Consider the following 70,033-nt stretch of genomic DNA (forward strand, 5'->3'; position numbering starts at 1 on the left):
AAGCAGTGGAATAATAAAAAAAAAATACTGTATACATACTCCAGTGACAACTCTGCTCAGACCCACATTTAACCTCTAAGTGTTATGTTCAAACATTACACTATTTATTTTTAATTTTGCTATACCTAGAATTACATTTATGACCGTGCCATATGACTCATTATTTCTTCTGACCACAGTTTCTGAAATGTCAAAATATGTTAGCAGCTTTTCAAAGGTAGTTTAAAAGATTCTTGTGATACTAATGGCTGCTCTTCACCTGTCTCTTCAGACTTTTTCAAAGACTTGACTTTTATGTACTGTAATACTTACTAAACTCAGTAATGTAAAAACACAATTTTATAATTCAATGTTCTTTTGTTCTTCTCTTCTCCCTAAGCATACACAACATAAAACAAATCAAGGTATAGTTAGTGCAATTGACATAAAACACATAAACTCTTGGAACAGTAAAAATGTACTAATATAATATACCAGTTTATTTGTATTATATTGCTTATGAGCAGTTTTGAAGCAAATTCTCTATGGTATCAAGCATGCATTCATCTACACTAACTGTTTTACAGCATTGAATCTGGATCCTATAAACACCCAAGATGGAATGTTTTTGGAGGTGGAAAGAAATCAGTGAACCCAGTGGTAATCCACACATCCAACACATCCAGGTCAGGATCAAACCCCTATCTGCTGTATGTATAATATATACAGATCAGCCATAACATTATAACTCCTGAAAGGATCATGAGCACACAAAGCTCACCCATGCCTGCTTGGAACAAAGGCCAACCCATTCGGTTTGCTTTGACAGAATAGACAATTCAGTACATCACATCAAATCACTAAAAAAGTCAATGCTGGCCACAATGGAAAGATATCAGAACATGCAGTATACACAGCCATCTGCATGTTGGGCCGAGCAGGCAAAAAAGCCCAAGGACACCAACCCAGCCTCCAAACAACCCAGATCACAATCCAATCGAGCCCCCAAGGGATGCTTCAGACAAAGAAGTCTAATCCATGCTGTAAGGACACTCTGCCAATGTCCCAGTGCCAGACTCCACAACACACCACCAGAGGCGCTGCAGAGTCTTGCCCCAAGAACCAGAACCACCACGGTGGCACAAGGGTAACCCAAAACCTAGGTGCTTATGCTTGTCCATTAAATCTGATGATGGTGTTTACTTCAAGCACTGAGTTTTCTAATGACTGAATACCTTTTACATTTGTAGTGTTTTGGAATGTCTTTTTTGTGCTCTTGGGTCTTATATTTTTCAGGTTCTGAGATTGGACATCATCCTTGTCAATCTCCATTGCCGGCGTGATGATGATGATTCCGTTTCTGGACCAATGGAATGGCTTAGTGTAAAAGCCCGGAAGTGAGCTCATTTTCAACTCACAGTGCTGAGACAAGATTAATATGCCTGAGGGCCTAAACAAAGCAACTCGTAGAGTGCTAGTCTGTATAAAAGCACTACTAGTTAGAAGCAGGACCTACAGTAATATTCGTATTTTTGTTTAGTTAGTTATCGTAGTTAGTGGGCATTCTATGGCCAAGATTTGTTTTTGTTTCTTTTGTTAGATTAGATAGGTTTGACATACCACCTCCGCTCACGCCTCTCACTGTTGAGTTTATCATTGGAATGATTGTATATAATTTATAAATATTGTTTCTTTAATTATTTACATTGTTGGTTTCCACTGTTACTAATAAGCTATTGGGTGTGATATTGTGACTTCTCCATTAAAGTTTGCTACCATTTATTTCACGTCTTGAGTTTGCTTTATTACATTTATAGTAACATCCGTTTTTGAAGTCGGCTTCCTATTTCTCTAGACGTCAATAACAAGAGTAACAACAGAATACAAAACTGTAACAATAACCCCATCCTGGACACACAGCATCTAGAAAAAGATCTAAGAACAGACTAGAAGGCCTGTGAAGTCTGGAACAAAAGCACAGTCGTGTGAATATTGCAGTTCAAGGACCCTAATTTTATGCAGCTTGGCGTTTTCTTGGAGCCTCTTAATGTTGAAGAGGTTAACATCTAATCTGAAGTTAACCACCACACTTCTACTATCCTTAGTCTCCTTACAGAGAATGTGAGTGAGGCACAAAAGAAAGATGTTGAAGAACACTTGTTTTAGCCTGACTCTTAAGTGTACAGGGAAGATGGCAGATTCTTCCTACAGTCAAGATGTTACAGAAGACCTACTATGATGTCTCATAGTAGGTTTCTCTTCACAGGGTTGAAGATTTTAGAGAGGCTAACAAAGACCAAGTGTTGCTTCAGGCACTTTTATTGAAGCTTCTGGGAAGTTAAAATTATGTTGACTATGCTTTTATTTTTACGAAAATTGTCTGAACCACTGTGTAGCAATGACTCTGAGATGTTGATGACCAGACTCCAAAGCATCACCTTAGTCAGGACCCCCTGTTGTTGCCATAGATTGTCATGCACACTTGGTTTTGATGCAGTCATGCAGTGATGTATGTATAGATGTATAGATGTAGAGATCCCCTCCCTGCTATGGCAGTTCTGCAGGTATTTGGTCAGGACCAGGTAACTTGTCTCTGAGTGAATGAGCAGCTGAAGGAACCTCCATTAAGGTTCTGGATGAGGTTGTAAGTTGGAGGATGTTCATGCCGTACATTCATTATAGTGGGGTGTGCATCAGTATCCTGATTATGTAGGGTTTGAAAATTATCAACCAGTTTTAGCAGGATGCTGTTCTTGTCCTTCAAGACTGTTATACCATTTGCTGCTTTCAGGGGGATGATGGAGTGTTTTGACTTTACTGTAAAAGTTATGCATTTTCATCTGCAAATGATTTCTCATCCAAGGAGTGACAAAGTAATTTATTACACCTGTGTTTTCCAGGCGGCTGCAATCTAGTTGCCTCAGGTTGGATCCATGCCTTTAAAGGGGGGCACTTTATTATGGACCTTAAACATGATTATGTGATGGTTTGTCAAACATTCTGCATCTCATATGGCATGGGTTCCAAGATTTTCCAAGAATTGCCTCTTACTTTTAAGTAATCAATCAGGTGCCAGTGCTTGGAGCACTAGAATATGGTGAAAGATAGTGGTTATGTTCAGGTTGTGCTCAGAGCAGAAAGTAAGTAATCTTATGCAATTAGAGTTGGCCCCACGAATGCTATTTTTACCAAACACTCCACTCTATATCTTGTTGTTCTGTCCTACATGGGCTTAGAAGTCCCCAAGCAGAAGAATCTAGGAAAGAGCCTCATACAGTAGCTGTTTAAGTTGTCTTTGGCCTTACTCACAGATAACAATGTTTTTGCCTAAGCACTAAGAAGAGTGGGGGAAATTTTTTTACCTAGGAGATACAAAGTACTGGGTATTTAGTCTTTCACTCACACGACTGGTGTTTCAATGAGTCTTGGTATTTTGGGAGGCTAGACCAACACTGTGCAGATGCTGTCCACCTGGGGAGTCTAGTATGATCCCTATGTCCCACGCCACCAGCTTCAGGTTGTACCATTTTCTACTTATATTTATTTTTTGACAGCCAAGATGGAATGGCCAAACTGGTTCTGTAAACTATCCAGGCATGAGTTGAGCTGGCAATTTTTAGGCCACCATTTCTCAATTGAGATCAGCAGATCAGTCTCTAAATAGAGCTGCTCAGTCACACAGAGGTCAGCTGAAATCAGCTGCCAGTCAGTCTCAGCTGTAAGTAACAATCTTTTCTCATGCTGCTGACATGAAGGGTCCTAAGAGAAGCTTCCGGCCCATTCGCTGCCAGACAGGCAAATATGGGACCAGAAAATTTTAACATGACCCGTGGTGGACACCTGGGCAAGGTTTGGCAGGTTTTTAGAGCGCCAGCGGGATGATCCATCCCCATTAGCACTATCTTCACCATATAGAGGAAAGTCTGGTGGCATGGGTTGACCCAGGATGGCCTTGGCTTTTTACTCATAGCTGGGGCAGTTTTGTCAGGGGGTCATGTCCATATGGTGGTGGGCCTGCATACCATGTCTCCAGGGTCAACAGGTGCAAATGAAAATGCTTGCACACTCTATGTGAGCATTAAACTCCTGAATCATGTTATGTTCACTGCTAAGCCAAAAAAAAGCCCATTTTTAGATTTAAATAAACAAATATTTAAGTGACTTTGATTAGATAACTACTACAGAGATCAAAATTTTTATTTGCAATTTTTTTTTTTTACCTTAACTGATGCAGCAAGTACCTTCTTATGTCTTAAACACTTATGTCAGGAGATGCATCCCTTGCAAAAATGAAAAGATGTTACGGTTTTTCTTTACAGACATGTATGGCATGGCCATATTCCAGGACAACAATGCCAAGATTCATCAGCCTCAAACTGTAAAAGAGTGATTCTGGAAGCATAAGGAATAATTTTTACACATAAATTAGCCCTTGAAAGTTTATTGGGCTTGCTGGAGAACGCTTTATAAAACGGTTTGACTCTCCTGTCGTCGATATAAGACCTTGGTCAAAACATGATGCAACTTTGGACATTCAAGAGAGAATTACCTAAACCCTATTTTACCTATGCCATATGCATGGGCTAAACCCCTTCATGATAGCAGACACCAACAAAGCTATTGCTCTTCCTTCCCTGGACAGGTTTATCAGAAAGTAGTTTACAAAATAAGTGACAGATTCTGACCATTTCACGTTTTACAGTATCTTTCTTTTTATATGCTATGATGTGTATGGTATTATAGTATGATGAAAATGTTCCTATGTCTATAAAACAACACCCTTATTGTGCTTTCTGACATCTTATGTGGTAACACAATGTCTATAGGCTGTATCCAGACGAATATACAGCATATTCAAACAGCTTGGGCCTGCTAGAATCCTTTTGTTTAACTGAAAAATGCAAATGTATCTTGTGCGCAGTATGTAACAGAGGGCACCTGGTCAAAAATTTAAATATGCACTCTGTGCTGATAATAAACAGCCACATCATCTGTGTGAGCGTTTGTCCATCTGCCCAGGGTTCTGGCTCAACTGGTAAGTGTATTGAGGTGCAGCAGACAAAACAATCAGTTATTCTTTTTCTTTTCATTTATCTTAAAACTTAACAATTCAGGCACTCTTCCTCTTTAACCTAACATCATGAGAAATAATTCACTTACTTACTTAAGTAAGTAAGAGTTATATGCCTTGCTCAAGGGCCCAACGGTGGCAGCTTAGTGGTACTGGGGTTTGAATCCATAACCTTCCGATCAGTAGTCCTTACCTTAACACCTTAACCACTGAGCTACCCCTGGGCATGAAACAGGATACACCCTGAATGGTGTGACCTGGAGGGTTTTGGACTGTGGGAAAAAACGGAGCAACCGGAGGAAACCTATAGCTTTGCTATCAGTCATACCTGCAACATCCAGCTACTCTTTCCGAGTCTTATCCGTCTTTTTTGTAGCTTTCTACAGGTCGATCAAAAACTTGATTAACAAATTAAAACATTTGTTAATATAATTTATTACTCTTATTAGTTTTGTACCCACATTCACTTTTCCTGATTGACTTCTGTTAAAGATAAATTATCGGTGTAATTTATTTGCCACTAGACACACGCTGTGGAGTGTTTCTTGTTGAGCGGGGTCAGGTGTTTGAGGTACAGCTGGACATATGCATCTTTCCTGTGCTAATCTACATGTTTTTGGACTGTGGGAGGAAACCGGAGCATGTGAAGGAACCCCACCAAACACAGGGAGAACTATGGACTTAGAAGTAATTCATTTTTTAAATAAAAATTATTTTAATAAACTCTGTTGGTTTGATATATTTACACAAAAACTACAAATAATATATTTTTAGAATACATATTTTTAATTATTTTATATATTAAATATATGCAATATTATCTTAAAGTGCAACAACAGCACTTATTTTGTCTATATAATTATTTAGATATTGATTTGAGACAAAAATAGAAAATAAATACATCGTGGTATCTGGCCTTAATTTTTTTTTTATATATAAATTATCTGTAGCTTGGCATAGATTTTTCAGTGTACAAAGATGCCTGATGTGCTGAGCGTGTGACAAATGACAAGAGTCATCAACGCTAAGCCCTGAAGGAGCAGCAGCAGCCTGTGTCTCTGAGCACGGTGAAGGCCGCCATCTTGAGGAACTTGAGGTTTTGTTTTACACTGACAGCCCTGGGCGAATAAGTACACCAAGCTATATATAGACGGTTTCGAAAAAGGGCTGTAAAAAAAAAGAAAGAAAGAAAAGACTTTTAACATTTACATGACATGTATTCTGCTATGCTTGTGTCTCTTTCCAGTCGCACACACACAATCTAAAGGAGTGAAATACCACAGCGTGTTAGGGAAGGTTGCGCGCACCCCCACAGTTTCGCCGAGTCCATTATCGCGCTCTTTGGTGCAGCAGTTGATCGTCGTTTGCTTTGCACCAATCCCCGATCACCTTACTACAGGAAACTAGCCAATAGGCGCTGGTTGTATTTCACAGTGCCGTATAGAGGCGCGCACGGACCAACGGGATACAGCAAAGCAGTAAAAGAGGTAGTTATTTGTTCTTTCTTGTATATGTATATACCAAGCCAAGCCTCCTAAATATAACTGCGTATTATTGTTTTTCATTTAATATGGATGATGGGCGGCGGTAAGAAGCCGTATTTAGGGAATAAATAGTAATATTAAGTATTTTGCCGCGTAAATCTTTTGAATCTATTCAAATCTGCAGCCGGTTTGACGTTTGTCATCAACAACGGCGCAAGTTAATTAACTCTTCAGGAGGTGTATTCGCTAATGCGCTTCACTCACTCTAAACTCAACTGCCTTTTTTTTTTTATTAGATACGCTTTTGGGCTGGAGACAAGCCGGTAAAGCATGGCGGAATTTCTTGAAGACCCGTCCGTTCTTACAAAGGACAAGCTTAAGAGCGAACTGCTCGCGAACGACGTTCCTCTTCCCAGCGGCGAGCACAGGAAGGATGTGTACGTCCAGCTGTACCTCAAACACCTGACCGCGCTCAACAAGAAACACTCCGCAACCGACACCTTCTCCAGTGACGAAGAAATTACACCGATCATCTCTAACAGGAGCCGATCGGGAAAAGTGAGTGTGTTTAAATAGTTTTTTTTTTTTAATCAACAAAATGTTTTTTTTTATTCGTTAATCGGGCTTATGATCGATCTGTAGAAAGCCACAAAAAAGACGGATAAGACTCGCAAAGAGGAGCTGGATGTTACAAGTCTGACCGACAGCGAATTGAGGAGTCATCTGATGAAGTATGGCATCAATCCTGGTCCTATCAGCGGTAGGTGTTCTGTCCTACAGCAATACTTCAAGTTTAGGTGAGGTAGTGTTTCCCCAACTATTAAAAATAATCCACATTATAAACACAAAATGCATTATAATATGTATTGTGTTTCCTTGTCTAAGGGTTATAAGCTTCAAACGATTATTGATCGTCTCAATAATCAAATAAGTAATAACTACAGGGGGGGAAACATCTATTTAGTAATTCCTCTTTTTTTCTATTTTCTATCCATCTATAGGGCGCCACTGTGGCTCAGTGGTTAGCACTGTCGCCTTGCACCTCCAGGGTCTGGGTTCGATATTTGCCTCATATCTGTCTGTCGGTTTCCTCCCACATTCCAAAGTTAATTGGCGTTCCCAGATTACCCGTAATGTGTGAATGAACGTGTATGTGTGTGACCTGCGATGGATTGGCTCAATATAATAGCTTTCCAATTATACCAAGAACACTTTGGTGAGACAAAAACTAATAAAATTACAGGATCAAGATTGGCACTTATTAAGACCAGATTCAATGAGAAGTGAAGTTTTTTTTTTTTTTTGGTAACAAGTAAGTTGTCAGTGCGTTAAAAAAAATGACAGATAGATAGATAGATGGATAGATGGACATGTTAGTGAGTATGGATATGGAAAATAAAATCAAAATGTCAAGTGTAAACCACATTAAAAAAACATCCATAAATATCTAGGGTAAAACTACCATAGAAATAAACAAAAACCACCACATTCAGAATAATCTACTTGATTGTTGGTAATATGCCCTTTATTACTATATATCAAAAGAATTAAATAAACCCACATTAAATATCATGTATCCAAAAATGGTTTTATCAGCCCGGCATAAGTGTGTACAGATTTTTTTTTCACCTGTACGTGAATGAAATACTTTAGATTCTTTAAATTGGCCAATGACAAGCAGGAGTTATCATCTGAGTTTTTTGTTTTTCTTTGTTTTTCTCTCTTTGTATCAGCCACAACCCGCAGACTTTACGAGAGGAGACTTCAAAATCTGTTGGATAAGTTCCCTTTAAAGACCACGCCACCTGAACCTGAGACTGCAGTTCCAGAGACGGTTACTGTGAAGGCAGATGGCAGTCAGAATGGCAACACGCACACCACGCAGGATGAGTACAGCGACAAGGAAGAAGGTAGTGATTTTCTTGGCTGTTACATATGTTGTTCAAAATAAATCACTTTTGCTGAGGTTCCTCCTAATTCTTAATGATTTGAGTTGCAGCGTAACAGCTTTTTCAAAAATTAGCAGAAAGGCTCTGTGATTGTTGGTTAGTCTCCTCCTTAAATAAAAACTGGAAATGCAAGTTTTTAAACAATGAAATCTATAGATCTGGTCAAAAAACAGTTTCTACTCACACTATTGTACAAATTAATCCTAAACAAATATGGAAAGACTCTAAAAGATCTGCTGACTACAGTTTTGTATTTTCTGGTGTTTTTAATTGCAGAATTTGAACCAGTACCAGAGCCAGTTCCTGTAGCACCAAAACCTGTAAGGAGCAGAGGAAAAACACCAGTGACCACCAGGACAAGCAGCCGTCACAGTAGCAAGGTAAAGTGTGGAGCAAATATTAGTAAATAATCAAGTGCACAGTACCAGCACCACAAAGCTTATAGAGCTACATACTGTAAACCAGTAGAGTTTTCAAACCTTATCTCTAACATGATAAGAGTTATTCCAAAGAGTTATTATTTATTGTTGAGTAAGGTGTTTCTACAGAACCAAGTGGACATTACTCAGCTACTGTATGTAGGCAATTTTTTTTTAGGTGTTCTTATACAGGATTGTTTTGTATTGTTGCAAAAGACAGTGACTGCAGACTCAAAACTGCACAAGCAAAAAGTTCATTAAGAAATAATTAATCCATGCAGGTGTTTTATGCAAGTTCTATTTTTTTCCTTAAAATGGATAATTATACATTATAAAACACTGGCTTAACATTTTTGCAGACCTTTTAAGCATAACATTGCAGAAAACTTTCTTTCCAAAATGCAATAACTTGTCCTTACACTATATTATATATATCTGTGTGTGTGTAATTATTATTTTTTTGATTGTATGCTTTTTCTCTTGGACATCAATCTGTAATAATCTCTTAAATGATTGCTTATTATATAGTATGAGCCCACAATGCCAGTGACTGAATTGGCTATACAATTTGTGACCTTTTAGGAGATAGAGACAACAGCAGCTGACGAGCTGTCATTTTCCGTGAACAGAGGTGATGTTTTAAAAGACATTTTCCCTAATGAACCTGCCACACCCACAGGCATCACGTGAGTATAAAAAGTCCCTAGGACCGAACACATCCATGTTTACATTTTAGTTAAGGTCATCTGATTTATCCAATGTAAATAATGAGGTTTCTGAAGTACACACATTTAAAGGTTCAAATAAAAATTAATGCCATATATCAGTAATCCAATTAAATCATTAGTGGCCATGAATTTAGCCAATATCATTGTGTTTATGGGTTTCTTTAGTGTTATGGCTACTTTGTATAAAGTTTTTCGAGTAAAACTTTTACTCTCACACTTTGTGCTATTTGTGTACAGTGCTACCTGTCGGCGGCCTATCCATGGTGCAGCTGGGCGTCCAGCAAAGCCACTTGACCTCTGGCCAGAGGAATCTATCTTGCAGCAGCGTGTGTTCACAACCACCAAATCATCACTCACACAAAGCCACAGCACTCCGTCATACGCGCAATCATTCTCTCCACCGTCTGAGCTACATCCGCGCCGTCGTTCCTTCTCCGTCTGGCTCAAACTGCTGGTTTTCCTCCTGCTGGTTGCTTCACTTTACTATCTGTTTCAGAATGTGAGCAATGAGCAGATCGACTCCTGCATTGTCTTCTTACAGGACAAGCTGGTCACGCCTCTCCAAACTGCATTTGGTGTGCCTGGCAAGGAAGAGAATTCTGGGAGCAAGTGAATGCATCTTCCCTCAGTGTGCGCATGACCTGTCTTTATTCTTAGACTTAAGCCACATCCCCATCTGATGGATTGGAGGATTAACGTATTGGCAGGGTTTGTGATTATAATTATTGCAGTCAAATTTTTTAGTCATGTCCAATTATGTTTTAATTAGTCTTTGAACTGTGTGAATTGTGTTTTTTTATGTTATTGTTTTTTTTTTCCTTTTTGTAGCTGGTGATCAGGACAGAATGAAATAGTGTTTTTTTGTTTTGTAGACTTAAATCATGATAAAACAATTCCCACAATGTTTGCATGTAGTGCTCCTAGACACACTCGATTACAGAACAGATTTGTTTTAGATATCAACAAAATGCTTTTCTAAAGGGCATTAGTATGTGTTAATCACAGGAGCTCTTCAGAATGCCAGTTTAAAATGTTGGGGCATGGTAAAAAGTACTATTTTTGTGTGCAGTGGATTTTTAGAAAAGATTACTGTATGTACATACATTTTTTGCTGTGCTGAATAACTTTTATGTGATCAGGACAGCAAAGATATCCTCTGGTAATTGTTTCTGTCTCTTTGTGTAGTAGCATGGAAATGTGCCCAAACTACTAGACTACCTGGTCAGTTTTACAGAATTGCTTTTAGTGCCACTTGTTCTGGTTTTTCATCAGACCCAGTTTCACAATACTACACTCTCTGCTGTCCTCTCAGGCTGTAGATGTGATTTTTTAAATTCATTGATATGACTGATTTTGTATTAGGTGACAACCTATAGGGTATGTTGTCTAAATGTATTGTGATCGTGTTCTTGTCAAATTCGTCAAACCTGTCCAAGTCGTCATAACGCAAAATTTAAACACCCTGCCTGCTTTTTTTCCTCCTCAGCAAACACTGTTTTTTATCTAAATGGAATATTTTCTCTACTGCAGTTGAAGGTCACATCTGCATCTGTTTGACAAGCGTGAAGTAGTGCAGAATCTTTTAGTTAAAATAAATACATTAACAGTAAACTTTTGTTTCAATTATTGCAAATGTTTTTGTATTTTATTACTTGGATTTTAAAATGTTTTTGCTTTTTAACTGCAATATTTTTCTAAAGTTTTTTTTATGCCTTTTTAAAGACAAGCAAACAGTTCAGTGGAATGGTAGGTGCTAGTAAATTGCAGCAAACATTTAAGTTTAAGCCTGCTGCCTAAAGGCAGAAAGTGTTTAAAACAAAAAATTGAAATAAATTTTGCACAGGCAGCTAATAGAATTTAATGGTTAACTGGACTGTTTCATTCTGGATGAACTGATTGTCTGTCATTTGTTAAATACAGGAATTGTGTGAAATAAAAACATATATGAAAGACAATTTTTTGGTCATTGCATTTGGTTTACCTGTTTTTCTGTTGGTATGACAATAAAGTCCAACTTAGGGATGTGAACCTTTGACTTCTAAGCTGTGTATAGAGGAAAGAATGCCAGAAATTTGAGAATGCCTTGTCATTGAGTTTAGTTCGACCTTCATGAGCAGTAAAATATGTCTAATCTTATATAAGTGCGTACAGGATTTAAACTGTCATGTTAGACAGCGTTCTCGTTCTGCTGATTTTAGTTCATGTACAACAATTCTTAAAAAAAAAATGCATGTAGTGCATTGTTTCTATATGGTATATAAAATAATCGTCTAGTAAGCTCCGCCTGTGGTCGAATCTGATTGGTCAGGACAGCAGATGACGTGGCACTTCCGTTGCTCTACGGCTGGTTAGAAGGCGCCGGTGCGGTACTCGAGTTCTCTATGAGCAGCCGGTAGAGGAGGACGGAGGCGCCATTTTGTGAAATTTAAATAGATGTAAGTACTTTTTCAACCTTAATCTCAGCTTGTTGCGTGATGCTTTATTTATGTTTTTGTACATTATTTTCATTATTGCGTTTTAACTGTTGTCCTTAAAATGAATTGTTGGTTTCGGAGGCCCTGTATTGAGTGACCTGCCCTACAGGCTAATGCCGAAGCTAAGCTAACTCGACACGGTTTGTCATTGACAAAGTGTAATGTGTAAAATAAGCTAACTAACAAAGTAGCTCTCAATTCCTATAGTTTACTCTATTCTACTCATTGTGCATGTTTCTTTTTTTCGCTTGGCTAATGGTTTTATTTGTGCTTTTGCTTTTTAGCTACCAGCGACATGTACCCCAGTACGCTGCTCCACCTGGCCCGGGCGAATCCCTTCAGCGCCCCGCTTTTCACGCTCCAGAAGACGGAGGAGCCCTCGCGGCCAGCCGCCGATGGACAGACCCGCAGACTGGCAGCAGCTTCAGTGGCTGGTGGGTTGTCGGCTGTAAAAATGGCGAGATTTATTATATATATCAATCATGCAGTGATTTAATCATTCTTTCCTCACAGACACCGCTGCTAATCAATATCAACTAGCATAGCCGCCGTTAGCTATTCATTGTCAGCGGTATGTAGTTAATGACTGCAATTAGTCAAGTATAATGACCCGTTACTCACCAGTGCTGTTCTTTCTACTATTTTTTTTTCAATCGTTGAATTATGGCTTCAGTGGATGTCCATGGCACTGCAGGTCTCGAGTAAAAGGTCAGGATATTAGCCAGCTAATGCTAAAAGGCTATTTAGCATGCTAGTTGGCCCGAGTAGATAGATAATTGAGCACTACCGTATTTTCCCATCTGCCTCCCTTTAATAGCGTGTGCAGGACGCGTTTATAGATCCGTTGGAGTTTAATAGATTTTGACTTCATTTTTGTGTCTAAGTTTTTAGGCCTGTTGGAATTTTTTTATGAAGGACATGGAAGGACACCGATGGATCATACTTGTGTAATAAAGATCTGGGGGAAAGTTCATTTTTCTCACTTACTCGTTTACGGTTATCTTTGAATCTGATATGCAAAGGCAGTAAATCTAAAATATGATTAAATAGCACTAGAGAACATCGCGTGCTCAGTATCGCGACCTGGGTCACATGACCGGCGCGTGGATTAGACGCATGAATAACGCGCGGCTCCTTTCTCTCCCGTGTTCCTCCTAAACATTCGCTATACTGTACACAGGAGTGCAAAAAGTTAAATGTGGCGTGGTTAAAAACGATTATATGCTAATCTGTTAAGGAAAAACAAAGACTAATCGTGATAATGGCAACATATTTTCGTGTTGTGTAAACACTTATGTCCTTGTATATACTTTTTTTCAACCTAATATACTTTTTTTTTGACCCATGTGTAAATGTATATAAATGTGTGTATAATGTAGATTTAATTAAAGTTAATTTAATGCCTGACAGAATTTAAAATCTGCATTAACAATGATTGAAAAGTCAGAAATTTTCAAGGGCACAGAATTTGCTTTGATTATGTAATGCCCTTCCTGTGACCTGTCCATCAGTGGAGGTTATGTAAAACACTTGGGTTATCCATTTGGGCAGTTCATGTCATTTCTAACACTTAATTTTCCTGAACGGTTTTAATTTGCGAATGTGAGTTTATAAACTAAAAATTGACCTTTAGTGTATCACTATTTCACTAATAGTATAAAGTGTGTAAAGTGTCCAGTGATAATGTCTTGCTTCTCTTTAGAGGGAGACAGCTGTGAGTTTGGCTCACAGAAGTATTTCATCCTGTGTGGCTTCGGTGGGATTCTAAGTTGTGGCACCACGCACACGGCAGTGGTGCCCCTCGACTTGGTTAAATGCAGAATGCAGGTCCGTTTGGGTTAGATCGCTGAAGTCATGTGGAGTGTGTGACCTCGGCACTTACCCAGCATGTTACATTTCGTGTTGTGATGCATGAGCATGTGTGTGTTGTGTTCCTCATATAACAGACTCGGGCAACAGCTGTGAGTTTGGTTCAACAAAATACTACGCTCTCTGCGGCTTTGGTGGCATCTTGAGCTGCGGTATTACACACACAGCTGTAGTGCCCCTTGACTTGGTCAAATGTCGGCTTCAGGTCTGTATTACTTTAAAAAGCAAAAGTTTAGTTTTAGATGGTGGGTATCCATTTTAAGCAAGCATGAATAGGAGAGCTTTATATAAGCATATTTTATTTACATAAAAATGTGATGTTCAGAACTATTCACACAGACCATTTTGGAAAGCTAGGTACATTACCTTAAAGGTTAAATTCGGTTCTCTTCATGCCTTCTTAAAATGTGATAGTTCAATTGGTGTCGATAGTCAATTTAATAAAATTAAAAAAAGAACACTAACCATTTTTTTTTTATTATTATTTTGAAATGCATGTAAATCCCATTTTCAACACGGATGTGGTTTGCATTCATCATACCCCGCCAGTCCACAGAATGAATGTAACCGTTTGTTTCTGTATGTGCACAATGAGCTGCTAAACTAAATGAATGTTGTGTTTAGGTGGACCCTGCGAAGTACCAGAGCATCTTTAAGGGATTCTCGGTCACAATCAGGGAAGACGGTGTGCGGGGGCTTGCTAAAGGGTGGGCACCCACCTTCATCGGATACTCCATGCAGGGTCTCTGCAAGTTTGGTTTCTATGAGGTGTTTAAGATCTTCTACGGGGACATGCTTGGAGAGGTGGGTTCCTCTTATGGCGTAAACTAGTTTTTAATACAAACTATGCAGCCAGATGGCAGTTTGTGCATCACAAGTAGGGAAAGTATTCATGTATAACATTTCTGTGTATTATTAGATATTTATGGCCCCTTTACATGTTTGTCTGTATGTTTTATTTATTTATTTTTATTCTTTTTAATTTCTTGTCTGGTTGGTTATTTCTGTACATATCACTGGTTACCATGAATCTTTTATCATATTTGCAGCACAGTCAGGCTTCTAATTATATGGTGTTTTTTTATTTTTTTATGTTTGGTACTACGAAGCACAGTGTTAAGTTTTACATAAATTTAATAACCTTGTTCTGTTCAAACAGGAAAATGCCTACATGTGGAGAACCTCTCTGTACCTCGCAGCCTCTGCCAGTGCAGAGTTCTTTGCTGATATAGCTCTGGCCCCTATGGAGGCATGTAAAGTGCGCATCCAGACCCAGCCTGGCTATGCCAACACCCTGAGGGAGTGTGCCCCCAAGATGTACGCTGAGGAGGGTCTCTGGGCGTGAGTACACATTTTATTTTTCAAAGACTTTTAAGGTTCATTAGATTGGCATACAAAATAATTAGTGACCTGAATACAAGATGTTCTTAAGTAAAATCACTTCACACGTTCCTTAGATCCACCTCTGGGGAATTCTTTATCTTTGGTGCTGCTGCTCTTTTGAGTGTGTCAGCTCCAGAGTGGAGGCTCCCAGCAGCTTTTCTGGCTGTACAGTTGGAGGTGCTTGAGTCATTGGCGTGTGAGAGCAGTCTACCTGCCCCTTCAGCCCAACTGCTGCCCTGGCTCCCATAGTGGACCTTCCCCAGGGTAGACAAGCTGGAGGGCGGACAACAAACTCCCCCCTTCCCCCCCCCCCCCCAAGCAATCGTGTTTCAAAAAGCATTTTGTAAATCCAATGTCGTACTTCCTTATTTAGTCAACTTGATGGAAAAGTTACTTATGAATGTCAGTTTGTTTGTATGGATATAACTAGTAGCCCTCACTGATCATTTAGCTGGACCAAGTCATTTTCCTTGTAATATCCTACATTGCCTCAGGGCAGCACTGGTTCCATACTTTCTGCTCTAGGTATAAGCAAGAGAATTTTTAAAGGCTGCATTTGTTTTTTAAAAAAAAAAAAACATTATTAATGTTTATTTGCTAGGTTCTACAAGGGTGTTGTTCCCCTGTGGATGAGACAGATTCCCTACACCATGATGAAGTTTGCCTGCTTTGAGCGCACAGTTGAGTTGCTCTACAAGTATGTGGTGCCCAAACCCCGCAGCGAGTGCAGCAAGCCTGAGCAGCTGGTGGTCACCTTTGTGGCTGGTTACATTGGTAAGCTTAATTGATCAGACGTGTTGATCCACTACACAGTATTGCTTTAAAAATAAGTAAATAAATGAGCTTAAGCGTTCACTTGTGCCACATTTTGCTATTTTGCATTAATATAGGGCAGATGTAAAGATGATATTGAATATTCACTGCTGTGGTTTTTACCCTTCCTGTATAGCTGGTGTTTTCTGTGCCATCGTGTCCCACCCTGCTGACTCTGTGGTGTCGGTGCTGAACAAGGAAAAGGGAAGCACAGCAGCTCAAGTGCTGAAGAGACTTGGGCCCATGGGTGAGTGCTTTGTGCACTGTATTATGTAAATAGATATCTGCCTGGGATGGGAATAGTTAATTGTTTGGCTTTGCAAATTATAAAGTAAAGTCTCTTTCTTTAAAAGCCTTACTTTTATTTTCATGTAGTATGGGGGTTGTTTTACTTGGACCACATGCTCCTTAGATCCACCTCTGGGGAGTCTTTCAGCTCTGAGTGTCACAGCTCCAGAGTGGAGGCTCCCAGCAGCTTTTCTGGCTGTACAGTTGGAGGTGCTTGAGTCATTGGCGTGTGAGAGCAGTCTACCTGCTCCTTCAGCCCAACTGCTGCCCTGGCTCCCATAGTGGACCTTCCCCAGGGTAGACAAGCTGGAGGGCGGACAACAACCTCAACGTTATTGTGGAATGAGTAAACTGTTGCTTGTTTTCTCTGACATGGATTCCTTTTGTTTTTTTCCAGGTGTTTGGAAGGGTCTGGTTGCCCGTATCATTATGATCGGTACCCTGACCGCCCTGCAGTGGTTCATTTATGACTCTGTGAAGGTGTACTTCCGTCTGCCCCGTCCTCCTCCCCCTGAGATGCCTGAGTCACTGAAGAAGAAGTTGGGTCTCACGGAGTAGAGAACTGCTTATTGCCCTGTCCGTCATGTTTTCTATATTTAAGCTCCCACAGCTATACTGTTCCTCCCAGGCTGCTGCTCATCAGTCATCAGGACACTGAGAGGGATTTCCTCCACGTGTAGAGATTTCATTTAGATTATGACTTGAGTAAATTCCATCTGGTTTTAAACTGTTAATATTATGAAAAAAGAAACTTTGAAACTTAAGGATGCAATACTGTCTTTTCTTATTCTGTTCAAAGGTTATATTGCACATACTCTACTGAACTACAGGAATAACTGATAGCCAGTCTTTGTCCCATAAGTATTTAAATTCACACGGAGTACAGCAATGCATTATTAGGATATTCATCAACTAAAAGGGATGAAATAAAGAATGTCCACAATATTGTATTGTCTTGAATTGTTTTTATGCTTTGGCACTGGGGGTATTTTTAGTGCTAAAATGTCCAGTGTTATGAGTAAACAGTCTTGGTGAGAGCCAGAAACCGAGGGATGTGGGCACCAATTTGTTCTACTTGGTTTAGAAATGTCTTCTTTAGTCTTTAAATCCTGGCAGGTACAATTTCCTCCAGTGCAAGTTGTTGGTTTTATATTCATGAATATACATTCGGGGTATCTGGGTTGGTCAGCACCACATGTAAATTATATTCAAAACCTGACCTGGTTTGCTTGGTCCTGCTAAATCAGTTTCCAGTGTGAATCAAGATGCTTTAATTTTAATATGAAACAAGATTTGATAAACATTACCATGCTAATAGTCTCTTGGTTGGTGTGTTTAAAAACTTTAGCATATCGCATTTAATTGTTTCCACACCTATTCAATAAGCAAGTTAGAAACTTTCTTCAAAGTAGAGGTTTTTGAATATTAAATATACTAACCACCTCAGTACAGATTTACTTAAACTATTTTGGGTGTATATTTTGCCTACTTATTAATGCCATTTTATTTATGTTATAGTCCATTAGTACACAGTACATTATTTATAGCCATAATTTTGGGTTCTGCTTTAAACTACTGTAACATGAGAACATTGCACATCTAGAGGTCAAAGGATCTGATATGCATTAAACATTATGAATTTGAATGATTTTTTTAAATCTAATATTCTCTTAAACAACTTGCCCCAATTTTTTGATAAATGTTTCTTTTTTTTATTTCTGTATCCTAAATTTATGAAGATATGATTCAATACAAAGAAAAGTTATTCTCATCATGGGATAAGTTGCATTCCACTAGTTGTGATAATGGACCGTAACAGCACTCGGTTGTTTATCTATGCATCACTCCACATCCCAGATGTGCTACTAACCCTTAATTAAACTAACTTTTAGGACGCTATGGAACAAGTGATAGTGCACACTAGCTTACAGTTTAAAGTCTTTTGGGATTTAAAACCGGTGGTTGCTGGAGCTGAAATAAAAAAATGGAATAAATGTGAATTGTATTCTATTATGGTTTATCCGCCTCATGTTGAAAGTATTTTTACCCCTGTTAATTACACTAACTAACTGACTCAGTCCTCAGCACTGCCAGTCATGGTTAGTTAGTTGTGCCTTTTGGAAAATACAGTGTGTTAAATGAGCATAGTAGGATAATAATAAATGATATTTGTAATACTGTAAAAAAAAAAAAAAAAAAAGGAATATCATACTTAAGGTTGTGCTGTTATGCTGAATATCAGCATGGCTGTGATGCCTTCAGCACCTAGACTGCCCCTTTGTGTCTACGACCATATCACAGCCGTGATATTTAGCACAACAGCACTCCCTCTCATTTGATTTTGCTTAAGTAAATTTAAAAAATAATCTAATAGCTAAATTAAAACTGGATTTTCATAAGTCCAAGTGGTAACCTTAAATAATCAGAGCAGGTTTCACTGAAATAATGTGTCATGGGATTACAGTAACACCATTAGCTGCCTGCAGGCAAGGCTCAGGTTTTTTTTTTGGTATACAGTCATCACAGGAAGAGGCGTGGAGTCGGTAAGACTTGTCCCTCCCCTCCTCTGCCTTCCCTCCACTGCTCTCCTCTTACTGTGTCCCTGCAGCTGCTTTGAGGAAGTGTTGCACAGCGACGCCACAGCCGAAACACTGCAGTCACCTGCTCTCCTCTCAGCTGCCCTGCCATGTTGATTTCATGGTGGTATTTGTACCTGGGAGGTCAGAGCATCTACAGGCAAGGCAAGTGTTTAGGTGATGTTTGTGCTGAGCTGCAATGCAGATAAGTGTGCAGATTTTCTGTCCTGAGAGATGAGTGGATTTGTGTGTCTGTCTTCCATTGTGTGGGTGTGTCATAGATGTGACCTTGATATAAGGAGACCTGGTACAGATACCAAATAAGAATTTCCAGATGAAAATGACCTTGCGTGTTAAAAACAATATAAATACTCTACTATACACTATGTCTCCTTGGATGTCTGGTGATTTTATTAAAATATGTTTTAGCTGATAAACCCATCCCCATATTTGTGTTTTGGCAAAATGCATATGATTATTAAAACTTGTTGGTGAGATTTGCCTATTCTTTTTCTATTAAACAGCACATAATGTACACTGCAACAATACATTTAAACCACATACCAAACAACAGGTGTTCTCTCGGACCCCTGCATGGTTACATGCATTAGCAATAAAGTGTGTGGTTTCTTTCTTACAGTGCTAAACATGGCATCTGTGCTGCAGAAGCTCATCACCCCTCTTGCCACTGGACCAGCTGAGCCTCCCAGGAACAAAGTGACAGTGGTGGGAGTGGGCCAAGTGGGCATGGCGTGCGCCGTCAGCATCCTGCTGCAGGTAAGACTCGTGGACCTCTGCACTTTTGTATGGGTCTCTCAATACAGGAAGGGCATCCAGCATAAAACCTGTGCCAAAACAAATGTGCAGATCACATGACGTGCCTGTAACAGGAGCAGATAAAAGAAGAACCACCACCACCACCACCGACACTCTTATAGTTGCATTTTAAATTCTCATTTAGCACAGTGCTTCTGAGAGGTGGACCTAGGGACCCGCAGGGTTTTGTGCTGTATAACCTTGGAGTAATTATGTTCTTTAGACAGTCTTCAAAATAACTATCCACCATTACTAAAACTATTACATGTATGTTTAAGATGTGCTAAAGAGGTATGTATTCAAGCAACGTACGTATTTTACATTTCTTAAAATGGTCTTTTTTTATACAAGGTATGAGAACAACCAAAATTTAGCAGCCACCCTTGTCCAGAGTGACTCATACAACGTTTAATCAACTGAAAATGAAATGACACGAAATACTTGTAGAACCTGTAATGATTCATAACTTAAAGGACCAGAGACCGGTGCCGGCTTACGGAAGTGCTGGAGTCATTCAGTCAGGAAGTGAGCAAGTGCATAAGCAAAAGTAAAACAGAACCATCGATACAACCTCTCCCTTTCACTCTGTACACCGCTTATCCTGTACAGGGCCGTGGGAGGCCTGGAGCCCATCCCAGGCGACTTGGGGAACAAGACGGGATACACCATGTGTAAGAGGCCCGTCCACAAGTACACATTTACTCACATACTACAGACAATTTGGAAATGCCGGTTAGACTAATTTGCATGTCTTTGGAGGAGTACCTGAAGGAAGCCGGTCAAGCATGTGGAGATCATGCAAACTCCCCAAAAGTTTGCATGATCTCCACACACACAGACCCGAAGGCACGACTTGAACCCTTGCCCATGGAGGTGTAAGGCCACAGTGTTACCGTCTTCACCACTGTGCCACCTCAACATAACGTACAACACTATGAGTGAGTCAGTCAAGTATGAGTACAAAAATAAAAGGAAGTATGTGAGAATAACAGGAATAGTTAAAATGAAGAATTTACATTCAACCACTCTGCCGTCTCTTCTACTACCATGTAGGAGTTGGCTGATGAGCTGGCCTTGGTGGATGTGATGGAAGACAAGCTAAAAGGAGAGATGCTGGACCTGCAGCATGGAAGTCTCTTTTTCAAAACCCCTAAAATTGTATCAGGGAAAGGTAAGAGTTCTTACTACGTGGGTCTAGTTGTGACCAGTTCTGTGACACCTACTCTCCCACCCACCCACTCACTCTAACATCTGTTCATGCTTCTACAGATTACTCAGTGACTGCAAACTCGCGCATCGTGGTAGTGACAGCAGGTGTACGCCAGCAGGAAGGCGAAAGCAGGCTTAACCTAGTCCAGAGGAACGTCAACGTCTTCAAGCACATAATCCCACAAATAGTCAAACACAGCCCCAACTGCATCCTCATTGTGGTGTCTAACCCAGGTACTCGAAAATGTTTTGTTAGAGATTCAAAGTAAGAATTTCGATGCAGAACTCAGTAATCGTGTGTGTGTACAGTGGATGTTTTGACCTATGTGACTTGGAAGCTGAGCGGCCTACCCAAACACCGCGTTATCGGCAGTGGCACTAATTTGGACTCTGCCCGTTTTCGGTACCTGATGGCGGAACGACTGGGAGTCCACCCAAGCAGCTTTAACGGCTGGATCCTGGGAGAACATGGTGACTCCAGTGGTAAGTCGAGTTCTGTTGTTCCAATACTTACAGATGCTCTTTCCTCTCAGCAAGTTGTACTGTATGTACAGGACGAAACAAGTTTCTGTTTTCTCTGCATGCACTAGTTCCTGTTTGGAGTGGTGCAAATGTAGCAGGCGTGAACCTCCAGAAACTGAACCCGGACATGGGGAAAGACAGTGACAAGGAGAACTGGAAAGAGACGCATAAGATGGTAGTTGATAGGTATGCTAATTATCCAATTTATGTTGATGTCATTTTGAGAGCACCATAGAAGCTGTAACGAAGCTGTGTGTTTGTGTTGATCGCCTGCAGTGCCTATGAGGTGATCAGATTGAAAGGCTACACTAACTGGGCCATCGGACTGAGCGTAGCAGATCTGACAGAGAGCCTCATCAAAAACATGGACAGAGTTCATCCCATTTCTACTATGGTGAAGGTCAGTGGGTAATACAGGAGAAATACATGCAGTGTCTGGAAAATGTGTTTTTAAAAAATATACACACCTGGGATTTTATGAATTTATTGAACTCAGTTTCTTTTGCATTGTGATAAAGCAAGCTTTGTATCTTCAGCTCTATAAAACTGTTCACTCTTGACGCGTGAAGAACAATTTTAAGGTCTTACCGGTCATTACATATGGATTAGGATCCTGACTAAGGGTCACTTAAAGACATTTTAGGCCCTTTTTTTTTTTTTTTTTGAAGATGCTTCCTTTCCGCCTCTTATGACGGAGAGGAGCTCTCTCTCACCACTGACCAGACTTCCAGGTTCTCCTGTTAAAAAAGACGTCCTCATAACTACTGTAGGTTTTACCCACTGGCTATCATGTTTAATTTGGGGGGGTTTGAAAATCAGACTACTTGTTCCTTTGTGCAACATGTGCTAGAGTCAGGCGTCTATATTTTTGTTTTAGGAAATATTAAGATTTGTCACACGTTCTTTACAGCACAGTGAAATCATTATTTGTGTATCCCGGTTAGGAAGTTGGGTTTAGAGCACAGGGTCAGCCAGGATACAAAGCCCCAGGAGGATGTAGGATTACTGGCCTTTCTCAAGTCTTCAGCTTGGCAGTGCTGGGGCTTGAACCCCTGACCTGAATGTAAGGTCATCCGTTATAGAGCAACCCTGTCCAGGGTGCAGTGTGAAAGGGTCCCGTGTCCCCTGTGATAGGATCCCCTCATCCTGTACAGGATAAGTGGAATAGAGAATGAGTAAGTGAATGAGTTCTAGAGCAGTAAACTAGCTGCAATGGATATTTGATGTAGATGGATTTTTTTTTAAACTTGCCAGGTAGCCAGTCTGATCCATAACACTGCACAATCAGATTCCCACTAGAAAGGCCACTTGGTATTTAATCAAGAAAGTTTCCTTAAGGGTTTCTACCCCTTTTGAGTTGTTTTGCAAATTGCTTTTATGAAAGGACTTCTTCCATTCCCCATTGTCTTTTATAAATACCTATTTTCGGGAATATTTTTGTTGAACACTTTTACTTTGTGCCACTGGCTCAGAAACTCATTCAGAGCAACAGTTTTATTGCAGCAGCTTAATAAAGACTAGGTTTAGAATGTGGCCAGAGGGAGGCACAATCACACAATTTACTATTATTCCTGATTTCTTTATAATGGTGAGTTACAGTCAAGATGGTCTTGTGCAATGCACTTCTCTATGAGTTAATCTCTGGAAATACAATACGGCAAGTCATGTTTATCCTTAAAATTATAAAAGGAATGAATTGCAAGGGAATGCATCACATGATTTTACTTTTAGTTATTAATTAGTTCAATGTAAGGTCTGTTTTGTAAATCTCTGCATTGATTTTGCTTCACAGGGGATGTACGGGATCAATAATCAGGTGTTCTTGAGCCTCCCGTGTGTGTTGAACCGCACAGGAGTGAGTAGTGTGATCAATATGAACCTGACCCAGGATGAAGTATCTCAGCTGAAGAAAAGTGCAGACACACTGTGGAACATTCAGAAGGACCTAAAAGACCTATAAGAGCCACGCAAACAAGAAAGCAAGCTTGTTCACTAATTGTTTAAACAAACATCTTGACTAATACAGCAGCTTTAGAAGGTTTGTGTTTTCCGTCCTGCTTACAACACTAATATTATGAGCAAATGCGCAGACGCAGGTCTTCGTAGATGCGGCTCATCTGCTACGTGCAATCGACATGTTGAATGTATGTACATTGAATGTGCACATTCCTTCTTGATGTTTAAGTTGGGAAATAAAGACTCAAACACTATTTACAGACATTGAGAGATTTATTAAATTGTTGTCGTCTCTGTGTAAAAAAAATGTACATCATTTTCATACATTATTTAAAATAGGTATTTACATGTAGTACTGTGTGTGTTTCACAAAGGCTACCGATTCCTCACTGAGCCAGTAACGTGATGAGATTTGTGGCTCAACCAGCATGCCGTTCTTGCATCAGCTTCAATACAGCACACTCTAAAAAAAGCAGTTGGCACCTGAACAAGCAGATTTCCAGTAACACCTTCATACTGTACATGGTGATCTTTCAATTCTGTAACAGCGACATAAGGAAAGCTAGGTATGAAATAGCAAACTTTAACCAGGTTCTGGTTGTTCCAAAGGTGCTCCATTAAAACACGCCCTCTCTTGGTTTAAAGTCTATGTTACCTCTCTAATGGAGGTAAAAAGCAGAGAAAGTAGACGAGCCCAATTTGGGCTGTGGATCAGTTCCAGGAAATAACAGCTCTCTATTGGTCACATTGCTTTTATAAGATGAATCCCTGCGCCTTGTAAAAGCACTGCCTTTTATCCAACGTTCTTTTATCCAAAATTCTTGTTTCAGACAATCACAGGTTTGCCAAAAGTTACAAATAGCAGTGAGGGGTTTAAATAAGTGGTGACAACACATAGAAAAAACATTTTAAATGGACACTTTTGTTATACCATGGCGTTGCTTTCACCGACTTTGTCCACCAACTAAAAAACAAACAAACAAACAAAAAAATCATGATTTAGCTTTATGCATTACTTATTACTTACAGTACTTATTATTTATGTTTAGCTTTCATGTTGAAGCATGTATACATTTTTGGGCTCCTATGTATGTATGCATGTGTGTGTATGCGAATGCACATGTGTAAGACGTGGAGGTAGTGGCTCAGGCGGCTAAGGCTCTAGGTTGTTGACTTTTGTATCTGATGATCCGGGTTTGAGCCCCACCGTCAGTGTGTTGCCAGACCCCATAATACCCATATTACTACTGATTAATACTGATTTTGTTAAATGTTAATTTTTTTTTTAAATAGATATAGATATATATATAAAGATGTTTCCTCTAACCAGTTTGTCATGCTTTTTTTTTTTTTATTCCAACATTGCATGTTTATAATCAGTGTTGGGGGATGTTACTTTTTAAAGTAACTAAATACATTACAAAATTACTGTCATTAAAAAGTAATCAGTTACATTACAGCGTTACTTTCTGATAAAAGTAACTAGTTAGAGTACTGTTCTATTGCAGAAAATGAAAACTCCTTTGTGATTCCTCATGCATGTTGTTTTAGTCAAGACCTTTATAATTATTCTACCATCATCACTTTGTGAAGTTTGGCCCATAATCTGTTAACTACTAATACCCCTGTCTCACCTATGCGGTTTTGCGCGGTGGCCGCAAGTACGGTTCATCATGATTCACCGCGGGTTTTGGCGCTGTGATTAGGTTTCCATCATTACGCGCGTTGGTCCTCGTATAGTCAAACCACATAGGTGAGATAGGAGTATAACAGGAGGAACAACAGAAGGGGGCGACTTTCACACACACACACACACACACACACACACACACACACACACACACACACACACACACACACACACTAACTGATTGGGAATGACTGCTGTCTGGCTCATGGATTACATAAATTGTCTAAATAACGGATTACATTTTTAAAAAGTTTACTAAATAACTGAGTACTTAAATGCGTTAGATTACTCATTACGTAAAAAAATTATTTCAAGTACTTACTTTGTAACGCGTTACACCCAACACTGTTTATAATAAAAATATATCTGAGTATTCTGAGTAAAATTGTGATTAATTGTGACTGATCACAGACTATGACTGTAATTAAGTAGATTAAAAACGTGAATCAGTTGACAGCACTTGAACGATAGAAACTTGAATTGGCCTGCACAGAACCCTGGTCTCAACTCCACCGAGCACCTTTGGGATAAACTGGAGATTGTGAGCCAGGCCTTCTCGTCCAACATACATTAGTGTCTGACCTCTAAATGCTCTACAGAATGAATGTGCACAAATTCCCACAGAAACACTCCAAAATCTTGTGGACAGCCTAATAAGTAGAGTGAAAGCTGTTATAGCTGCAAAAGGCAAGTCTACTCCATATTGAAGCGTATGTATTTGGATAAAAAGTCATTGCAGATTTGGCCAAATACTTTTGTCCATATAATGTAATTACGATTATATGTTTGTTTTTTAAACAAATCATCAACTGAATAATTAAGAAACTATTAGTGAGAAACATTTAATAGACATTTTTATGCATCCGTCATTCAACATGATAATTAAAAGCTAATTAGAATATTGTTATGATAATCACTATTAATTATGCATTATAGTTTTATTAATGTTTTATTGGCCTGCTTCATGCACCACACCGGTCAGTACCGGTCAATCCATGAGGGGGCTTCTGCAGGGGTGAACGACAGAACAAATTTGTACAAAGAAACCTGACCCCTAAAATGGACCCTCACGGTTTAACAGGAACGAGTCAGTGTCACAGAGCTGGGACTATAGATCTTTTAAGTATATGTAACTGTGAGATAACCCAGGCCTTAGAGAGCGATCATTTACTCCTTCCTGCCCTGGTAATTAATGTGAGAAGAAACCGACAGGCATCTTGTTTCATGAAGTAGCTTCTGTAAGAGGATGAGCTGATAGCAGCTGTAGTGCCGTCTAACCACATAAGCTGATGTTTACTGTATGTTAAGAAAGCTACACACTTTAGAGACACTGTAGCTTAAAATAACATTGTTTATTATACTTTATCTAATTATCCTTAGACCGTAGTCTTCAATAGAATTCCTTGGAACAGTTACTTTAAATAACTCAGCAAAGTCTCTGCTATTTGTGGTGTTTTCGCAATAATGAGATGCACATGTACAGGAAATAGTTATTTATATATGTAATTGATTTGTTGTTATTGTTGTTTTTGTTAAAGACCATCCATGAGTAGCAGGACAGTGTAATATGAAACAGAGCTTTCAGTTGACGAATCAGACCGTAAACTCTATTTTAACTTAATTTAGTTTTTAAATGTAGGTTTCTTTTCTAAACCCCACTGCAGTATTAATGTATGAATGCGTCACGTGCAGTACTCACCCCACTGATCCCAGGGAGATTAAGCAGAGACCCAAGAATGGGTATTCTTCTAATGAAGCCCACTGCCACTGGGAAGAATCCCCTACAACACACAGAGAGAGGTGTGAGATGTTTGGGTTCAAACAGCCAGCAGCTTCACAGAGGCGCTATACAGCATTTTCAACTTCTAACGCCTTAGATATTTTGATTAGCCATCATGAAACTTGCATGTAAACCACAATGTGTTATGATTTATAAATGAACATCTGCCCTGGCCATTTTGTCCTCGAGTCTTTTTGCTGCAGCAAACTGAGAGCTGAACAGAGTTACCTCCAAAATAACTTACACAAAGTAGAACATTTTTGTATGCAACCCTAAAAATCTATGAGAATAAATGAGAAGATCCATATACAGAATGTGTGGATATATACACTCTTAACTGTAATAACCTATCTACTTTTGACTGGTTGTGTACATTTTTGTAGTTGCAAGTAATTGTATTCTTACATCTAAAGCTTCTAAGGTTGCACATAGAATAAAGTGCTAGATGAGAGGGTATGTAGAGCAAATATAAAAAGAAGCAAGAAAGTGTCCCACCTGAAAAGGAGGAAGAAGCCATAAACCTCCAACACCACACCAATGATTGGCCATCCGATCAACACCACGAACACTCCTCCCAAAAAAAACCCTGTAGCTTTTACTTTGTGCCGCTGAAAGAAGAATCTGAAGGTGCGCTCCAGGCCAATAACAAATGACAGGCCTGCAACAAACAAGATCTGGACACACACACACACATACTCAGTCTTCTACAAGAGGAATTAAAAATTTTAATCAAAATATGATCTGGTCATTCTATGGTCCTGGAATTACTCAGTTTTCAGTACATTTGAAAGAATGAGTTTTGCATGAGTGATAATCATACTCACATTCCCTATAGCCAGCAGAGCTTTATCGAAGAACAGGATCATCCCAAAGAAAAGGAAGAACACGCCAAAGCCTGTCAGTCCCATCCCAATCTCTGTTTAAACACAACACAGACAGGGATGAGTTCAATCACATCCTCTCTCTCTCTCACTCACTTACTCTCTCTCTCACACACACACTTTCTCTCTCTTTCTCACACACACTCACTCTCTCACTCCCTCACACACTAACTCACTTACTCTCTCTCTCTCTCCCTCACACACACACACTTACTCTCTTACACACACACACACACATACTCTCTCTTACACACACACACACACACACACACATACTCTCTCTTTCTCACACACACAATCTCTCTCTGCCTCCCTCTCTCACACACACGTTTCCTGAGACATCACGTTCACAGATTTATCAGTATTTAGCTGCTGATGAAGCCTCTATCCGGCTGATGTGATTCTGCTCGCTGTGCTCAGGCCACGCCACGATGCCTCTCATTCATTCAAACTACCACAGCCTTCATATCTTTACCCATAGAATCCTCCCACGCCCATTCATCTAATCACTTCTATTCCTGAGATAAACCCAATCCAGTGTCACTCACTCTGCGAGTCCGTTAAAGAGATCATTTTTGCCGTCTGTAAACTTTGCTTCCGTCTAAGCAGGAATCAAGGCAAAACGCCGCACCGTTATAATTTTTTGCGATCGCCACGTCTTCCGGAAACACGTAACTACGCAACAGTCGGGAGCCTTCAGAGAGTTATTTCTGCGCTACAATTGCGCAGGCTGTCAGTCTACATAAAACGATTTTATTTATTTAATATTAGCTTTCAGCTACAATTTATTACATTAATTATGTTATCTTCATAGCTAAACAATATTTCCATAACTACGTGTTCTATTGTCTTTAAAAATCGAATGCTACATTTTAACGTTTTTTTGGCAGCTGACCATCTTGAATGCACCTCATAGAGTCAGCGACTCACTGCTTCTGTGGGAAATGGAGTTTAAGGATCGTCTAGTAACTGCTGTTATGACGTGTAAAAATTACTACAAAGACTACAATGACCACAAGACCGTGAAACTGAATCTAAAATGAACGTGTTCATTGAACGCTTGTACCTTCATTGACAAGATTAGGCGTTTGTTAATGACAATATGCCAGCGCTGGGATTAGTGTAGTTTTGATATTGTTAGTTGTTTCTTTCTCTCTCGGTTAGGAATAGTTTTAAAGGTGTGTGAAGATGAACACGGTTTTTGCAGTGACTTTGGTGTTTGTGGGCTGCTGCAGTAATGTTGTATTTTTGGAAGTTTTGGTGAGGTCGGTGCAACTTCTGCTTATCTTATATATATTAATTATTAATTAATCATAGTGCTATTAATATCGTGTGATTTATGTTATGTACGTTGATTGTATTTAGGGTATATTTTATAAAACAGTGTTATGTACATAAACCTATTCTCAGCGAATGCTTTGCTTTTCAAAGTGAAGTACAGTTTCCTGAAATATGAAATGATTTGTTACGTAAGTGACGTTGAGTTTTTTTCTTTGATCTGGACGCTTTAGAGATTTCCCAGGATGCGGAAACATTGTAACATTTGCCCAGTTTGTTTTTATTGCCCTGGAGGGGTTCATCTTCGAGACCAATTTTGGACGCAAGAAACCATCTATACCAATCAGGTACTTACTGTACAACACTGTAGTGCTGCAGCCTGCTGAGTTTAATCAGTGTTGCACTACACTTAGAGTTAAATTAGTGTGGAGGCCAAAAAAATTAATACACACTCTTTTTATGTGTTACACTTATATAATTGCCTCAGCTTTCTTAAAAAAAAAGAGCATTCATTCACTTACTTACTCACTCACTCACTCACTTACTCATTCATTCATTTATCCTTAGGTAAAACACTTGATCCTGGTCGTCCTTGTGGTAGATCCGTACTCTGCTTCAGCAACACTGCAGTCACTTTCATAAAGCAGCTAAACATTACACCTGGTGTTAACCTGCATCTTCAATCAATATTTCTTAACAATAATTTGATTCAGATTATCTTGATTAGAAATTTCACCTTAATTCTTTACATGGACCTTGATCCGATACGATGTGTGTTTATATGCTCAAAGCTTTTAATTTTATTGTGAAGCATTTAATCTGCCAGAAATATGAATTTTTTTCCAGCTTTGAGGTTAGGTTAGGCTTCCTGGGTGTTTTGTGATAAATCCCACCTTCTGCGTTATGATTAGTTACAAGGATTTGAGATTGGTTAGATGCTTTACTGGGTATGAAATGGCAAACCAATCAGTGCTACTTCCTCCGCCAGAGATGCAGTGGTTCAAAAGTTGAAAGTTGAGTTGTTTACATGCAGTTTAGTGATTTGATTGGGAATGGAATAAAAATTTCCCTCCAGGAAACTCGGAACCTTAACTAATGTTGCCGCAATATGGAGCAAACATGTGCAGAAAGAAAGTATTTATTATGACAAGAGAGAAATGATCAGAATGTAAGTCAAAAGAAACTAAACTTCTATTGAAGTATAATAATATCTCTTGTATTACAAAGTTCACATTTTGTCTCTGGGATTACCTCTGCTGTCAGCTTTAAGATAGATATAACAGATCCCCGGTTCCAACCCTGTGCTCTTTACCCAGAATGGCAAGATGTAAAAAATCAGCAACAGTTTCAAGGTTGTATGAAAGGGGCTTGTGTGTGTGGAATCCTAGGAAATACACCAAGGATGAGATCCTGTTCACTTTGCATAGCCGATCCACATACATGCATGTTTTTGCATGGAAACCGAGGAGAACAAGCTTGCTTATTCATCATGATATTGCTCTGGATATTAAGTACATTAAAACTCCACTCTGTATTTTATTCCTGTGTAGGAATTATGTGATAATGGTGACAATGTTCTTTACCGTAAGTGTTATAAACAACTACGCCCTCAACTTCAACATCGCAATGCCACTACATATGATCTTCAGATCTGTAAGTCTTTCACATCTTTTTAGTAACCCGCCAGTTTACAGGCATGCATTTGCTCAAGATCAGTATACATTACATCATAGGACTGACAAGAATTTATTTCCCTGCAGGGCTCTTTAATAGCAAACATGATACTGGGTATCATCATTTTGAAAAAAAGGTAGGCTAGATCCAAATGTATTGGCACAGTCTATGAAAATGAGCAAAATGTACTATATAAAAAGTATAACTTATATATAAAAACATCAATATAAGTGATTATCCTGTTTTATTTTAACCCACTTGAAATTTATTTTAACCCACTCTTGCAATTATTTATATAAATAAATAAATAATAATAATAATAATAATCAACGCTAAGTGTTTTTCTGTAATATCTGTCAAGCTTGTGGACATCCTTATCAATGTACTTTTTTCTGATACAGATATTCATCAAGTAAATACCTTTCCATAGTTTTGGTATCACTAGGCATCTTTATCTGTACCATCATGTCTGCCAAACAAGTGGTAAGCATCTTGGCCAATGTTTTGGCATCTTTTTCTGGCTGCTGTAACATTTTAAATATACAGTACTGTGTAAAATCTTGACCCATTCCTCATTTCTTTATATTTATATACCTGACCAGTTCCAGATGAATGTCTTTTTGTTTGTTAAGCCACATAGTGACCTATGAATCATTCAAGCATAAAAATAAATCTAACTTAAGGCAAGACCCAGTGAGAAACAGGTGAAGGTGATGACAGGTGATCAGGCTGGTGATTAGTACACTGGTGATGCTGAATGCTTCGTGTCAGGAATAGATGAGAGGGGAAATGAGATTGCTGCTGGGGTTGTTACATACAGTAAGCAACAAACATTTCAGTTGAATGTTTAGGCTTTTTGCAGCCTGTTGCATTTGTTTCTCATTTATTTTAATATGAAACAGTGAGGGATGAGTCAGGTCAGGACTTTTGCACAGTACTGTAGTTTGTAGTTGTATAGAATAATTATGCCAGTATATAATTTGTAAGATGTTTGTAAGCTGTATATATCTTTGTATGATTGTTTTGTTAATATTTTTTAGAGTGCTGAAAAATCTGTTACACAAGAGGAAGGAGTATATGTATTCTTGCATTGGCTTTTGGGTAACTGTGGATCTATGTATATTTCTGTTCATGAGCTGAACCAGTTTAGAGATTCAGTGATCAGTTTAGAGATTTTGTAAATCCCACTATGCCAGTGTACATGCCTGATGCTTTTATTTTTATTTAAGGTATTGGCATGCTGACCTTTGCACTGGTAATGTCTGCTTTAATGGGAATTTTCCAAGAAACACTGTACAAGAAGTATGGCAAGCACTCAAAGGAGGCTCTCTTCTATAATGTAAGTGAAATTCTCTTGTACAGATCAGACGTTGTTGTTCACACCAGCTCTTAACTGAACTGGTCAAAAGAGGACAGCTTGAGCACAATTTTACAGACTTTCTGTCTTTGCATGCTCCCTTCAAGCCTGCCTTATTATACAGTGGAATTTCTTGAATTTTAAATATATTTTCCTTTGGTTTGGGCTTTTAATTGGAATCACTGGATTTTGATTAATTGGACAGCTCTAACCTGACCTTAAGGAAAGTGTCTTTCACATTACCCTGTGTGCACGTTTATCTAAAACACAGTGCTTAGAATTTTTTTTCAGACATTATCAGATATAACAGTGTGCATGGTAGGAAGTGACTATTGGATAAGTAATAAATAAACATAGGGACACGCTGTTACTGGATATTAATTAATAATAGGATGTGTGATGCTTCACGTTGTGTGAAGATGTGTGAAGATTGTGTATTAGTCAGGTTTTAAATGAATTTCTGATAAATCCAGCTAATATTTTGTTTATACTTTAGGACGTAATGGTGTAAAAACAACCTTTTAATCTATTTTTAATTGCATTTAATGTCGTGGCTGTGAAGATGGTTCGTTCCAGTTGTCTCCTCCATTAAATCTAAACTCCAAGCTTATTAAAAATGAATAAAATAGATAATAAATGCAGCTTGTTACAGAAAAACTCCATCATTAGGCTTAAACAGTAAAGAATAGCATTTTCCTTTGACTGTTACAAATCATTGACGCTTAATCTGCTAATCCTCCGCTTCCAGAGATCCTGCACCATATCAATGAGCTCCTTTTGGTTAAATAACAAGCTTTTTAATCTGTTGACCCACTTTTGCATAAGTTATGCGGAGCATCTGTCATATAATGCTGCTTAAATGAGCTGGATGTTACTATCGAAAAAAAAAAAATATATTGATTAATTTCAGCAGGTCTGTTGCTGAGCCATGCTCTTATAGGAAAGGCATCAACATTTGTTCATGTGAGAGACCAGATGTGAGAATTCAACAGCACTGTAGTAAAAAAGAAAAACAAAAGAAATCTCAATATCTGATGATAAAGATTCTTGTCATGCTAAAAGCTTTTTCTTTATGGTGTAAATGAACGATGTCGCTGGTGTGAATGGTGCTCCATAAGGATTGTTTTTCTGGGTCATTCTGTTGTTAGTCTAATCTCTCTGTTTCTTTTAGCACTGTCTGCCATTGCCAGGGTTCCTGCTGCTTGCAACTGACATCTATAACCACGCGGTACTCTTCAGTAAGACCAGTGAGTTTATATGCCCTTTAACTGTGTTTGAGCTGAGGTCATAGCAGTGAGTAAGAAGAAGCCTCATCTGTGTGTCTGTGAAGTATGATGTAGTTCTTTTTCTCCCACTGATGCTGTGATGCAGGATGGCCAGAGCAGAAAATATTGTCCTTCAAAGCAGTAGGAGACTGAAACGGCCATAACAATAGCAATGTTTACTTTTTCTTCAGCGTGGGGTGTTCAAGTCAAGCCAGTACTTTTGATTGTGCAGAATAACAGAACACAGAACATGAGAGAAAAAAAAAGCTTTATTTCTCTATGTACTATAATCTCCTACCACACTAATGCACTCCTCCTAGCATTTTACTAGTGCTTGCATACTATCAAGGCTGAAAGTTTCCTGTTATACACCAGAGCCAGGAACTCCTTTAATGGCCCAACCGTGTGAAAATGGCTTGGAGCAAGGTCGGGGCCGTATGGGGATGCGTCAATAACTCCCAGCTGAGTTCAAGTCCAAGTCACACACAAACACTTCCAAGTCTCTTCCACAAGTTGGCCACAAGTTATTTGACTGTTGAATTCTAATGGGAACGATTGCAGTGGACTCTAAGCCACCTCGGCCAGGATGTATGGCCTTCTTTAAAATGTTTGCAGCATTCATATGTTTTACTGCAGCTAAGAGTCTCATCACCACACTGTGTCTTCTGTAAATGTCATGCAGTAATACATTTGGTTTCATGCCTTTAAGAAATTTCATCACAGATCCCAGTTTGACTTTGTATCCCACTTTTTGTATTTAAGAAGATGGTTGCAGAATGCATCCCCATTTTATTTTGATGTAGATCAAGTGTAAAACAAAGGTATATTTTATATAAAACTTCTGGAAGCAATATAAGATGTAAATATAAAGATGACAGATCTTAACTCTAATTCCTTAAAATGTATTCATTTTGTTCTCTCTTAAAGCTCCTGTGGAAATCCCTGTGATTGGTGCAACTGTACCAGTTATGTGGTTGCATTTAGCGATGAATGTCATCACCCAGTATCCTTCACATATGCTAATATTTTGATTGTATATATGCATATGATACTCTGTTTAAACGTACACCTGTTATTACAGAACCTTTTGAACTTCATAAGTTACTCCAGCCCTTAACTCCGCTGCTTCCTCAGATACATATGCATTCGGGGTGTATTCATTTTAACCACTGAGTGTACCTCTCTTACTGTTACACTAGTTGTAACTCTACGGAAATTTTTGAGCCTCATTATTTCTATACTGTACTTCCAAAACCCATTTACAACCTGGCACTGGGTTGGCACAGCGGTGGTCTTCTTGGGGACGCTGATCTATACTGAGGTGTGGTCCAGCATTCGCATGGCTATGAAAGGAGAGACACCGGGCAAAAAGGCAGAGTAAAAATGATGACAACAACAGAATACCTCTGTGTGTGTGTTTGCACACATGTGAAAACAAGCCTATGGACATTTTTGCATAGCAGAATCCTCTGCTAGGTTCTTTGTATGTTTAAAAATTTCCCCAGATTTATTTTCGGGTTCAAATCCACTCCATTATTAGTTTTATTATCGGAATTATGCAGTAATAAGGCTGCACTATAGCAGTATGTTGATTAAAGTAAATCCACATCCTTGACTCGAGACAAAAGATCTCTTATAAATTGCATTGAGTGCTATTCAATTACTGATTGTTTTCAGCTGACATGGAATTGTGCATAGTAGAAGTGCCAAGCATGAAAATTAGTCCAGTTTAGAGATTAAACTTTTAGATCAGAAATGTGTAATAGGGACTTTTAGATGGCTGACATGTACTGTAGACCTTTGTATTTCTGTTTTTTTTTTTTAACTTGTGTCTCCACAAGTGTCCAGGTGTCTCAGTTGATGCACTGCCTCACATCCATCATGTTGTTAAACACATGTAACTATTTTCCTGTTACAGTAATAAAATTAGCCTGGGTTTACTAATATACAGTGTGTAACTCATCACTTGTTGCCCATCTACACCATACATTCTGTAAGTACAGTACACAATGAATAAAGTTGGCTTTTCTGATAAAGTACAGGTAAGGAATAGAACACAGTCGGTTATAAGAAGACAATTAATGTGGTGATAGTATAGCCTGATATTAAATGCCCTTAGGTGTGTGTTAACAGTAACCTACTGTTATCACTTATTGTAACAGCTTTAAATAGACACCTTACCCACCTTCTCTAAATACTCACTTTAAGCTAATAAGACGAAAAAATGGTGGACCACATACTTACAATACAAACGCACAACACTTTAGACTATTGCTTTTATTTAGATTAGATTCAACCAGGAGAGCATAATTGTGTAGGCATATGTAATTGTATGGCATATGTACAGTATAAATACTATAGGTAAAATACAGGTATATTTTATTATATTTATTTTATTACACAGTCCTGTGCAAAAGTATGGTGGGACGGTGGATTAGTGGTTAGCACTGTGGCCTTGCACCACCTCTGGGTTTTTCAGTTTCCTCCAACAGTCCAAAGAATGCCAGTGTGAATATTGACCGGAGCTCATACCTTGGTCGTAAAAATGGGAATAAATACAATGGTCACCATTGGTCTCCGTGGTCCCTAGTTGGACTACAGTCAATAAAACAGTCAATGCTCAATGTAAAAAAAGCATTTCTGATTTCCAAATATTAGTATTTGACAAAAAATTAATTAATAAAAATAAATAAATAATTAAACAACAACAACAATTTAAATGATAACAATAATAATAACCTTAAAACAAAATAACATGGACAAAAAAGAAATCAGCATATTATGTAAAATGCCATTTCTCAAACAAAAAACAAAGTAAAAAAAAAAAAGTAAAACAGAAAGCTTCAGGGTTTTGCATATTTCCATGTGCGTAGTTCTCGGGATAAATATATCAGCAAAAAAAGAAACGTCCTTTTTCAGGACTGTGTATTTCAACAATAATGTTGTCAAAATCCAAATAACTTTACAGATCTTCATTGTAAAGGGTTTAAACAATGTTTTCCATGCATGTTCAATTAATCATAATCAATTAATTAACATGCACCTGTGGAATGGTCGTTAAGACCTTAACAGCTTACAGAAACTAGGCATTTAAGGTCACAGTTCTAAAAACACAGGACACTAAAGAGACTTCTCTACCGACTGTGAAAACACCCAAAGGAAGATGCCCAGGGTCCCTGCTCATCTGCGTGAACGTGCTTTAGGCATGCTGCAGGAAGGCATGAGGACTGCTCATGTGGCTAGGGCAATAAATCGCCATGTCCGCACTGTGAGACGCCTAAGACGGCGCTACAGGGACACAGGAAGGACAGCTGATCATCCTCGCAGTGAAAGACCACGTGTAACAACACCTGCACAGGATCGGTACATCCGAATATCACACCTGCGTGACAGGTACAGGATGGCCACAACAACTGCCCGAGTCACACCAGGAACACACAATCCCTCCATCAGTGCTCAGACTGTCCGCAATAGGCAGTCCATGAGGAGGAGATGCACTGCAGTACTTCAAGCAGCTGGTGGCCACACCAGATACTGACTGGTACTTTTGATTTTGAGCCTCCCTACATTCAGGGACACATTGTGAAACATTTTTAGTTTTAGTTTAGTTCTTATGGTGTTGACTCTTTTAGTGTTCATACAAATATTTACACATTAAGTTTACTGAAAGTAAAAACAGTTGAAAGTCAGAGGATGTTTCTTTTTGCTGAGTATATATATATATTTATACACACTACCATTCAAAAGTTTTAGAACACTTGCAAATTTCTTTGTTTTTGTTTAGTGATTTATTTTCTACATTCTACAACAATACTGGGGATTTCAAAACTATTAAATAACACATATGGGATTAGGTAATTATGTAACAACAAGAAAAACAACAGTTAGTTTTTATTTTAAGACACAGAGGTCAGCCTTTCTGTAATAGTTCTTGCAAGAACAGTATTGTCAAGTGCATTTGCAAAATCTGTCAAGCACCATAATGAAACTGGCTCTCATGAAGACCATTCAAGGAGAGCGAGACCAAAACCTACCTCTGCCGCAGACGAGAAGTTCATTTAGAGTTATCAGCCTGAAAAATGACCAATAACAGCACCTCAGATTAGAAGCGTTTTGAAGTCTTTACAGAGCATAAGTAGCAGAAACATCTCACCATTGACTGTTCAAAGGAGATTATTGTATTTTTTGGACGCCTTCAGCATTCCTTTACAATGTAGAAAGAAATAAAAATCAAGAACCATCATGGAGTTAGAAAGTGTTCTAATATATATATATATATATATATATATATATATACACGGTGCATCCAGAAAGGAAAGTATTCACAGCGCATCACTTTTTTCAGATAAAATAAACATTTTTTCCTCAGAATTCTTATCTCATGTAAACATTTTACATGTTGCCATTATGAGGTGTTGTGTTTAGAATTCTGAGGAAAAAAAATTATTTAATCCATTTTTGAATAAGGATGTGACATAACAAAATGTGGAAAAAGTGATGCGCTGTGAATACTTTTCTGATGTACTGTGTGTGTGTATATATATATATATATATACACACGCGCGTAATTAATTAATCATCTTTAATTAAGTTATTTATAAGGAATCAAAGTTTTTATATGTTATGATGAAATCTGTACAGAAAGGTTGACATGAGGCTTCTCAACGCATCACGTCCATGCGCATGCGCAGCAGAAAATCCAGTCGCAAAACAGTCACCCCGAGCTCCGAGCGAAAACGCGCACTGTTTACTGAAGGGCAGTACAGCTGTATGGTCCACCTGGTTGCAGCACGTGCACGGCGGTCTGACCAATAGGAAGCGCCGTTACTAGGCTCTCAGTTCCGCTGTCCAATGGGAAGCATCGTTCTCGGGACAGGAAAGAAGGGTAGGGCTGCATGTTGGGGCATCTTAATGGGTCTCGGCTCCGAGTATTGGGAGTTACTGCTCGGTTTGCGGGCACTGAGTAACTGAAGGCGTACAGCAGTGTGTGCTGGGAGAGATGGGGGGCAGCAGCAGCTCCAGGGGCATCTCAGAGGAACCCGAGGGGGCAGAAGGAGTCGTGCTGGTGAAGGGCATTCGGGTAAGTGTAACAGAGCAGTTACATCCTTCTCTGTCTGTGTGGTGTCTTAAAGAAATTAATGTGGTACAAACCCAGCTAGTAGTTATAGTTGGTATAATAATAATAATAATAATAATAATAATTATTATTATTATTATTATTATTAATGGTAGTAATAATAATAATTATTATTATTATAATTATTATTAGTGGCCAAATCCTTTTGTCCATATAGTGTGTATAGACAGCTTACCAGCCTCTTCTTTTGACTCACTTGGAGCTAATAAAAATGTTTGGTTCTAAAAATTCAGTTTCATTCTCTAACATGAATTAACAATGAATATTCATTTAGCATTAATAATGTATATTAATTAAAAAACCCTACATTTCTGTAAATTATGAGCTGTTATAGAAGCCTTACATTATTACAATATTAAAACATATTAATATAAACCTGTGAATAAAGTTAAACAAGGATGAAATGTAGGAGCTGCTTTTAGAAAATTAATCAAACACCTTCTGAGCAGTTTGATTCGAGAAATTATAAAATTTATTTTCTTTTTGTGCTAGTCTTGTCTAATTATTACTGTTGGATTGGCTTTAATTGTAATGGCTTAATTGCATTAAACTGACTTAATCTATGATTCAAATTTTATAATAAGAATAAATGTCTTGTATTGAATTATTATATTTTTTTAATATAAAAGTATAATGCAAAATCTCCAATTATGGAAAACCACGTTATTCTGTATACAGGGTCGCGGGGGCAACGAGTCTATCCCAGGAGATTTGGGGCACAAGGGGGTGCTACATCCTGGACTGGGTGTTAATTCATCACAGGGCACACACACATACATACACACACATACATACACACACTCATTCACACACTATGGGCAATTTGGGAATGTTAGTTACCCTAATCTGCTTGTCTTTGGAATGTGGAAGGAAACCTGAGAATCTGGAGGGAACCCACCAAGCACATGGAGAACATGTAAACGCACACAGACCCGAGGCTCGAATCAAACCCTCGACCCTGGAGGTGCAGGGTGACAGTGCTAACCATTAAGACACTATGCAGCCCACATTTTTAATCTGGGGTTTCGAAATTGGGATCTGTTGAGCTTTGGCAGGTAGTCTACAGTGGTAGAAATCATAACTCAGTAAAATCCAGGTTGAATATATTTATTATTATTAAAGTTATTACATTTATTACTCATTCTTTAAGTTAATATTCTATCTGATTGGTCATTTTAATTGTCCAGTTAAACAGGTTTAAATTGAAATTTAAGTTCAGTGTAATATTTACACACATGTCCAGGGTTGAGTGTCCGAGTTCAGTAGGGTTCCTCCATCTATTCTGCTCCCCCCTACAGTCCAAAGACATGCTAATTGTTGTTTGCTGTAGTGTGTATTTATGTTTGAGTGCCCTGTGATGGATTGGCACCCAATCTGGGGTGTCGAATAGAATTACTGTGTTTTTATGGTTTTCATGATTTGGTTACATTGAATGGCTACAAAAGTTAAAGTACCCCTATTATGCATTTTCAAATATGATCTTTCATGCAGTGTGTCATGTAGCTGTATGTGAACATAAACTATTTGCAAAGTTGTGACGCCAACAGTGCACGATAAATGAAGTTTTTGTCTATTAAAAAAAAGAGTCGGCTTACGTTTGCCTAAACGAGTCGTTAGCAATTCAAATATTTTTTTGTTAAGGATCCACGTCACTAAGTAACATATTTGGGGCTCACGGAAAGGAGGGGTTTAGACAGACTGAATCATTTAGAAATGGGGTAAAATTAAATCTATTTTTGGAGATACCTAAAGTGTTTTTTGACCTTGCATACATGTAAACCTATTTTTAAAGACTCATAAAGCAATATTAGCAACCTTTAACATAGCATAATAGGGGCACTTTAAGTAAAAAAAGGCATACATCACATCTTTTATCCACTCAGGTTATATACTGTTGTTACTAATGTTATCTTTAGTATAAATTTTATGAGACAATTAAAAATAAATAATATAAATACATATATTAGAAGTTTATTATTTTACCAAATGAAAATGAGCAACTGTGACAAAGTTACCAGAAGCACTCATATTCTTCAGTAAAACTTCCCACCTGTTTTGTTTTCTATGCAAAACCCAGCAGCCTACATTATTATTATTATTTTTTTTCCCATCTAAAAACTGGTTGGTTTTGTAGCTTTTTGTATAGACATGCAAATCTTCTGTAATGTTATTTATTTAATCATTATTAAGTTACATTTGGAAATATTGAATGATTTTGTATATAATAATGCAGACATAATAAACATATAATGAAATTTGTACTAAATATATTATGGTACATAAGTCTGGTGCAAAATATTATATACACACAGTTCTGTGATAAAAATATTAAGCCACCCCTTCATCCTTCTCTCCCACTCTCATCGTCTATACCGCTTTATCCTGTGTACAGGGTTGTGGGGGGCCTAGAGCCCATCCCAGAAGACCCAGGGCATGAGGTAGGGCACACCCTGGACACACCCATCAGAGGGGACACACATATACACTCACTCATTCACAACACTACAGGCAATTTGGGAACGCCAATTAGTCTAATCTGCCTGTGGGACAAAACCAGGGTACACAAAGGAAACCCACCAAGCACAGAGAGAACATGCAAATTAAATTTAATTAAATTTACTCACACTATTGCCTTGCACCTCTAGGGTCCACCTCTGGTCTATGTGCAGGGTGTCCATGTTCTTCCAGATAGCAGCAACCTCATTTTCTCCCTCTTCTGATCTACCCATTTAGCATTCAGCATCACCAGCATACTAACCACCAGCCTGATCATCTGTCATCTTCTGCACCTGTTTCTTATTGGTTCTTGCCTTAAGTTAGATGTTTTTATGATTGAATGATTCATAGGGCACTGTGTGGCTTAACAAACAAATAGCATGGAGCACTGGACTTAAAATTATGTCCTTTAGGAAAACTATAGGAATTCCTATAGTAATTATTTCTCAAAACTACATTAAAACATACAATAAAGTCTGCCTCTTTTAAAGCAAAATACAAAGAAATGAGCAGTGACTCAAGACTTTTGCACAGTACTGTTATTTAAAAAAGGTTCCAAGTAGGATCCGTTTAAAAATAATAGAACTGCAAACCTTTCAGACAATGAGTGAGCATTTAAGTACGTGCATACATCATCTAAATATTTTTATATGTGATTAATAGGTGACAGATAGAGTGATTGATCGCATGAGGGAGTCTCCTCCAGTCCAGCGTCCTCAGTCCAAATCTCCTCCCGAAGGACACCCCTTAATTCCTCAGAGTGAGACTTTGGCTCTTACTGAACTTTTGGCACCAGTACCGCCTCATCCTCCTTCTTATGCCACCGCACTGGTACCACCACCTCTGCAGGAGCCCATTAGTCCTCTTGTGTCAGTAGGTCAGGAGACTCCATCACCACCTACATCCACAACGGATGTTAAAGAAGTTCCTTTAGTCACTCATATTTCACCTGAGCCTTTACCTTCAGTTCAAGAGCATATGGTAGTATCCACTCCTGATGACCCTGTAATTCTGGCTTCACCTGCTGAACACTTAACAATAACTGCATTTCCATTAACTTTCCCTGACTCTGTAGACGTGTCTTTACCTGCTGAGCCCGTACCTGGAGTTTTGTCACCTTCTGCTGAAGCTGTGGATATTTCTTCACCTCCAGTTGCTGATACTGTGATGTCTCCACTTAGTGAATCCATTGCCTTACCAGTTGATGCTTCAACAATGCGATTAACAGCTCAACCTGTTGAAGCCATTCCCTTGTCTGCCACTGTCGATACACCTATTAATAATTCTACAGAATCAACGCTCGTGTGTACACCTACTCTGACCAAGGACACAACCACTCCTGGTGAACAACATGTAGAACTGCCTGCAAAACCTACCTCTAAGTTATTGGCTGAGTTTGAAAAGCCACTATCACCTGATACACCTCTCAAAGCTTCTACTGAATTAGTGGATATTTCAGAAGATGTACCACCCACAGATGTCAACTATTGTGACTTGCCCATCAAGCTGGAGGACTTGCTCCCTCCTCTGTCCTCTTCTGCTCTAACTGTGTCATGTGAAGTTGGGGCAGTGGGGCAGATCCGAAGCCCTTTAAATCAAGATACCACAGCACCAACATCTTTTACTGAGCCAGCTGTTGCACCAGTGCTGCCTCATCTAACTGAAACAGTGGGCCAACTTTCTTCTCCACAGGCTTTAGGTAAGGACGGTTTTATTATTTTATTAGTGATGTTTACTCATCATGTTTTAAAGGTACTTGTAGCTAAAATAGGTTGTTCCTTAAGTATATTAAAGCCATGTTTTTTAAGGAACAACAGTTTTGTTGTCTCTTTTATTTAGTCAATGAGGAAGAACTAAGGAGACAGATTAGAGAGGAACTGCAGAAACTCCTACAGGAAGAGATAAGGATAGAAGAGCTAAAGATCCAGCAACAGTAAGTTAGATGACAATATCGAAAAGATTTTAAGGTAAAGTAGGTATTTAGGTCTGGCGCTGTCTGTGTATATTACAGTATATCTACGTTTATTACTACGTTAATGTGAATTGTTCATCAAGATGTGGACCAAAAACTAGTGCTAATGTGTGGGCATGTGTGTTTGTGTTTCAGGTTGGAGGTGGAGAAAGCTAAGGCTGAGGCAGAAGCTCAAGCCAATGCTCAGCGTCAGATCCAGGCAGAGGTTCAGAAGGTCTTGGAGAAGGAGCATCTGGCTCTTCAGCAGACTCTAAAAGACACTATTAAGCTTGCAAGCCAGTATTATGTAAGACATACTGAGATTATTGCACGTGCACAGTGTGCAGAAAGTGCTCTAACACATTTGGCACCCTAGACAAGCTTCAATCTCTGTAACCAACCTGTCTGCCAAAAACGAGCCACTTTGTAAGCTTCTAATCACACCGGCTAACACAGCCACAAAAGAGAACAGCCTCTTTTCTATTGTTAAATTGCTCTTGTTATCCATTTGGCCATGAGAAATTGAAACATAATGGCCCTGATGGCGTTTTGTAATCAGATCAAAGCAATTTTCAACAGTAGTTTTCATTTTGATCAGTTTTACATTTATCAGTATGATGTCACTTACTTCTAAATACAATTTGTGGAAATATGTGCAGTTGCGCTCTAAAAATGCTCGCTTTGACAAGAATCTTTTACCTGTTCTCACTTTAGGTTGCACAGTGGCTCTGACCAGGATAAAGTGGTTACTAAAGAGTAATAAATTAATTGTGTCATACAAGTATTATTATAATTTTTTTGACGTCAGTGTTTCTTGAGATTTCCTTGACCAAGGTTTAGTTCTGCTTCATGCCCAGTGTTCCTGGCATTTACTCACAGTACAACCTTGACCAGAAAAAATCACTTAATGAAGATGAACAAATGATAAAATACAATCTCTCATATTAACCCAGCCATTACTAAATAAATGCTGTGTGTAATTTTTTTTACTCAGGAATGAGTCATTTTCCAGAAAAAAAGGTGTTATGATTTCCATTTTACATCGTCTTCAAATATTGCTAACCTTGCACTGGTGTTAACCAAGAACTTCATTGTTGCTTGGAAACCATTGTAAGAAAACTGACATGTATTCACCAAGGAAATATTAGCTTTGCACAAATACCCTATTTTAATGAATTTTATTGGGTTAACGAACAAACTTTATTAAAATTTCTGAATTTTCTATCTTATCCCTTCTCTCACTCTTATTATTTTTTATTTATTTATTTATTTTATTTCTGCTCCTGCTTTTCAGCGGCTAGAGAGGAAGGTAAGTGCAGTCCATCTTGGTCCTACCTACAACATGCTTTTATGCTTCTTTCATGGTTTTCCTGATTTTCCTACTTGAGTTTAAAGCTGAGGTTCTCCACGTAAGATATTAGCTTTACATTCAACCAGTGCACGATGAGGCACAAGGCTCATTTTTTCACATCCCATAGCGATATTGTTATTGAGTACGACTCCAGTAATTAGGTAGCTTAATATAGAGTCCCAGCTGATTTGTGCTCTTTGTGAACAAGTATGTTATTCTAAACCAGATTCAAAAGCTGGAAGAGAAGGAGAGAAACATGACAAAGCAGGATTCAATGTACAGGGAGCAGATTGCCATGCTTGAGGAAAAGGTAAGAAACGTACAATTTGACTATATAAAAAACAATACACACACAGCCATGTTTTTAGTATGTTCTTTGCTTTTTGTCATGCAGACTGCACTAATTGCCAGAGCCACAGCAGAGAACTTCAGAAAGGGTTTGGAAGAAACTGAAAATCGCTTCAAGTGAGTAAGGGTCAGCGTATAGTATGCTCAGTGATGAAATTCACTTTGCATGTTCATACAGCATTTATAAAGTTAAATCAACAATGTATTAAACTTATTGCAGAATTAATTAACTGGTAAAAAAATACATGAAAGTAAGTCTAATGAGAAGACTGTGATTGGAAGTGTGTACTCTCCTCCCATGTGTTTGGGTATAGATGAAGAGTTTTCCTTTGCCTTTAATTAATGCCTAAATAAATAAGACAAGGACCTGGGATTACTGCATACTAGCCTTACATTGTAAATTACATCCACTGCATCTAATGGGAAAGGTTATAATTACAAACTCTCTCTCTCTCCGTCCTTCCCTCCTGGCTTTCTTTCTTTGTGTTTGTAGGAGGTACCAGATGAAACCAGTTTGCTCAGAGCTGCATAGTGAGATTTTGAAATGTTATTTGCAAAATACAGGTCAGACTCTGACGTGCTCCAGTATTGCCTCGCAGTATGTGAGGTGTGTGAACAATGCTAAACAGGTACGGCGTAACTTTGTGCTTTGATATGTGTAAGAGGAATACCTTCCTTAGTACTTGCCTTTTATTTAAAACTTACGTAAAGGCCTAGATATATATGATTATATCAGTGTTTTTAACTTTATCCCTTAAAAATCCTGAACAGATTGTATTACTGCTTTCCATGACGTATACAGTAAATGATTGTGATTTTTAAGTCAAATTCGCATTTTTTTTTTTTCAGAATAAGAAGGTGAACACAGTGGGCTAATTCTGTTTCCCGGATGAACATTACTCTCATGTAAAAAGAAACAAACTGACAGGGAAGAAACAAGCATTACACTTAAAGCTAATGCACTTTTGCAAGACCTTGACCTTCAGCCTAAATGTGTTGTTACTACTGTATACTGGAAAATTCATAAATGTGCTGCTAGCATGATTTGTGGGATTTCACATAATACATTGTTATTCACTAATCAGTGAATGTTTGACATTAAAAACACATATACAGTTTCACGGAAGGAAAAATCAGTGTGCCTCGATTCTACTTTTTGTTTAGCTGGGGAAAAAACGTGGACAGAATCCTGTTTTGTTATTTCTTGAGATCTCTGAGATGTTCCCTGTGAAGAAAGAACATGAAATACCCTCATTAAACAGTCAACAGTGTTCTAGTCTTTTTGCTTGTGAAGTTGTGAAGATGCGTTTCATTTGCAATTTAAATGTTGTGAGTAGGAGTGAGTGTGCAGCTGACCCGTATTTCAGAGAGAGATTTCTGACAAGTTAGAAGCGTGTTTCAAAATTTCTCCACAAGGCTGTGCTGTAGTTTAAAGGTTTTCCTTCTCATCTATTAAGGAGCATTAAACCTTATCAGGACACTTCATCACTTCTGAAACCACTCAACAACAAGCTCCATGTTTACATCACCAGTCAGTGTTACAGCATGTGTTATTCAATACAGATGTGCAATATGCAGAGTGCTAATTAGTTTGAAAACAGTGAATAAATTCAATTCAGTAATCAAATATAATGGCTGATGACTGCGATAGACGAAATATTCAACTGTAACGATATATGAGTTATAGGGCAGCGTCCCACTCTCCTCCACCTGTATAACACTTTTGTTATCATCCGTTGAAGCTGTCAGATGTGCTCGCTCGCTCCCACACACTTCCACAGAACAATCACACAACATCACACATTCCTTTGCTCACACAGTTTCACACATGTCCACGCTTACACATGCGAACCACAAATACAGAAATATGTTCAACCTCTTGTTCTTCTTCCCCGTTTAAGATAAAAAGAGCAAAACTGGAGCTGCGTCTGACATTTAAAACTAAAGCTTTTTAAACGCGAAGTGTGGAGCTGACATTGTGCTAATGACCTTTTTTTGATTGCGCTGAAAAATCAGACGTTATGAAAGTCAATAGAGGCCATGCCGGCTGAGTCGAATTGCTTATTACATTTTTGGCTGTCAAAACAAAAGTGACCTTGATCAGACAGTGAGCTTAGGCATTTTATTAGACGTGCAATGCTCCCGCACATCAAACAGCTGGACTCAAAAAAAAAAAAAGAAGAAGGGAAATGGCTCCCTGCAGCAGTGAGAAACAGTTCTCATATGGCTGTCTGTCCATGAAAAACTGCCTCAATTTTAAACAGACCTGCTTCTGCGTGATGGAAATTGATTATCGAATGTTTTATATAATAATTTATATGCCTTTGGGATGGACGGTTCTAAATTTAAACCTTCACTGCTTATTTAGCATTGATCTTCCCCTGTGTGATGCAGGGCAAGCCAGTGCCACGTGGCTTACTGTAATATTGATGTGGAGGCCGTCCTAAATTAAGCTCTTTTACCGAGCCTGGATGCCCTTCGATATTGGAAGGAAAATACGAGTTTGTGTACTGAATATAGCAATGTCCCTGAACAGAAGAACACATTGTCTGCGTCTGTGTGGAAAATAAAGTGAATGACTCTCCAGGTTTCTTTTACATTCTGCAGTGTTGAAACAAACCAGGCATCTCCCTTCCTCTCAAGTCACTTGCTGTAAGGCATAATGCCAGTGTACGTTGATGCTCAAGTGCTGTTCGCTAGCTTGCCTCTTTGGCTACAAAATGAAGTGTGTGTTCGTAGTAATTTGCTAAATAGTCATATGAATAATAACTTGCTAGTCAAAGAGAATAACACAAAGGAGGAAGAGGACGATGTAATAAAACTATGGACCATAAAAAGCTCTCGCATAAAACAGGGTTAAAGGTGATCTGCTTCCTCCTGGACAGAGCAGCAGGTTTCATGTGTTGAACCCCAGAGACATCTTTTTGCCTTATTTATTACAAATAGTTTTTTGTGTTGCCTATGTGTTCTAATATTGATACATACATACATACATTTTTATGTGTCTATTTACAGTTCTTAATTATTGAATTATGTACACAGTGTTATAAAAAACATGCGGTTTTTAACAGCACAGTGAATGTCATACTATTATACTAAAGTAGAAGTTCATATAAATAGTAATAAACTTATATTAATTCATGTATTCACATCCAGTGCAGTTTCTTCTATAGCACACACCTGAGTCAGTCTCTTTCCACTATGGGGATCATAATGAAGATTTCAAAAGTTCTGATTTTGAGGCTACAGTGTGTACTGGTGTTCCTGCAAGTACTGATGATTAATCAACATCCTCAGATGACAGACACTTTTGTTTGGCTTCATGATCCTCGAATGTCACTTTTTTGTTTCTCTTTGGATCAATCCATGAGTTCTTTATGACTGAATTTGTGGGCATCGGATCCGTCTCGATGATGGACACCACCCGCTTTTTCATCTTACTTTTTAGGACCTTTTGAAACTTCTGCCGCGTGAAGGCGTAGAGCAGCGGATGGAAGACAGTTGTTCCATACGCCATGACCAGGAGGCCCAGACGTAGCTTCACGTTGAGGTCACTGGGGCCTGTGCTGAGAATGATGCTGTTTAGAACAGTAATAGGGGTCCAGCACAGCAGGAAAGTGGAGATGATAAGGAGTGACATACGGAACACGCGCTTCTGTCTCTCCCGCCGCTCGCGGTGGCGTTTCACAGCTCGCCGCAGGGCAATGATCACAGACACTGAGGTTCTCATGCCCAGTGGCACATTGCGGTTCCCACCACTGCTGCCCTGAGAGCCATCTGTGACTTCAGGCAGCTGCTGTTGCGACGGTGACATAAGTGAGATGTTCTTTTTCCATCGCATCTTCTTCTTCTTCTGTGAGGCGTGGAAGCGCGTTCCGATGCGGATGTTTAACGCTTGAAGGATTTTTGAGTAAGTGACCAGCATAACCACAACAGTGAAGCAGAAGATAGGGATCTGTGCCACCAGGTGGTAATACAAGCCTAACTCTGTGTAGTACTCATTAACATGCACTACAACAGTCTGGTTGGCTTTGGTTGGTTCTGGTCCTAAGAAGCCCACCTCAATGAAGGGCACCAGGAAACTAAGAAACGACAACACCCAGATACTGCCCAACAGAGCCACCGCTCGGCCCATGGTCAGCACACGATTGGCTGGTTTGACAGAGATATCATAGCGGTCGAGTGTGATGGCCAGCACATTTGCTGCAGTGGCAACACTAGCAAAAGACACGCAGGCCTCATGGAAGCAGCAGACGAGCACAGTGTCACCTTGAAGTGACAGAAGCAGCACAACTATGGTCAGTGGGATGCAGCATACACACACCAGCACATCGAGAACGTGCAGGTTCATGGTGACGATGTTGCTAACGGAGTTGACCAGATTGGACTTCATGCAGTACAGGACGAGCACGGTGAGGTTACTGCTCAGGCCCAGCACTATCTCCAGCATCAGGAAGCCTGTCAGGGAGACCTGGAAGCTGAGGGGGTAGGGGTGGTGTTCGTCCGCCGTCATGGCTGGGCTCGCGGTCTCTGTGATGTCCAAGACTGTAACGTTACTCATGGTGCCTTCTTCCTCCTGTGATGCTGAAGGTATAGGCTTGTGCATTATCCTGTTCCAAAGAAACGGGGGTGGGATTAGAAAGCAGACAACGGACAGTATTACAGAGATTTAGCGTTCGAATGCTAAAATGTTGTACCCTAAACTATGCTTATGAGTGTTCAAAAAATATACTCTACAGTATAATTCTATACATGCAGTATTAATCACATATTCTCTTGGGCAATTATGCATGCTTGTACTTTTTGTTTATAAAATTCATATCTATGAAACAGATAAGTAGAGCTCTGCAAATATAAGTTTGTTGTTGCTGTGCTGTGCTGTTTTACAGCAATGAAACATTGCATGTTTTATCAATTTTTTTTCTTTTCTTTTTTTCCCAGACATGATAAGTGCAATAAAACAGAAAAGAAATGGAACAGGAAACAGATTGGGGCTGAGATTTTTGGAAAGCAACCTTAAAAGCATCAACAGCCACTGACACACATGCCAGTGACTTTTTGAAAGCCTTTTTAAAAATAAAAATCCAGCCACTGTCCTTCAGCAGGTATAACAAATTATCCCAGCATGGTCACACTAGTGTGTAGCTGGACAAAGAATGAGTTTATACACATATATGCTATATGCTTTGTCTCATTTTAGCAAGTGTTATAGTCTATGTGTTTGGCGTTGCGTTTTTGTACAATGAAAACCAACAACAGAGTTATAGGGCTGGGGGCTGGGTGTGTGGACAGCGTGTATTATATAAAGCTGCTTCAAGGTCACTGCATAGACACTGATGGCCACATAGAGCTCAAGGTGACATTATAAAAAAAGAGGTTAGGGTCAGAATTGAACAGAAAACAACAAGTTATTTTTTAATATCGCAATATGCCTTGACCATATCCTCAAAATATCAATTTAACTCAGAGAAACTTACCCCTCTCCAGAGCGCTGTTTCTTTTAGTCTTCACAGTCAGTGGTTGGCCCAGAAGAGTCTGGGTGGAGTTCAAGTCCATCATCACACCCAAGCATTTTAAAGGAGAGTTTTGCACCTTTTGTAATCCTTGCAGTCCAGCAGGGAATTCACATCTCGTGGTTTTCACAATAGGTTGTTACTTGTTTATTTTTTATCAAACTGATTGCAACTTTTGGGCGACAGCCATGTTCAGGTCTACCAGTAGAAGGCCAGTATTCCCATTCGCTGCTGGTCATGTCATATATCTCTCCCACTCCGAAACCCCTTTTGTGTCCCGGTTTCATGCAATTAGATATAGTAGTAAAACCCGTAAAGGAAATCCAGTGAATCGTTTGGAGCGATCAGAGCAAAGTCCATGTGTTGACCTATTAATACATCCACTTCAGGTTTAAAAATAACAGTCTTTAAAGCTTCAGATGCTTCCACTTATTCATAGGATTCAAGTGACCCTGTCCTATATTAATGTGCCTTTCTGTTGCCTGCGCTGTATTCCTGCGATTACGATTTTATAGACCAAGCACGATGATAGGTCCTTATTGATTTGCTGTTGTTCATTTACATAAGCCTCCACCAAGGAAACCAAAGTCACAGTATTGGTGAGGTCAGCCCTTGTGAGTGGTTATGTATGCGTGTGTGGGGGGAGGGGGGGACTTTCATCCCCCTTGTTAATAGTAGCCCATAAATCCAGATTTTGTCATTGCTGTGTTGAACAATAAATCCATAACCTTGTACTGAAGAGCATTTAGTCTTTTATTTTGCTTGTTCATGTAAATAATAATTTTCCATTTCCAGTATATTCTCCACTGAGCAATCTGGATTCATATGCCTTAGAAACCGTCAACTTATTATGCAGAGGATAAGTTATGAATCCTATTGCCATGGGTCCTGTCTTGGCAAGTTTCCACAGGGTACTTGACTGGTGCTTGCGTGGACCGCGATTTGCTTCAGAAGCAAATTCCCTTTCAGCTCCATTTCTCCAGATGCCTGACAAAAGAAGACAGAGCAGAAAAGCCTGGATGAACAAAACAACCTGGACTAATCCTGCCACACATCCCTGATGTAAGAACGGCCATGCATTACCCATACATGCTCCTGTTGCAGGTTGAGGAAGTTCATTGCCTCCGGATTTGATTATGGTCTCTGTTAAGGTAAGAGAAAGGACAGCTGGGGAGCTGAGGCTGATAAGGACCAGAAGCTTGCATCTACTATACATACACACTGCTTCCTACCCTGAGCAAGTCCTTTTTAGGAAAGGTGTATGTGGTTATAAACTGTAGGCCAAATATCACTTACTGTGCGTTTTTCTGTGCATTTTTCCTGATTTTATGACATATGGATTTTTTTTAATCTAAGATATTAGACCCTAGATATTACATTAATTAAAATGAACACACTGTGATGCTCAGGAGAAGCAATCCAGTATGCCGTTAAGGACCGCTTGGTGAAAATGTGGTGTGCTGATGAAGAAGCTAATGAAGACTTGATAATTGTATACTATAGCTGGTATACTACATTACCCAGCAAACAGCACAGGACATTCATACAAAGGGCTTACTGATGCTACTGACTTCTGTTGCATTTTTCTTTCTCCTCTCTCTTTCTCTCTATCGTTTAAAGAAGAGCTGTTGTATCCATGGGAACCCAAAGTCATGAGCTCTGCTTTCTAAAATAACACCTCACTATATTAGTTCACACTGTAACAAAACAAGTCACTTTGGAAATATGGCTGATCAACACAGCCAATGTGCATCCTTCTTAACAGTCAAGGTTGTTGATGTCACCAACTTACCTTTAATGTAAAGAGAGTCCCAGCAGGTCCCCGCTTCATAAGAATCTCACAAATCCCAAGTAGTGTTAAACCAATTGTGTTGCTTGAGGGTTTCGTTACTGTATTTCCCTGAGGTTTCCAGAGTTGCCCTGGAGAGGAGCATTAAACAATCTTATTCCTTTCATCATCCAAACAGTCAAGAGTGCCAAGAAAATGAGAATACACAGGCAAACTCAGGCAGTCCTCACACTTTCTTGTCCTGTCCTCCTTATCCCTGTTTTCTGTCTCTCTTCTCCTCTCTTACATACACATATATACACGAACACACATTACCCTCTCTATCTCTGCTTCGCTCTCCACACTGTGGTGTGTGTCAGTGTGTGTGTGAAAGCTTGGCTCATCTACCCAAGCACGCTGTTGCACACTCTCACCCCACTCCTACTCTCTCTCTCTCTCTCTCTCTCTCACTGCGGAGGTTTTGCAGTGCTACTCTCCGTCCTGATTGGTTTGTTATAATGGAGTTAACCCTTTTGTCTCCTGCAAGAGGAAAGCACTCCTGCTTTTTTATTTTTTTTTATTTCACCAGTTCATGCCAAGCTTTAGTAGTGATGCGTGCTTAAGATCTGCTTGTGATCTGCATGACGCTTGAACTACTGATCGCATTAAAATGCCACACCTAATTTTGATACTTATGTCCCATGATCAAAATGGATAGTTTTCCTCAGGGGTGAAAGGGACGGAGGGTATAGCAGTAACTGATGAGCATATTACTTTTGCTGCGTGTGTGTGTTTGTGGGGCTTATTGTGCATGCATTAATACAGAGAGGTTGCCTGATTGATAGCTTCAATTATGTTGGCCTGTCACTTGGCAGAGGGGCCCGTCAACTTCAATTCATTTCGTATGGCTCATTTGCCAGGTGAGCTAAAAGCTAGGGGGGTGGGGCACAGTTTCTCATTTGAAAAGACAGTCACGGCATTCCTGGATCTTTGTGCGTGCTGTGTCCACAGTTTAATTTAAAGCATTGCTAGCTGTAAACCCACGCTGTTCTTCCTCCCACTCCTAACTCACATCAACAGGAGTTCCATGTACACCAAGTAGGTGTTCAGAAATAAGCCATTACTACAGAAAACGCTGCTGTTGATTCGAGTAATGAAATGGACTAATATTCATATTTGATAGATATTTAGGACTGGTCATGTAATTGTGCATAAATTTAGGACTGGTCATGTAATTGTGCATAAAGTTAAATACTGTTATTGTAGAGTTAGTGTTTGTATGTTTGCACAGTGTACATACTGTATATGCTTTTACAGTGGTTGAAAAAAAAAACATCTTTGGAGTGCAGGAGGTGTATTATTAAGTGGCACATGTTCCTCTGTGCTAAAGGCAGTGTACTTCCTCAAACTTTTCACTAAAGACAGACTAAATAATTCATTTGCACATTAATATTTCATTTGGATTTTCCTGCAGTCCCCAGACGCTTCTGACTGATATTCTGTTATTCTGAGTCATTTTTCTTACCCTTTGTTCGGCAATAGGCATTTTATATATATTTTATATATATAAAGCGAGAGCGTGAGAGAGACTCAATCAGTGCAGCTGGATTCTTACTGAAAGTTAATAATTTTATCTAATGTTATATACAGTATATGGTATAAAATTTTTTTAAAAACTCATTCATACCATGTATTCATTGATAGTCAGGAAAAAATATATGTAAAAAGTAACACTTGAAGCATAATGCGTTAATAATGTTGATAATTAATCCATGCATGGTGGTGTGATATGGCCTTGCGTATACCTGTCTATATAACAGACAGGTATACGCCTGTCTGTTATATAGACATATAGACATATATATATATTTATATATAATAATATTGAAACGAAACTTTGACACACACTTTTATAATATTTATATTTACAATTAATGCCATACAACTTCAGGAAGACAAGTTAGTTCCTGTTATCACTTACAGTAAAGCAGCTATAAATTGTTCACTCAACAGCTTCTCTTTTTTTATCTCCTGAATTGAATAAGACAAAACAATGGCTTGTTATGTCACTGAGAAACCAGGGAAAAAAGCGCAGATACTGGAGAACCCAGAATTGGACATATATGTATTAGACTTGTATTAAGTAGAGTGTCCACTATACAAGTCCAAGCGTGAGACATATACCATATTTGAATTAATGCATTAATAATGTCACTTATTTTAACTTACAACCAGAACTAGTGCTAGAACTGCTTTTATACAAAATTAATGACCTTTTGATTTGAGATTTTATTCATGCCATTGTGTAAATGCAATGGAAAATTCAAAACTATGATGGAGTTTTCCATGATGAGTAGTTCTTGCAAAGTTTTTTTCGATTCTCATTATTCTTTAGTGGTGGCCAAAAGTAAAACTCAAAGATTTAATGACATTCTAAAACCTTTAAAATAATGAGAAGTAAGAAAATTATTTTTTTTGCAATTAACTTGCTAATTACCAATCAATATTTAGTATGAAATTCTTTATTATTTAAAACCTGCTGGATGCGGCTGGGCATAGAGTCAAAAAGACATCTGCAGCACTCTGGTGTCACTTGCTCGATTAGTGATTGCTTGATTGCTTCCTAAAAATTATATACAGAAGACATTTTCTTGACTGCTATTGCCTTCTTCACCATTGTCCATCAGTTTTCTAATGGGTTTAGGTCTGCAGATGACCCACACTATTGCTCCAAAAGCTCTTCACTAGTTTTTAAAATATTTTTTAACAAATTATGCTAGAACTAATTACTGAAATCACCTGGTTTATTTATTTGATCATTTGTTTGTTTGTTTGTTTGTTTGTTTGTTGCACAAGATAAACTATAACACATGGCTTATGTTGTCTTAAAATTTTTGGGCCGCTTTTATTTTTAAATTCTAATGAATTTACAGCCTACTGTCATATTTTATCAAGAGCTCATAGTGTACAGCAACAAATTTCGGATATTATTACTTTTCTTGTAATTTTGGATAGATTTTAGAGTGCTGATGTAAGATTTATATTGAATTTGAGTGGAGTCATCATCACACTCCGACAATGAATTATTATTTTGGGACTATTAAAATTTGATAAATGTGTAAATGCATTATTCAGTCCTGGATATTGCTACAGTTCCTCAAAACCCTGCTACACTTTAATAAAAACAAGTTCAGTTTCGCTTGCTTGATTATTTCAAATCTATCTTCCCCGCACTAGCTGTCCTGTTCACTGAGGCCTGAGGCAGTGGGTTCCCCAGTTGATTAGCCATTCGTTAATAAAGCTGCCTGCCTTTGTATTGCTGAGGAGGCTGGCTGTGTTTTAATCAATGAGCTCTTAACACCCACTAGACTGAGTACTTGCTGAAGGAGGCAGACCTGTAGTGAGGGGACCTGAAACACCAAAGATGACATGCAACAGTCAAGACTGCAGACACAGAAAAGGGTTCTAGCGTTCTTATAAGGAGAAAGCTTCGGGTAGGGTTCTGCATATAACTCACCAGAAAAGCGACACTATGGTGCAGTGGTGTAGTCGTTAGCACTGTGGAATCCCCATGCTTGCGGGTTTCCTCTGAGTATTCTGGTTTCCTCCCACAATCCAAAGAGATGCAGATTAGGCTAACTATCATTCCCAAATTGCTCATTGTGTGTGTGTTTGTTTGTTTGTTTGTGTGTGTGTGTGTGTGTGTGTGTGTATCTGCCCTGCGATGTACTCCGTCTTGTGCCCAAAATTCCTGTTATAGGCTCCATACCCCCCATGACCCTGTATAGGATAAGTGCTATAGAAAATGAATGAATGAATAAATTCATTTGATTCATTTTAGAGGACTTTCACACCCCTTAAACAGGTCTTATGGTGTTGAGTATAAAAAGAGAAAAACTAAGTAAATGCTTATCAGGCTAGCCCAAATGAAGTCCTAGTGCTGTGCTTGATATCATTCATTTGTAATTTCATTAATATGCTCTTTGAGAACCTTGGAAAAAACCCATTCATTTTAGACAATTTAAATGTCTCCTTCCCTCTCCATCATGTGCTCAACTCTAAACATCCCACCTCACTACATCATGTAATTTAATTGTTGATGATTCCCATTGTTGGCTGTGACATTTAGTGTTCTCTCTTTCTCTGCCAAAAGACAAATGAGGTCTAATTTGACGAGGTTTCGAGAGTTTTATAGTTAGAGAGAATATAAAAAAAGGCCCACCGGATAAGTTTTAATCCTACCGTGAATTTGAAATGCCAGTTTTTAATCCTTTAAACTGATTACATTGGATGAATCAGTTCTATCTTTTGCTGGGGCAGAAAAAAGAATGACTTCAGGGACGTGCAGAACTTCCTGTGTTAGTAAGCTGTGTTTGTGCTGGGGTGTGAGAGAGCAGGGGAAGGCGTGGGAAAGTCCGCCTGCTGCACAGGACACATTCACGAGGTCATCAGAGTGCTCCACTTCTAGCCACGTCTGCTAGAGACAACTGCAGCGTCATGCTGCGATGAAAAGAAACCATGATTCTAGGACTAGAGGTGGTCCAGATGCATAGCGCACCAGACGTAAGTGAGGGTTACAGTAGTGATGACACGCAAGCTGATAGTTTAATAATGTTAATCGAACTTCTATTGTTTCGTTATCTGGATATGACATTCATGGGATCGGAATAAATCTCCCGTGGTGGTACGTTTTCAAAGTGCCAATCAAAGTTATTTGTTCTGGCAAATTGTGATGTTTGGCCGTTAATTCCCAGGTTCTTAAAAAGCAAAACCTTATGTGGCATGGGATCAGGGGAACATAAGACAGCATATCAAATGAAGCTTAGCTGTAAATAGGAACTAAAATAAAACGAATGGGACGTGAGTTCATCCATCATTGTGTCAATGTACAAAGCCACGTGCAGTTTGGCTACTGTTGCCTCCTACAAAGTCGCGTGAAAGCCTGCTTGTTTTTCCACCCTAGGGACAAGAACGATTTTTTGTAGAGAATCACATGGGGAATCACATCTCTACAAATATATGACACATAAACATCATTGAAGGCAGTACAGTAGCTTTCTCATGTATTTCCCTCATACAGTACAGTATGTGGTATCTGAGGTACAAGTTTAAGTAGTGGATATTGTTTTCCCTCTCTGATTGATATCGTCATTCTTACTTTTTCTCCTAAGGTCAATCAATACCTCTGCAAGTAGAGTTTTGTGTGAAACACCTCTTCCTGTCACGTCATATACCAACACATTGAGTACATTTGGTGCTGTCCAGGGTGTTCTTGACTGATTCTTCAACCTCTAAGACATCTCCTTGGCTTCCCTTCAGAGGACTCTTGTTAATATTCAATGAGAACTATCTGCCACGAAGAGAGAATAAGCCAAGTCATGCATAAACATACACTGGGATTTAATTATATTCCTGGGTGAGAGCAATTGAAATTGCCATATGCATGATGTGAGGGAGCAAAGGCGAAATTAGATTTTAGAAGCACCTGGAAGTTAATGCTTTCAACACACTGCAGGGGGATTTGACGGGCATTAGGATTAGGACGCTTCACTTACCAGAATTCACAAATATGAGGGATGTTAAGGTCAACAACTTCGGGCAGTATTAAGAAAATTAAGCAGGAAATATTAGATTTGGAAATCATGCAGGTTGAATAAGAAAAGAGAGACAATGTATGGTAAAAAAAATATAATAATTCTGCTCAGTTTGGAAGTGTGACTGGCAGGCTGGTTCAGAATATGCCTTGACTATTGAAGCATAGCAGCAAACCAGTATTTAGTATTCCACACAGATGGAAGCTACCTATCAGAACTCTAGAAATCCAGTGCAGAAATCCAGCACTGTAAATAGCAACTATATTAGCTGTGCCTGAGAGCAGGAACTGGCTTCTCTCTTCACACCAAGAAATGTTTCATTTCATTCTGGTATGGTGTGCAAGGCATCAAGAATATCAGGTAAATCAGCCATCCTGTATATACATGCAGACATTAGCCTTATCAATCATTTTCAATGTCACTGTTGTTTCCTCATCTTCAGTTTCACCCAGCAAGACCCTCCTTCCCAATTCCTTTTCTTTATTCCTCATCCCCATTAGCTGAGGAGCCCTAATTTATTCCTCAAACTTTCCCGTAAAAAAAACATAAACGCCTCACCGTTCTGGGAAAAGACCTGCGATTAACTATCAAGATGAAGTATTGTTCTTTGTCATACCACAGTTCCACTTTTCTCCACTGAGTTATTTTTGTTCCCCCTTTATTGCATGGTCTATCTGTCTGGATGATGAAGGTACATAGAAATTGAGGCTAATATAAGTGCAGGTGCATGCTATTTATTGTCTTTGAAAAGACATTCATAATTTTGTTCCCTATATTAAAGATTAAAACAAATAAGAACATTTCTATCTTAAAAAGCTTATGTTTCTGAAACGGGCAAAAATAGAAAATTCCTGACACTGTGCAATGCAATCCATCTAGTTCATTGTCATGGTTACTGTTCAGTACCCTTATTATGTTGGAGTAAGCCTGTGTGTCTGTGTACGTCCGTATACACATGCACACATGCGTACACTTCATTTATACCTTTTAGTTCGGTGGTTTGACTTTCAGCTCTTCCGAGCGTTTATCAGCACAGGCTCTCGAAGCGTGACAGTTGTAATGAACCTATTAGGCATGAAATTGAGTTTTGTGATCTAGAGAGGGAGGGAAAAGAGGGAGAGTGTATACACTCTTCATGTTCTCCACATTTTGCTCACGAAACCTAATTAAACTGTTAGAGATTTGTTTTAACAGAGACGGTATTGTGCATCAAGCTTTATCAGGATTACAACAGCTTGCCTTAATGTAGTGGGTATTTCAAATAGTACATCACTTGCCTTGAATTTGTTTAACAGTTTAACAAAATGAGTTGGGGTTTTTTTCCTTAAAAAAAGATGCTGAGACTAATGTGGTTAAGATTGCAAATTTTATAACATCAGTACGTATCATGTATTTTCTCACTTGCTACAAAAGTCTATTTTCCTGCATTCACATGCCCACTTCATAGAATAACATGGAATACTCGCCAAAACACAGCTCACATATGGAACTTGGATGCTGACCAAAGTATATGAATAGGACTTTTGTTATATTTAAATTCCATGAGATTTTACCTATTGTGACATGTAGAGAATTTAAAATGATAAAAAAAATACATGGTGTAATAATTTTGTTGCCTTCCAAGTGCCATAACATAAGAGATTGCAGAAAAGATTATTATAGATGGATAATGGGAACAATCTGGTCTTTCTTGCTGCATCTCCCGCCTACCTGACATGGTTTATTGAGCTCTGTGGTGCGGTCAGCATGCCCCCTGCAGAAGCACAGGCTCTCTCCATGCCCTCTTCTCTGCCATCTGACTCCCCACACTGATATGTCTACGCACACACGGACACACACTAACCTCCATCTGCCCACTCCCACACTGCTTCACCAGCTCAGCGTCGTGGGAGCAGCTTCAGAGAGGTGCGTTCGCAGCTCATTCCTGCACCATCTTTAACACCTGTGTCTCTCTGTGTGTTGTTGGCGCATAAAGGCGAGTGCGGTGGATTTCAGGCTCTCAGTTTGTTGAAAATTCAACACAGATGGTCTGTGATAAATTAGAATGTATGACATGGTGAACTTAATTCACCCCTCTTTACCACTACTTGTCCATTCCAAAGACATTAGAGATACTGCGCTACCATTTTGCCTCAATTCGAAAAAAGCAGTATGAAACAGCTAACAGGTGTGAGGAAAAACACTGTAATGACAAATGGGAGAAAATACTGAATAAAATCTACAAAATTAGCCATGTGCACTCGCCTCGATCCTGCATATGACTCACATGAAAGAGCAAGAGAGGAAGGAGGAGATGGAGGAGGGGACACACAGTCGCTGAGGTGATTACCTCTTCACTAAAGTGCTGATTGCACACAGTCATTAATCAATGCTCTAATCAGGACTGAATTCTCCGATTATCTATGAAATTCACATTTGAGCACTTGAAGATTTTTCACTCTCTGCCAAAAAAAATGTTGCTGGAGGAAGCAGAGAGTCTTCTCTTTTGAAGCAGAGGCGAGAGTATTTTTAGGCATGACACACATACAGTAGCAAAGGAGCCTGGATGGAAAGGCAAGAACTTGGTGTGTGTGAGAAAGAGAGAGAGAGAGAGAGAGAGAGCATCAAGTAATCCGGATTTCGACTGTGAATTGCAGATTGTGGAGATCTGAATATGGCCCAGATATTTCTTTTTTTGGCTTCTTGTGCAGAAGAACACCTCCAGTCTGTTGACGTCAGGTCTGATGGGGGATGATTGAAGGGCATGTTTCACACTTCCTCTGCTTCGCCTTATTCATGAAGAGCTTGCTTGGAATACTACTCTCATTAGTTCACAGACACTCTGTGATGGCTAGTAATCTAATAGTCTGATTATTTCATAATTATGTTATTTACCCATGATCTGGTAAAGAAACACTATACGGAACTATACATAAAGTGCAGGTATTATGGTTTCTATCTTTCATCATGACATATATGAGTAAACATATGCCAGTGCGTGTTGGATAAATCTATTAGAACATGCACTCATCCATTGAGTATCCCATTGTGAATCAGCTGAGTGGCTGTCAGCCAAATGACTTTATAATTGCATCTTTCCAGGTGGTGCACCTGTTTAACCAAACTAGACATCAGAAAAGAAGGTCACAGAAACACAGAATGGTCTCCCATGTAGATATCGACCTGTATAGACTGTGCATTTAGGTGATGGATGACAAAATGGGCTTGTCATTAAAGAATGAATTAATCTTATAGGCACAATGTATGCATCAGAAATCTATATTATACCAATAATTATACATTTCTGCCCTAACTAACATGCTGTTGGAAGAGTGTTTTTTTATTATTATTATTATTTACAAACTGTATCATAGCAAGCATCAGGTGTTCACATACCTGTAATTATTTTTGTGCATATGGCATGGACTGGCTGGGAGCCATACGCACAGTTCCGCTGAGATTCTTTGAATCCTGACTGAGGAACTCAAGGTGACTGGGAATTATCAAACCTTAAAAAAAGGCTGACACTTCAAGCAAAAAAAAAAATGGACAGAGATTACATCTAGTACCAAACTGAAAAGCAAGTTGATTCTTCATTTTGCTCCAGTGTGAGCTTGGACAGGTTCTGATAAACCCTTTTGTATGGCATTTGTGCAAGGTCAGCATGATTGATTTCTCCTAAACACACACAATGACAGGGAAATCTTGTCATGCTGGTAGAAGGAAATGTGGTTTAGTGTAGGCCTTACTAGGGAAGGTGCTAGTGCTGTGATTAATACCGTGTTGCCCTTTGCTGTTCAAGAGCATCAGGGCGCCATTAGTATTCTGAACATGGAAGCCAGGAGTGTTTGTGAAGTGAAGCAGACGGCAACAGCAGAGACCGTGTTTATTCTGGCTGCTCCTCCAAGAAAGGCACATATAAATTTCAAACCTGTAGTATGTATGTTTGTACACAAGGGGTTTTTCAAAAACCTGACAACTGTGTGGAATTTGTCAGTTTGCCTCACCAGGCATAGATTTGACATGCAGAGGCGTGAAGACTTAATCCCTTACATCTCAGCTTAATAAGGAACGAATTGCATCAGTTTTCTCATTCTTATTCACGTCGATACAAATGTCGCAGGACATTCTGCTGTTGCCTTCGAAATAACAAGTGTACATTTGTTCTGCATTTGTTATGCCTGAGTGTGGTCTTGCTGCCATCCCTGTCAGAGCATGTTTTCTAAGGCAAGGTTCTCCATGGTCGGTGGCAGCGTCTCAGTGTGAAATGACTGCACATTGCGCAGTGATTCATTCTGCCAGCAGCTTTGGCTGGAGACCATAAAATGATGCTGAGGGTGCACCATCACCCAACAAATACCTATATATACTGAGCATATCTGCAAGAGAAACTTGTAGCTTGAGTATGAGTGTTTAAACTCCTTGCCTTGCTGTGTGTATCACCTTTTTGTGAAAGAGGTTTATTTGAAACAGGATGATGTGTAGCATACTCTACAGAAGCTGCACATCAATTAACACTGCATAATATCAGACACAAGTCTTAGAGGGAGCAGTAACATTGACGCATAATACCAGACTTATTAGAGACATTGTAAAATTGATTTCATACAAATTCCAGGTAAATAAAAATCTAGGATTGTTTGTTTTGGTGCTTATAAAATGTACCCGTCCAAATTTACCAAGATCAGATCCAGATGCAGCATTTCAATTCATTCCCAGAGGTTCAGAACCTTTTAGGTCCAGAGGAAGGAAATTGTAATGCTAAAACATATTACAAATAAACACATACAATTTTATGCTTTCAACATTATTGTGTGATAGTGGGGTGTTCATATATTGTATGTACTTTTTAAGGACTTTGGAACAATAAAGTTCATAAAATGCCTTTTGGAACAGTGGGTTCTTTATGGTGTATATGTTTTTTATTTTAAGCAGTCATAAAATACAATGTAAACACAGAACGGAAAGATTCCATTTCCTCCTGGCTGCACCCATATATTTTCATCCGCAGCAGTCAGATTTTTTTTTCATTGACTCTCATTGACTTGTGTTACTACAGCTATTTAATATAATGCCTGAAAACTAAACTAAACCTTAACCTTTTAAATCAAAAGGAAATCATTGGCTTAGCTTTTAAAATAAACATGTTTTGTTATTAAATAAAAGTGCTTTATGGTCATGAGCCAAATGTCTCATTAAGGTTAAAACTCTCACATCCCACTAGAAACTTTATCCTCGCATGACATTCTCATAAGGTTGCAAACAGTTTGTGGACCAAAATATAACATTGGATTAAATAATTCTTTTTAATCTTTAAATTATTTTGATAAAATGCTGTTGGAATAATGCTGAATAAATTAACCCAACAATGTTGCAAATACAACCTCAAAGCAACTTCTATTAGCTTAATGTCTGTTCTCACACATCTGTCCAGTTTTGCAGATCAGGGCGTGTATTCACAAAGCTTCTTAAGCCTAAAAGTTGCTCCTAGTAATGAAATTCTAAGAAAATTCTTAGAATTATGACATTTTCTTGGAATTTCCTCTTAAATTAAGGATTAAATCTTATTAAATATAACAATGATTCACGAAACATATAAGACCTAAAAACAGCTCTTAAGGTAAAAATTGTTAAGAGTAGAGAGGACTTTTAAGTGGAGCTTAACACTGAACATAAAGCTAAAAGTAAACACTGCTCTTCTGTCTAATTTGATTTCTTTTTCTTCCTTCCTTTTCTCTTGGATTGTTGACTATATACCATCTAATGGTGCAACTTAAATAGACTGTCCTTAAATTGGTGACGGGTGAGCCATTTTGCTCCCATTAATCTTAAATTGATTGCAAGTAATAAAATGAGTACAGTAAATAAATTAAAAAACTTAAATATAGTAACTGCTGTGTGGAAATTGTTTGCTTCAACAGAAAACACATTTTTAACATTTGGTTGTTTTAATTAATTGTAAGATATTAAGCCTATAACAGAAACCTTGTATAAAGTAGCCTGCATTCATGATTATACAATTTCTTTATATAGAAACATTATGATTTCACTGTCTATTCTATAATCATGTATTCTATTTTCACAACGAGCGCATTTTAATAAAAAAATTTTAAGCAACCAATCACAGTCCTTGAATTGCTGCAACATCCCTAGCAACGGGGTCAACCACACCCCATCACTAAGATAATTTTTTTTTTACTTTTCCTTACTCAGAGTGGCTCTGAAAAGTTTCCTAAATCACTTTTAGTCTAAGACTCCCAGCTAGAACTTTTAAAGCTAAGGTGGGAGCTCTCTGAGAGAATTCTATGAGATCCAGATCTTGGATTCTAGATGGTGCATTGCATTCTAGACATGCTTATAATACTGGATGCCCTTCGGACTGTGGGAGGAAACCCACTAAGAACAGGGAGAACATGCACACTCCACGCTCACAGTGGCGGGAATAGAACCCTGGAGGTACAAGGCGACAACTACTCCACCATGCTGCCCCCAAGAAGAAACATAAGCCTGAAAAAGTGTATTATTCTAAAATGCATAATTCTTAAGATATTTCAGCATGGTATAACATGACATAGTTATGGACAATACAGATTTTTTGCTTTTTAAGTTTTTACCAAAAACCAATTTAAGCAACAATCTTTACGGGTCATATGCTTCTAGAAGCTTACACCAAGTTTAGTATTAATACTCATGTGAATCATTTGCATTTTAAATTATTATTGTTTGAAACGATACAGTATAGTGCAAAAAAATGCCTATTTTAGATCTGTCATTTCCATGTTGTATAACCTTCAGAAGTGACTTCTTTGGCACACGTTTTGTGTATTTTATCTCATCTCATCGTCTATACCATGTTATCCTGTATACAGGATAACACACATTGTATACAGGGTTCTCGGCGAGCCTAAAGCCTATCCCATGAGACATAGAGCATAAGACATGGTATAACCTATAGATGAGGTGCCAGTCCGTTGCAAGGCACACACATACTGTACATACACTCACACTCATTCAAACAGTACAAGCAGTTTAGAAGCGACAATTAGCCAAACATGCATGTTTTTGCACTGTGGGAGGAAACCAGAGTACCCGGAGGAAATCCACCAAGCACATAGAGAACATACACAACCACTAATCCACCATGCCACCTGTATTTTATGCATTATATTAAAAAAAATAAATTTAGCACCAACACTGTGTTTTGGCAAATTTTAATATTTGGCAATAGTATCTTTTATTTAATAATTTTAAAGGAGATATTTTGTGGTGCTTAATTTTTAATAAATCTATTTATTTATTAGCATCAGCAGTAGTGACCAAACAAGCAGAGTGGTGGCTGGCATTTAGAGCTGGGGTTGGTACCTGGTCGATAAATTGGCTTAATTTACAGGAAAAAAAGTGTCATAAATATGAGAATTTCAATTATGTATTTCAGTTAAAAAATAAAAAATAAATACCAGTGGTTTTTCCAACATCTGTACAATCAATGCTATTAGTTAAAGCTGCCACAACATATTTGACAACCAAAAATTCCTGATGAGATATTCCTATCAATATTTCCCATTTTTCCCATTTCATTTCTTTATCATGTTCAGAGTATGGAAGAAGCAGTCATTGCGTATAGCTAATTGCCTCCATGATATATGATGTATGTCTTCACTGCACAAAATTAATAGCCTTTGTCATGTAATTGCAAAGCTCCAAACAACCAAACACAGCCATAAATTACAACATTAGCACATTCAGCTTCTCACCAGTGATGGGTATTGTGCCAAGAGGACAAGAACATCCAGTGAGAATTACTAAATACACTCAGGCGTAAGATAATGTAAAAGCTTAAAAATATCTGCTAGGGGAACACCATTACCCAATGTGTCTGTGCCAAGATCTAACACATAGTTCAGTGTTCTGAAGGAAAGTGAAATACATGATGAAGTAATGGGACAGATGCTTTAAAATTGAGCAAAGAAATCCCTATTAATTGTTAACTGTTCAGTAATGTTTGCAGTTCTTCCCCCTTACTTTGCCTTTTTTGTTCTTGTGATTGTTCTTTGTAATCTAAAGTGGAATAAGAGGACATATAAAGAGAAGCTTGTGAGATTTACAGGACCGTCTATTACCTGCATTGTTTATTCTCCTCACCTTTTGGCTATGTAATATTAGTAAGAATTTAAAACTACTTCAACCCATGTTAATTATTTTACAGTACATGGTCGCCAGCTCCAGCAGATTTGGTTAGTTAGTTCCACTAGGCGTGGAAGGATATGTATTGGTGGAGCAAAATAACTGGTGAAATAAACAAATGACAACTTTTTGACAATAAATGGTGTTTGTGAAACTGTTGTAAGAATGTAATATCACATTTGAGATCATGTATATCAGCACGGCTGTAATGCCTTTGACAACAGGGCTGCACCCTTGTGCCATTACCGCATCACTCCTGTGCTGATGTCCAATACAACAGCACTTCCTTCCATGTGATATTGCTTAATTATTACTAGTATTACATAATATTTCTGATTTGTTTACTTTTTAAATCTAATTTATAAAAATCTGAACATGGAATTGCCTGCTTTTTTCCAGCTAAGTGATCATTTTACCAATAACATGAGCGCTACAGGTTTTAGTGAACTTTACCAAGACCTTGTTCTTCTACTGAACTTGATCTCCTACTGAACAGAGTTCCAAGAATGTCAAGACTGTTGCTTTGTTACACATTAATCAACTACTGACACTATCCTACATGAATCCTGCTTTATTGCAGCTATTAGCTGGGACATTAACAGATAAATCAGGATGTTGAAGATCACACAGCTCATGTCCATCCCTTCCAGTTTTCACAGTGCTCTTATAACATGAACTCACTTTAAAAACCTCATAGAACCAAGGCTTATCTGGTCCTCTTCAGTAAATAGTGATACAAGACTTAACTTGCAGGAAATAACGTTTAGTTTGTACCCCCCCTGGAAAAAAACAGTACTTACGTATCTTCAAACTCCACCCTTTGCTAGTCCAAAAACATCTATAGTCTCATCTTGCTAGGGTGGAACATCCAACCAACCAAATGTTTCTTTCAGGAAGAGAAACTGATTAAATGGATAATTAAGGATAAGTCCCTCAGGCTTATCCTTAATTATCTATTCTGGCTGATTTGCTATTCCAGCTTTTTTTTAAATATTCCAGTACACTATAATAATATCAGACATGGAATATCAGACATGGAGTCACATTTTACATTATGTTTATGTAAAACCAGTGAATGAACAGCAAGTTTAACATCTGCACATGATCTCTAAGCACTGGATTGGATGGTTTCTTAGAATGATCAGAAGAATTAACATAAATGAATATACAAAACTTACTTAACAACATACATAACAGCATTTTAATCTGTATGTGTTACACCACAGCCATGATTAGTTCTAGAAAAGGAGGAGAGCAGGAAAACCAAGGGGTCACGTTGCTTACCAATTACAATTCCCGTGATAGCAACCAACAACCATATGACATGGGCCCCGAAGACCAGTCACCATTCTTGCGCATTAGTTTATTGATTTAACTGACCAGTTTGCAATTAACACACTCTCATAAATAACCTGGAATCACTTACATGTGTTGTAAAGTCCTGCTCCTGTGATGTTGTATGTGATGTTACGGAGGTTTGTTTTCATTGCTTGTTTTGCATGACTGGTTTGTCCTCAGGGTTGTTTGCTTTGCTTCATTGAACCCTGTTTGTTGATTACCTAGCTGCTCCATTGCCTTTTTTGAATTTTGTCTCACACATAGTTTAATATTGAAAAGGAAGATGACAAAACATGAAGAAGTAGTTGGATAGATATATTAACTAGCATATAATTAATTAGCATTAATTAATTTTGAGATTGTGGTCACAATTGACAACCATTTGGTAATCATCTAACCTTTCCGCCTTGTTTTAAATAAATTTAAATGCATAAAGTAATGTTAATTTAGGTTTTATCATCTTATCCTCTTGTATACTACAGTTGAACATGTGTGTGAATGGGAGTGTAAGTAGTGTTCCACTGCCTGTGAGCACAGTTACTTGAACAGATGAATTTTAATGCTTATTGAGTCACCAGCCTCTGTGCTTTGTCAGGCGTATTTAAAACATGTTGTTGACGGCATCCTGTCCTCAGAAAGTGGAAATGGAAAATGTAGTCCTCAATAGAAGCCCAACAAAGCAAGCCACTTTTATGACGGCTGGTGAAACTGCGTGTGTATGTGTGTGTGTGTGTGTATTTTGGACACACTTGGATACACTGTATTACTTTTTGGAAACCCAAAGATGTGGGCTTTCTGATTTTGTCATGTACCTTCCCTGTCCTTAATGCTGATCTAATTTTCACTGAAATTCTTGTCCCTTTAAATCATAATCACAACAAACAGAAGCCAAGATGAAAAGAGACATGATTAATGTCAGCAATTTCAGTTAAATTCTTCTTTTTTTTTCCTAGTAAATTTCCAATGGCATGATACCAGTACATTGTCTATATTTACTCACCATAAAACCATGTTTCCAGTTTCTGAATACATCCGTCACCCATGCATAAATCATCATGTGCATGGTCTGCTGCATTAGTGCCCTTAAAGCAAATGGAGGGTAATTATATTGTTGAAGCAGAATAGAGCAGCGTCTTTTCAACTGCAGCAAGGACAAGGACATTGTAATCATTTGAATTTTGTCCTTGTTTAAGGGTGTAGGACATGGCCTGTTGTTGCTATGAACTAAGGATGACATTATTGTAAAAATGTTTGAACAAAACACAGCACTATATGGCCCAGAATAATTTGTTTTTAAATTGGCTTCTTCTCCGAAAATGAAACGTTCATGGTTTAACAAAAAAAAAAAAAAAAATTCAGAGCCTGGAAAAATGCTTTATTTTTGCTAGATAAATGAGACATGACAGAGTGCAAATTTTAGGATAAATATTCTGGTTAGCTTACAAATGATCATTTAAGCATTTGTCACACTGCACATAATGGCACTTAAATATGTAACATTCCATTTTCTTGGCCATCTTTCTTTGAGCTCTTATCACGTTTCTGCGCATGTTATCTGATGGCACACATGTCCAAGTGTTTACACGAAGGAGTTCCTAAGTGCATCTCTCCTTTTTATATTTGGGTTTCACTGTCTCTGCATAGCACGCAATGAGTTTCATCTAGGGAATGAGTAAAAGAAGGTATAAATAAAAAGGAAGGACTGAAGATGCAAGAGAGAGGGGGAAAAAGAGTGAGAAACTCAACCTTTTAGTTTTTTTTTTTTATCTCCACACTGCAGTCGACCATTTGAATGTTTTGTTCCTTTTTGGTCTCATTATCTACTGTAACCTTTGGCTTCATTGGTCATGTTAAAAACACACATCAAGACACTCTCACTCTCATTTTCTCACTCTTTCTGACACCTTTTCTGACCCCACTGTAGCTTTTAAATGTCAACTAGAATCTGGTAGTACAGGCTCGGTTATAGAGCATACAGTAAGAGCTGAGGGACACAATACACACTCTTACTGCTGAGCACTGATGGCTCTATTTTAAGGATTATAGCCAATCGCTTTAAAGCTGTTATCACACTTAAGTCGAGAAAGGTATGGTCTTATAAGTCTTCAATATATTAACAATATATTAGGGCCTTGCTTAATAATTTTACCTAAAAAACAAAGCATTTTTTAAATATTTATAATATTTTGGGGGTTTGCATATTACTAAAGACAGTGGCATGGTGGCTTAGTGGTTAGCCCTGTCGATGCACACCTCCTGGGTTGGAGGATCAAATCTCACCTCCGGTCTGTGTGCATGGAGATGGCATATTCTTCCTTTGCTTAGTTGGGTTTTCTCTGGGTACTCCAATGGTCCAAAGACATGCAGTATACAGTACGCAATCATAGAGCCCAGTTATTTTTAACTAGCAGAAGTATCTGTTTTTGATGGGAAAAAGGTTTGTAGAAGGTTAAAGCTAAAAAATAAGCTGATCAGCTCTAATGTAATCGGTGATATTATCAAGTTGTACTTCTTTCATCACCAGCCTCTTCAGCGCTGTTTCAATGTTTCTGTGGTGAGATTATTAACTAGTCACAGTAAATATATTTAGTTTAGCTTTTCTAATTAATATCTATTAGTGCAGGTGTTTGTTTACATTGAGATAGTAGTTTATTAGTAGCGTATTACAAAATTGATTATTAAATCTGACACACTTTCACAGTAACTGTTAATGACAGCACTTTACCATAACATTATGATTTTATTTATAAATCAGGTTAAACTACAGGCAAAAATGTAAGTACTGCCAAAGTTTCATTAAATTCTGTTCAGCCAGTTTTGTGTGATGCTGTGACACAATCTCGGAAGATGGACATACAGGCAGACAGACATAGAGACATAGTTGTAGTTCCTCCAATGTATAAAATGTTAAGA

At 38.6% G+C, this 70,033-nt stretch overlaps 7 protein-coding genes and 2 non-coding genes across 11 annotated transcripts; 7 read left to right on the forward strand and 2 right to left on the reverse strand.

Annotated features, from left to right (window-relative positions):
- Positions 1–6,414: 6,414 nt before the first annotated feature.
- Positions 6,415–11,585, forward strand: tmpob (thymopoietin b). The gene is made up of 7 exons (XM_053515628.1): positions 6,415–6,537; positions 6,831–7,092; positions 7,177–7,294; positions 8,268–8,444; positions 8,760–8,863; positions 9,485–9,588; positions 9,868–11,585. The coding sequence occupies exons 2-7, from the start codon at positions 6,865–6,867 to the stop codon at positions 10,241–10,243; spliced, it is 1,107 nt and encodes a 368-aa protein (XP_053371603.1). The 5' UTR covers positions 6,415–6,537; positions 6,831–6,864; the 3' UTR covers positions 10,244–11,585.
- A 370-nt stretch (positions 11,586–11,955) lies between these two features.
- slc25a3b (solute carrier family 25 member 3b) lies at positions 11,956–17,402 on the forward strand. 2 transcript variants are annotated; one of them, XM_053515650.1, is made up of 8 exons: positions 11,956–12,065; positions 12,389–12,538; positions 13,807–13,931; positions 14,598–14,777; positions 15,133–15,314; positions 15,958–16,130; positions 16,306–16,416; positions 16,855–17,402. In XM_053515650.1, exons 2-8 carry the CDS (start codon positions 12,400–12,402, stop codon positions 17,013–17,015), a joined length of 1,071 nt encoding a protein of 356 aa, XP_053371625.1. In that variant the 5' UTR covers positions 11,956–12,065; positions 12,389–12,399; the 3' UTR covers positions 17,016–17,402. The 2 variants fall into 2 exon arrangements, with proteins under 2 accessions (XP_053371625.1, XP_053371617.1); XM_053515642.1 differs by lacking the exon at positions 13,807–13,931 and adding an exon at positions 14,051–14,178.
- Positions 15,417–15,645, forward strand: LOC128518208 (small nucleolar RNA SNORA53). The gene has a single exon (XR_008357666.1). It is a non-coding gene; the product is annotated as a small nucleolar RNA SNORA53 (small nucleolar RNA).
- LOC128518207 (small nucleolar RNA SNORA53) lies at positions 16,568–16,779 on the forward strand. The gene has a single exon (XR_008357665.1). It is a non-coding gene; the product is annotated as a small nucleolar RNA SNORA53 (small nucleolar RNA).
- Positions 17,403–19,063: 1,661 nt separating the features above from the next.
- ldhbb (lactate dehydrogenase Bb) lies at positions 19,064–23,790 on the forward strand. Its single transcript, XM_053515662.1, has 8 exons — positions 19,064–19,198; positions 19,674–19,810; positions 20,903–21,020; positions 21,119–21,292; positions 21,368–21,541; positions 21,649–21,766; positions 21,857–21,980; positions 23,373–23,790. The coding sequence occupies exons 1-8, from the start codon at positions 19,144–19,146 to the stop codon at positions 23,538–23,540; spliced, it is 1,068 nt and encodes a 355-aa protein (XP_053371637.1). The 5' UTR covers positions 19,064–19,143; the 3' UTR covers positions 23,541–23,790.
- golt1bb (golgi transport 1Bb) lies at positions 23,791–28,561 on the reverse strand. The gene is made up of 5 exons (XM_053515733.1): positions 28,436–28,561; positions 27,831–27,922; positions 27,502–27,680; positions 26,926–27,007; positions 23,791–24,500 (listed from the first exon to the last, which is right to left on the reverse strand). Exons 1-5 carry the CDS (start codon positions 28,458–28,460, stop codon positions 24,462–24,464), a joined length of 417 nt encoding a protein of 138 aa, XP_053371708.1. The 5' UTR covers positions 28,461–28,561; the 3' UTR covers positions 23,791–24,461.
- A 333-nt stretch (positions 28,562–28,894) lies between these two features.
- slc35b4 (solute carrier family 35 member B4) lies at positions 28,895–35,407 on the forward strand. Its single transcript, XM_053515697.1, has 10 exons — positions 28,895–29,152; positions 29,399–29,512; positions 30,716–30,818; positions 30,926–30,975; positions 31,241–31,322; positions 31,880–31,940; positions 32,069–32,178; positions 33,368–33,443; positions 34,389–34,464; positions 34,596–35,407. Exons 1-10 carry the CDS (start codon positions 29,076–29,078, stop codon positions 34,840–34,842), a joined length of 996 nt encoding a protein of 331 aa, XP_053371672.1. The 5' UTR covers positions 28,895–29,075; the 3' UTR covers positions 34,843–35,407.
- A 2,950-nt stretch (positions 35,408–38,357) lies between these two features.
- On the forward strand, positions 38,358–46,015 carry chchd3b (coiled-coil-helix-coiled-coil-helix domain containing 3b). 2 transcript variants are annotated; one of them, XM_053486312.1, is made up of 9 exons: positions 38,358–38,541; positions 41,758–42,793; positions 42,934–43,027; positions 43,202–43,352; positions 44,340–44,354; positions 44,623–44,706; positions 44,791–44,861; positions 45,238–45,373; positions 45,594–46,015. In XM_053486312.1, the coding sequence occupies exons 1-9, from the start codon at positions 38,461–38,463 to the stop codon at positions 45,618–45,620; spliced, it is 1,695 nt and encodes a 564-aa protein (XP_053342287.1). In that variant the 5' UTR covers positions 38,358–38,460; the 3' UTR covers positions 45,621–46,015. The 2 variants fall into 2 exon arrangements, with proteins under 2 accessions (XP_053342287.1, XP_053342297.1); XM_053486322.1 differs by lacking the exon at positions 44,340–44,354.
- Positions 46,016–46,984: 969 nt separating this feature from the next.
- On the reverse strand, positions 46,985–52,413 carry gpr22b (G protein-coupled receptor 22b). Its single transcript, XM_053515278.1, is given in 4 exon segments — positions 46,985–49,354; positions 50,222–50,240; positions 50,243–51,244; positions 52,050–52,413. Coding segments are annotated over 3 exon segments (1,410 nt in total). The 5' UTR covers positions 50,304–51,244; positions 52,050–52,413; the 3' UTR covers positions 46,985–48,024.
- Between the last annotated feature and the right edge of the window lie 17,620 nt (positions 52,414–70,033).

This window comes from Clarias gariepinus, chromosome 2 (assembly GCF_024256425.1).
Source record: "Clarias gariepinus isolate MV-2021 ecotype Netherlands chromosome 2, CGAR_prim_01v2, whole genome shotgun sequence".
Taxonomy (NCBI): domain Eukaryota; kingdom Metazoa; phylum Chordata; class Actinopteri; order Siluriformes; family Clariidae; genus Clarias; species Clarias gariepinus.

What these genes read in the sequence shown, in the direction of transcription:
- tmpob (XM_053515628.1), top strand. Translation starts at nt 6,865, where the DNA reads ATGGCGGAATTTCTTGAAGACCCGTCCGTTCTTACAAAGGACAAGCTT. An exon ending in GTACAGCGACAAGGAAGAAG is followed by an intron (nt 8,445 to 8,759) that starts GTAGTGATTTTC and finishes TTTTAATTGCAG; the next exon opens with AATTTGAACCAGTACCAGAG. An exon ending in GCCACACCCACAGGCATCAC is followed by an intron (nt 9,589 to 9,867) that starts GTGAGTATAAAA and finishes ATTTGTGTACAG; the next exon opens with TGCTACCTGTCGGCGGCCTA.
- slc25a3b (XM_053515642.1), top strand. Translation starts at nt 12,400, where the DNA reads ATGTACCCCAGTACGCTGCTCCACCTGGCCCGGGCGAATCCCTTCAGC. An exon ending in TGGTCAAATGTCGGCTTCAG is followed by an intron (nt 14,179 to 14,597) that starts GTCTGTATTACT and finishes TGTTGTGTTTAG; the next exon opens with GTGGACCCTGCGAAGTACCA. An exon ending in GAAGAGACTTGGGCCCATGG is followed by an intron (nt 16,417 to 16,854) that starts GTGAGTGCTTTG and finishes GTTTTTTTCCAG; the next exon opens with GTGTTTGGAAGGGTCTGGTT.
- ldhbb (XM_053515662.1), top strand. Translation starts at nt 19,144, where the DNA reads ATGTTGATTTCATGGTGGTATTTGTACCTGGGAGGTCAGAGCATCTAC. An exon ending in TCAGAGCATCTACAGGCAAG is followed by an intron (nt 19,199 to 19,673) that starts GCAAGTGTTTAG and finishes TCTTTCTTACAG; the next exon opens with TGCTAAACATGGCATCTGTG. An exon ending in CCGTCAGCATCCTGCTGCAG is followed by an intron (nt 19,811 to 20,902) that starts GTAAGACTCGTG and finishes ACTACCATGTAG; the next exon opens with GAGTTGGCTGATGAGCTGGC.
- golt1bb (XM_053515733.1), bottom strand. Translation starts at nt 28,460, where the DNA reads ATGATCTCTTTAACGGACTCGCAGA. An exon ending in CTCTTTAACGGACTCGCAGA is followed by an intron (nt 27,923 to 28,435) that starts GTGAGTGACACT and finishes GTGTTTAAACAG; the next exon opens with AGATTGGGATGGGACTGACA. An exon ending in ATCTCCCTGGGATCAGTGGG is followed by an intron (nt 24,501 to 26,925) that starts GTGAGTACTGCA and finishes TTTGTTTTTTAG; the next exon opens with TTGGTGGACAAAGTCGGTGA.
- slc35b4 (XM_053515697.1), top strand. Translation starts at nt 29,076, where the DNA reads ATGAACACGGTTTTTGCAGTGACTTTGGTGTTTGTGGGCTGCTGCAGT. An exon ending in GGTACTCTTCAGTAAGACCA is followed by an intron (nt 33,444 to 34,388) that starts GTGAGTTTATAT and finishes TCTCTCTTAAAG; the next exon opens with CTCCTGTGGAAATCCCTGTG. An exon ending in GCGATGAATGTCATCACCCA is followed by an intron (nt 34,465 to 34,595) that starts GTATCCTTCACA and finishes CTGCTTCCTCAG; the next exon opens with ATACATATGCATTCGGGGTG.
- chchd3b (XM_053486312.1), top strand. Translation starts at nt 38,461, where the DNA reads ATGGGGGGCAGCAGCAGCTCCAGGGGCATCTCAGAGGAACCCGAGGGG. An exon ending in TGCTGGTGAAGGGCATTCGG is followed by an intron (nt 38,542 to 41,757) that starts GTAAGTGTAACA and finishes TGTGATTAATAG; the next exon opens with GTGACAGATAGAGTGATTGA. An exon ending in TTCTTCTCCACAGGCTTTAG is followed by an intron (nt 42,794 to 42,933) that starts GTAAGGACGGTT and finishes TCTTTTATTTAG; the next exon opens with TCAATGAGGAAGAACTAAGG.